This window comes from Coptis chinensis, chromosome 4 (assembly GCF_015680905.1).
Source record: "Coptis chinensis isolate HL-2020 chromosome 4, ASM1568090v1, whole genome shotgun sequence".
Taxonomy (NCBI): Eukaryota; Viridiplantae; Streptophyta; class Magnoliopsida; order Ranunculales; family Ranunculaceae; genus Coptis; species Coptis chinensis.
The window spans coordinates 72,543,841-72,615,929 of NC_141459.1; the positions used below are offsets into that span (position 1 = coordinate 72,543,841).

Here is a 72,089-nt window from a genome sequence, read left to right on the forward strand (position 1 = left end):
AGAAAATCAAATAATGCCTAGCTACACTCTACAAAACCCAAATCTCCACATAACCCAACTCACAAAAACAAGAAAATGAGCTGCCAACTGAAAACCTAAGTCAGAAAACAAAAAGCAAACAAGGAGAAAGTTATTGATAGTTCTTAGGAGCGATCTTGTGATGACTGGCATGAGAATGTGGTGATGGAACATTGCCGTTGAAAGTTCCCCTTTGGCTCATAAACAGGCCTCTAACCTCTTCCATGTGCCTCGACATTTTAGCATCCATATTCGCCTCCATAGTCTCCATCCTCCTCTCAAGGAGAGTATTTGCCTCCATCAAGCCATCATTATTTTTCATCAAAGAGTCTCCCTTTCGCAGTACAGTTTTACAAACCCCTGTACCTAGACCTCGGAAACGACCTCTTTTATCTGGCCCAACCACCTGTTTTCATTGAGCAATTTATAGCAAGTACAAAAACTAAAATAAATATCTATCATGATATTGAAAAAACTATACCGTAGCAATTGCGTCTCCAGACAAATCATATTGCGACTCTGGATGCTCAGAGATGTGATTCTTAATTGAATTCTGTTAAAATTACAAAAATAAGATGAAAGTCATTCATTTTAAACTAAAGATGTATATATAAGCTAAATACATACTAAAATACTAACCAATACTCCCTGGCTTTGTGGAACAGTTTCCTTTGGTTTGTCAATAAGCATATAGGAGTCTGCCCTTGTAATCTCTGATTTAGGAATACCTTTCTCCAAAGCTATCTCGTTCCGAGCTATAGCAACTGAAGTTCTACTAAGAGAAGAAGGCATGATCTGTTGCTCGCGATTCAGCTTGTTCCTTGCACTCATGGCCTACATATTTAAATCAATGTCAAATCAAACTAACATGAAGCACTACCTATTAAAATATTGACACATACCTTAAACTTATCTGTATTGCAATAATCAACAAATTTGTGCCAATCCTCCAAGGGAATGTTACGCGGCACAACTTCTTTCACCAAGGAAGGATCTTCATCTTCGACAAAAGTTTCATACAACGTGTGCTTGTAGTTCCTCCATGCTTCATTCAGTTTCTGCCTTGTGTAGTCAATATCTATCATTTTCTCATATTCAAACACAAATTGCCATCCCAAAGTCTTAACAACTTTGTCTTTGAGATCCGTACCAATATGTCGCCAATCCTCATAGCATACCAGAAAGTCTCAACGAGCAATGTATCCCAATCTTGTGCCAAATTCACTAACAACGTCTATGGGTGTGACTGGTTGGCCTTTTACGGTTAGTCTATATTACAAGTTTCGGATGTGATTGACCCTCAATTTCTTCAATGCTAATTGAAGGGCCTCTTTTTTTAAAAGATGCAGATACGGATGAACCTGGAATGTTTGTGGCATCATCACCTGCACAAACAAACAACATGCCACAATTAAGCTTGTACCATATCATAATTATTAAAAGAAATCTTAAATGTTAAACTGAAATTAAATACCCATGTCTTCATTGAGCTGATCATCATCTAGTGAGTTTGAACCACCAGGTGAGTAGTGAGTGTCCATGTTCACTAAATAAAATGTGAAATTTCATGAAGCAAAAAGCAAAAGAAAATAAAGAAAACAGTGACATTTCAAAAATAGCATACAGTCAAATTATAAGATTCTAATAACATAACATAGGGAAAAAGGAGTTATTAATCCTATACTTGTGCTGATTTTCTGCTCCCATGATGACACTTCACAATCAATTATAATAGTTTAATGAGATAAGGACATAACCAATGACAAGGAAATAACCAAATAGTTTAATTTTATATAATGTAATAACCAACAAAGAAATACACAAGTCATTGCAACCAACAAGATACATAGCATGGAAACAAAACAGTCCAAAAAAAAATTTAAAAAAAAAAAAAAAAAAAAAAAAAAAAAAACAACAACAACAACAACGACCAAATCATGGTCTAGGGTCTATTAGATCTTTGTCTCTTTTTATTTCTCCTATTCTCAACAACCACAAACACATCTTCTGGGTCATTAGGTACTAGATCATCCTCCATGGTTTCCACATTGGAAGGCCCTCCTATATCTATATTAATATTTATCGTTCTATCATCTGATAGCAGACACACTTTATCATGATCAGAATACAACTTTTTTGGAACCTCTATGACTACATGCCAATCAGGATCCATTGGATCCCTCGAATAAAAAACTTGTGCAGCACGCTCTGTGAAAATAAACGGTTCATCAGCCATGCAGTCTGAACTCATTAAGTTAGACAAGTTCACCAATTTTGAGGTTTGCTTCTACATCTATTTTCACACAAGTTTGGGAGCATTTTACCCAATCACACTTGAACAAAACAGGTTTGTACCCCTCTCAATATTGTAGCTGGACAATTTTCCAAAGAACACTATAGTATTTGACATAGTCTTCAACTGGATATTTGTCCTTAGCACTAGACCGAAAAGTAGTCATGCATCTTGTGTTAACACCGCTGTTTTGGTTCCTTCGTGCTCGTTCGTGATCCTTGGTGACAAAGAGAAAACCATTTACACAATACTTTGTGTATGTTGTTACCAAACCTGTAGGTCCTCTCACAACATCTTTGAACTGGACATCATTTGACTCTATGTACTCAACCTGTATTTTCAACCATGATGTGAAATTATCACACAAAGGTATCCTTAAATGGCATGCCCTCTTCCTCCCGGTTCTTCTCCGGTCCTCAAGAAATTTGGTGTACTTCCTACACATTATTTAACATGTTAGAAAGAAATTGCATTTGATTAAACTAGTATGCAATTCCAAACAATAATGTCAAGGTATACTTACTCCTGCCAATAATCATATTTAGCATGCCTTTTTAATACCCAATTACGTGCATGTTCATACTCAACACCTTCTAACCCATAGCCATGACCCACACCAATTGGCCCAACCTCCTTGATAGTATGATCATGAATCTTATCAAACAAATCAAGAACAAGTGGAACTTCATTTTCAGCCATCCTATCAAGTTTCTCTAGAATACCACCCTTTCCTTTATTGCCTACACAATGAATAAAGGTCTCTTCTTTCAAGTAGCGCTCCGCAATACAGCCCTCGGGACGTGCTTTGTTTGAGACGGATCCCTTATAAGTCTTCACATCCTTTAAACGACAAGGAACACATTATAGGAATAACATTAATAGGAAACAAAATTTGCAAGACAACAATTACAAAACTAATACCTTTCAAATGTATACATCCATCTCGCCCAAACAGGACCACATTCACGAGCCTCCTAAGCAAGGTGAATAGGCAAATGCATCATGATAACAAAAAGTGATGGAGGGCAATGTCTCTCAAGTGCGCACAATGTCTTAATCATATTTCTTTTGAGTACATTGAGTGTTTCGACATCTATTGTTCTAGCACATAAAGCACCAAAAAAAGTACAAATGCTTTTGATGATGGATCGAGCTTCCTTTCTGCTGCCATCTCTATAGGCATGTTAAATCGCTACCTGGAGCAAGTGCTGCATCAAGATGTGATAGTCATGTGACTTCAATCCCTTTAAATCTACTGAATCAGCCTTGACAATATTAGACCAATTACTACTAAAACCAACGGGCACACTCAGATTGCGCAATGTATCAAGAAAGCATTTCTTCTCCACTTTGTTAAGCCAAAAAATTCCCGGCTTCATAACAGTTTTACCATTCACCTGGGATAACCAATACCTCCTTTTAATTTTCAAAAGCTTCAAGTCTTTGCGTGCCTTGTCATTATCCTTCGTCTTCTCTTTCGAATTAAGCATCATTGCAATCAAGATTTCACAAAAATTCTTCTCGATATGCATGACATCGAAGTTATGAGGGACTGGAATGTACTTCTAATAATCCAACCCAAAGAATCCCGACCTATTGGTAAAACACGATTCACCTTTATTTTCTCGATTATCATCGCACTCAGTAACATTGTGTTTCTGTTTGCCTTTCCCAACTTTTGTTTTTAAGTTCATTGTCATAGTATCAACCTCGATCCCAGTTAGCCTTGCTGGTGGCTCCTCTAGCTCTTAAGTTTTATCATAGGTGCTTTCTCTTGTATCATTTCTGGCTTCATCTAACAAAGGCAACCAACGTCTACTTCTCATGTACACATGCTTACCTCCATTGTGAAGCCAAAAAGAAGCAGTCTTTGGACCACAAGCTGAACAACCAAGTTTTCCTTTAGTCTTACAACCAGAAATATTTCCATAAGCTGGAAGGTCATGTATTGTCCACATCAAAACAGCCCACATTTTAAATACGTCTCCTTTTGATGCATCTTTTACCATTACCCCTTCATGCCACAAGTCATTCAACTCCTTGACCAATGGTTGCAAAAACACATGAATATCTTTACCTTGCTATTTTGGACCTTCGATGAGTGTTGTGAGCATGGTGAATTGGGGTTTCATGCACAACCAAGGTGGAAGGTTGTAAGCCACACACATCACAGGCCACGAACTATACAATGAGCTTAATGACCCAAAAGGATTGAAGCCATCAGTTGCTATCCCCAAATGGACATTTCGAGGCTTGGCAGCAAAATCTGGGTATTGTGTATCAATTAGCTTCCACACCCCAAAGTCAATTGGATGCCCCAAAGTACCTGGAGGGGACTTTCCAGTTAAATGCCAACGCATAGCCTTTGCTACCCAATCCACTTTATATAATCTCTTTAACCTATCTGCATGTGGAAAATATCTTAAGATCTTCGCAGCACAAGACCTGACCCCTTTCTTTCTTTCCTCAATGCTTAAAGTTTTAAACCTCGAGACCCCACAAATATGACAAGAAACCTTAGATTTATAGTCTCCCTAGTATAACATACAATAATTTCTGCACGCATCAATTTTATCATACTTCAATCCTAAATCTTTGATTATCTTATCCGCATGATACATATTTTTTGGTGTGTTATTCCCACTTGGAAGCACCAACTGGAATAGTTGAAGCAATGCAGTAAAACTTTGGTCAGTCCACCCATGTGTGATCTTCAAATTAAATAATTTCACTACAAATCTAAGAAAAGTGAAGTCCTTATTTCCAGCATACAATTCACTCATCGCCTTACGCAAATTAGAACTAAACTTAACATCTTCAAATAAGTCATCATTTTCAAATAAGTCATTTTGTTCATTATGTTCTCCTATTAGCGTGTCCAAATTATCACCACCAAGTTCCCCCACCACAATGTTAAGGGCATTAGCCATGTCCATTTCATTATATGCATTATCACGAAAACTTGATCCTTGTTCAACATACTGATTTTGTGCTATTTCACCATGCACAAACCACACATTATATGTTTCGTCAAAGCCATGCCTAAAACAATCTACTTTGACGTCATCATGGGTCTTGGCTGGGCCTTGGTTTAGGCATTTGCCACATGGACAGGGTATGACCTTTTTATTATGATGGTGTATCTTCGTGAGCTCCACAAATTTCTCTAAACTAGCTATAAAACGCTTATCTGGATATTTTAAGGAAATCCAACTCTTATCAATCGATGAAGCGAAAGCATCCATACCACTATATATAACAAAGAAAAGCTAGTATGTAAGAAGCATCAACCAAATCAGATAATTAGGCATCAAATAAATCATTTGCTGCAGGAAAATAAGGGTAGGCAGAATTGGAAAGCATAATCTGAAGGAAAGGGTAACTTTAATTACAAAAGGTATGCAAAAAGACCCATTAAGAGTTCAGCCATTAAAATGCTAAGCCATCTACAATGCAATGCTAAGCACCTCAAATATATTAAAAATTCCAAGAACAATCACAAGAAAATCATATGAACCAGTTGCTAAAAATCAATTTATATAGACGAAAATCATGAGACTAGCTTATTTGTAACAAGAAAATATATTTTATTCCGCAAGTTTAAGACTAAAAGTCTAAATCACACATTTGTTGGTCACACTTCAAACATCGCCCGTTAAGAAACCATCAATCACCTCACTCTATATATACAACAGACCACCTCATTTATAACACAATAGCCAATCTCTCTCTTTGTAATCCCTCTCTTCTCCTTCACTTTTTCTCTTTCAGTCTTTCCCTTCTTTTGAAACTTAACTTTGTTGCTGCCAAAAGAAAAACAAATGGGTGCTCTTGATTACCTCTCTAACTTTTGTACTGTTTCCAGCACTAGCATTATTAGGAAGAAACACAAGCCAATACAGTCTTGCTTCAATCTGACTAGTCCGGCCCTTTATATATGTTTGCTTTGTTAGTAATGGACAAAGAGTTGGAACACTTTTGCTCTTATAGCAACTCTCTTTCCTTCTATATGGTTTGCTCTTTGTTTTTGCTTTGGATTTGCCTAAGGCCTTTTTTTTCATTGACAGACAGTGGAGATTAAGGTGAAAATGGATTGTGATGGCTGTGAAAGGAGAGTTAAATCTTCTGTTTCTTCCATGAAAGGTTCTATTGCAAAACTTTAAACATATATTTGGTCTATTTCTCTCTCTTTCAATTCTCAAGTTCTTGTACATATACTTGGACTGTGCCTTTGTAATGGAAAAGTAGGAGTGTAGGCCAAAATCATATTTTAGAATGCTGAGCTGATTTGTGAACCATTGAATCATGTTATCATCTGGGAAACATGGAGTATGCTTAAAACAAGCTTTTGGAAATATTAAGTTACTTTTATTATATATTAAGAGATTTGAGCAATATATTAAGGGTCATCTACTTTTAATCATTGCATGGAAACACACGCAGTAAAAAGAAAAGCGAGACTTGAGAAACACAAAATTCTGAACCATTATTAACATGAAAGAAACCACTAAAATCAAGAACATAGATTATAACTGAAGCAATAAATTAAAACATGCCAAGGAAAAACAAGTAATCAATTTTATTATACTAAACCAAATTAAGAAGTGAGAAGGTTACCACAATTGCAGAGAGAGAAGGTCCTGGTCAATTGAATAATCACTCAAAACTAGACAGAAAATAAGTTGTGGAATATTAGAATGGCAAAACCAAATTACAAACAAAAAGGAAATTTTGTGTTTGAGATTGAAGCTTTGAAATGTACCGTCTTCAAGCTCACAAAGGAACCGCCGTCTTAAAAAACTTAAGGAACCGCCATCTTAAAAAACTTTCTTTTCTTTTAGTACAAAACTTTTAGGGGGAGATTTTCACCTTGGCACCTAAATGTAAGCTGACGGTTTACTGAAATTTGTTTTTGCCTAAATAACAATAGAGCCACTGAGAAAAAATTTGGGATTTTAGGGTTGAATTTTGCTTCGGATTAGATCCCCAAAAAAACCGTCACCAGATTGGAATATGTAAAAAGTTGGCTGTGACGGGCCTGGGCTTTTTTGTCGACGGATATTGTGCATCAGAAATAGAAGTATGGACTGGGTCCGTAGGCATATCTATTTTGAATCTGTCGGAAAATGTCATTTTTTTAGTAGCACGCGCAGGACCATCTGATTCTTCAGCTTGCGCATGACTTCCACTTCCTTTTCCATGTTCCATCTCTATGAAACAAAGTTCCCTACACTTATGGCATGAAGTCAACCTCAACTTATCATCCTTAAAAACAACCTCCATGAAAACTCTACTATTCACTTGGGCTTTCAACATAGCAGCACAAGATTCCTCCATTTTGTCATGATCCACCTCCATCGAGCAAAACTTCACCTTCACCATTTCTACAAGAAATTTAAGAACTACAACACAACTGAAAATGAAATGTGAGATTGCAATGGTTTGAGAGAAGAAGCTTTTATAAAGCTGTTTGCTCTTCTTGGAACTTGCTAGAAATGGTTTATAAGAATAGAAAAACCAGTTTCCAATTTTTATCCCACTATCTAGTCAAAAGCATTCATTTTTACCTAAAACCTAACTCTATAACTCCAGACCATTAATGACAAAAGTATATCGAGTTTGTCATTCATAACTCACAGTTCTAACTCAAAGTTCTAGTTGATTTTTAGTCAGTCAAGACTATAAGTACAACTAGAATAACTACACCTGAATTACACTACTTACTAACTTTTTATTTAGACTTGCACCCGCAATATAAACCTATAATTAGAGAAACACCCCTAATATTACTATTTTATTTAGACTTGCCCCCCTAATACAAACCTGGAACAAGAGAAACACCCCTCTTCTAAGATAACCATAATTTCAAAAGTACAATAATGCAAACAACCAGTAACCATTTGATTTTGTTGATCTTCTTCACCTTCAACTCCAATTGACAATTAACCATCTCTAGTCGATGAGTTTTTGCTTTTAAAGCTTTAATTCTTGCTTCCAATGCTTCTTCCTTGTTTTGTAAACGATTTGAACGCTTATCAACCCAGTCGAAAAATTCACAAGAAGCTTCTGGGTTGGTCTTATCGTAATGTCTACATCCATAGAACAATCAACCAAAATTCTTCTCTGCCTTGGAACTTTTAATGCATACTGGATCTCCATGATAACAGTTTCTTTAGGATGAACAAGAAGCAGACGACATTTTAGGAGTTAGTAGTGGAGAAGATGAGAGAGAATAGTAAACCCTACTAAAAATTACTGTTGGTTAAAATTTAGGATATGATTTTGGTCTTGCAATCGTGACCGTTGATTAGAGTGAATAAGATGCTAACACGTGTGCTTTCCTTTTTTTTTGAAAAAAACTTGGTCTTCTGAAGTCAAGGGGACATTTAGGTATTTTTACACATAAAAAGATAGTTGGGACATTTCACCATGAGATAACAGTCAAAATGTGTTGACTGAGACGGTGTGTGAGTTTGGGGGGGGGGTGCAAGTCTAATTTTGTTTTCAAATAGGGATGAAAATCTATAAAACCCTTATTTGTTTCCTTTTATATGTTACTTGTATCCCAAGGATTTTATTTTTCTCTTTTCTGGTAGTGGAATATATATGCAGTCAGTTAGATCATTGGTGAAGTACAAAGAGCATAGAAACTCTTGGAAGGTGATCATTAGGCACATCACACATGGGTTTCATTCATACAACTAACTTTAAGAACAAAACATTTGCTTAGTAGTTGTTTCTAGTGAGTAGTGTACTAATGTTGCATCCTTTTACTTGTAAAGGTACCAAACCCTTTACTTCAGGCTATAGTTCTTGGTTGTTTATGTATATGTGCGTATTAGCCCTTTCTACTGTGTATTCTCATCTGCAAATAGTGATTATTTTGTCTGTTTTCTCCTAGAAAAGAAAAAAGTCCCTGTCCATCGCCATAACACAAATGCATTCACATTCAGTTTATTGTAGAATTCTGGAGGGGCTTGGATGTCTTATGTTGATCATGTGGAGATAGTAATGCTTGTACGTGTTGAGCCAAACTGCGACTTGCCAATGTTGAATATTTTGTCTGGGTCATTTGGGTGTTTGAGAAAGTTTCAAAAATCAGTCCATGTATATACATCAAGAGGGGACGATGTGATATATGATCGATTATATTTTTGTTCTTGCTCGAGCAAACAATAGTTTGTGTTGGAATTCTCCTTTTGATATTTCAAAGTACTTAAGTATGTTTGGTTGAGAAGAAGAACATGAGTGTTCATTCTCTCTTTGTGTTTTGGGTGATAGTCTCACATTGGTTTGTGAAAAGTCCTAAAAACCTATTTTAGTTAAGGAGGTAAAGTTGTGGATTGTCATATTAGACGTACAATATCCTCCTATGACTATTTTAGACAAGGGGATGAAATGCTTGTGGATTGTCTTATTAGGCATCATCCTCTTATAACTATATAAATAGCCAAGGAGATGTACAAGTGCGTGGATTGTCTTACTATGAAAGTTGGAATGTTGAATGATGGAAAAAAGATTGATATATAAAAGTATTATCTTGGAGAAAACATGCATTTCATGCAATTCTTATATTCCTTAAGATTCATAAGAATCATTTGTGGATTTCCTTTCAAATAGATAACATGAACATATATAATATGATTATGTTGTTTAATATAATCCATAATCATAGACTTGAATAACATATGTTATTGTCACAGTAGTAGAGCATATTATTTTTATAGTTTTTTTTACTACGTGTGGTATAATGTGTTTTGCATGTAAGTTTGATGATGTTGAGTAACCATTAAACTGTAGGGGGTTGTGACTCATCTACATGACATTGTTTTACCATAGCTTACCACACAAGATATTGGAAAGACACCGACCTACGAAGTATGGAAATGTCTTCGTGAAAAAGCACGCAACACGTAATTATTTGTATCGTTGTTTGTGTTGCGTATCTTTTGCAAAACTTACTTAGCCTATTAAATATTGATTAGTATATTGGCTAGCAAGGTATCAATCCTACTCTAAATAATTAAGTGATGATAATAGAAATTTCTAATCTAAGTTACTCTAATGGATGCAAGTAAAAGATGTGGCTAAGTAATAATTAATATATGGTTGATTAGATTTGAGATTTAAACTATGCATAAACTAAACTAAATTAAATATATGAATATGAATCAAGAGAAAGAATATCTTGGGAGAGATGAATCCACCAAAATCATAGAATTAGTATAATAGATCTATCTATCATGCTTAATATAAATCACCAATAGAAACTCACCATACCTACAAACCTTATGCTCATAACCATGATGATAATATGTGGCTTTCAACATGCTTTCTATCTTTCCATCAAATACTTCTTCAATCTCCAATGATATCTTCTATCTAACCAAATTGTGCTTTAAGTGGCATTCAATATACAACTCTAGGTGCCATGGAAAATCCACATGTGGCATTAACCATACAACTAATTGAGGTGCCATAAAGAATCCAATCATCACACTAGAACACTAAAAACTAGAAGAAAAAAAAATCTAGGGTTTGTGGTATTTGGCTCTACACAATCTTGAAGGCTCTACACAATCTAAGACCACCTAACCTCCACAGGAACGTTAGATCAATGGACGAATAAGAAGAAACTCAATGAGGGATTTAAACTAAAACATGATAGAAGAAGAACTAAACTAAAACATATGAAAAAGGCTTCATCTCCCCTCCCAAGAGAAGGGAGATTAGCCCCTCATACTATGCTATGAACACAATATGAAAAAGAATAATCTTTATAGCTATTAATGGTGAAAAGGTCTGAACTTTCTTCTCTCTTAATTCTAGATCTAAGATGCAAACACTAAATTTCCTAGATGATGTAAACTGAGATTTTTGTGCCTTATATATTGGCTTACATGCTCGTCTAGATAGAAATCCGAATCCTATGTTTATTTGGTGTCAAACTCTCTGTAATCTTTCTAGAAGCAATCCTAGAAAAGTTAAATTCGGTTGGACCAAAGTTGGACGTGGCCCACTTTGCCCTGCAGGCTATTTCCCAAGCTGCAGCTTCTGACAGCTTTTAGTTTCCTAATTCTTGTGAAACTCTGACTTCTTTTCCATATTGATTTCATCTTCCTATGAAGTCGAAATTAAGGTTTTGAGATCAGATTGAAGACTCTTCTAACTCAATTATTATCCTCTTTTAGAGTCCCATTAGGCTTGGCACTTATGGAGACAAATATGACATTTTTTCCCTAGGCCTTTAGCTGTAATTCCCAGTGACTCCTTTTTGACTTGTTTGACTTCTTTTCCCTCCATATTTCATATTTAGGTTCTTTGACCTACAAAAACTCAAATTGCATCATATTAGAATATTTAAATATAAAATAGAGACTAACATACACATAATTGGGGTTATAAATCATTACTTTTGAGCACTTATCACTTGGGCCTATCCAAAAATGCTTCAAAATATGGGGGGTGTCTTGCCAAGGCTATTGTGCATGCATCTAAAAGAAGTATTTTGAGACCTAGAACTATCTAGTAGATGTTCATTAGTTAAACTCATAATAATGATACTTGTTTTTAGTTATCATGAGTGATAATAGTATTGTAGAAACCACATTATTATGGAATGTCTTATAAGCTAATTTAATTCAGGTTGGAAATTGGCATTGAGTGGTTGAATGCTCATTGTACGCACAAAAATGTGTACCTAGGTCTATGCAATTGATTTTAGAGGCACCACTAACTTTATTAAGAAAAAGTTGAGTAAAACCTATGTAAAGGACTAGCCCTCGAAACTAGATGATTATTGGGTTCGGGAGTCAAGGTACGATGTGGGAAGGTGTTAGGCACCCACACTCGCTTGGTAAAAACCAACCTTACTTCTATTGAGGTGTAATGTTTTGAGATAGGCGAACGAAGAAAGCTTGAAAAATTAATCTACCAAGTTGGATGATCTTCACTAAATTATTTAAAAACTAATAACTATATGCTATAATAAAACTAAAAAAAAAAAAAAAACCTAATATGCAATGCTAAATGAAATAAAAGAGAAAAGAAAGATATCACCTTATTTGGAATGTTGTCTCATACTTGATTATAGATTGATTGATTGATGATCTTGATTGATTGTTGATGAATGATGATGATAAACTTGATCTGGAATTGACAACTGTGATTTTTGGATTGAAACAGGTGATTTGAGAAAAAAAACAACTTTTGGTGAAAAGAAGCTTCTACTCGAGATCGAAAGAGGGGAAAAAGAGACTAAAGACGAAGAACACGAAGAACTTCATTAGAAAAACCTTGAAGTCGAAATTTTACCTTCAACTCCAGATTAAACTAAAAAAAATCTACTCTAGAATGATGAACTAGAAAAGAAAAAAGGAAGAACAACCAAGAAAAGAAAACTACTAGGCTATTAGCTCTGAATAACTAGTTCCAGATTATTAACTCCGAATTACTAGCTCCAGATGTCTTTTTGTGGGTGAATGAGACCCATATTTATAGCTTTTTTGGGATGGATTTCAATATGATAATGAGTTTGATCCAATGGCTGAGTATTGATTAAGAAAAATCCAATGGCTTGATATCTTTTTGGTTGCACCTCCTAAATCTGGCCCTTGATTCAAGAGGTGGGATAAGGGGTGTAATCTTGGCCCTTGATCTTTGGATATTTTAGATGGATTAGGGCAAAAAAAAAACCCTAGACGTCCTCAATGAGCTCACAATCTAGGGTTTCCAAACATGGCTTCAAAATGGCATATTCTCTAGAATATTCTTGATTTTAGGGATCAAATCAAATCAAACAATGAAGGAAGGTTCTCTAGGTTTTTGGAGGCTTGAAAAATGGGCTAGAAACCCTAATGAAAAGGCTCAACTTGAGCTGGATCCACATCCCACGAGCACGGGTCCAAAAACCACAAAAAAGCCCATTTTGACCATTTTATGAATACTGCAAACCCTTCTTCATAAAAGATGAGCCTTAATCCATTAGGAAGGCTCATGAACTCTTAAAGATACCCTTGGGTTGAAATCTTACTCCAACAAAACGTTGCACTCAACAATGCGCACAACGGGCTGAAACGGGATAGGGTAAGATTAGGGTTTCAGAAATCCAAAAGGAACCTAGGCAAGCTTGTACTCATTTCGAAGGATTTTTCAAGGGGAATTCAAATATGAAATAAAATCTTATCCAAAGAAAGAGTGGAAAAAATGAGATTTGGGCTCCAAAGGGTTACAGGGGCATTTGGGTCATTTTCAGCTCAAAACTCAGAAAGCAACGAAACTTTAGCCATAGCTAGAGCATGATGAGGAGAGTCTAAAGACGCTAAAAGAAGATGAAAAGAAAGAAGTTTAGATATAGAAATGAATACTCTAGAAAGCAAATCACCTTATATGATCAAATTTAATTCAAGGCAAAATCGTGAATGAATTATGCCTGGGGTGCAAAAATGGGGTGTCTACAGTTGCCCCTCTTTGGCGGAGGTTGCTTGCAACGGAATGGCAAAGCCATGGAGACACACCATTTTTTCCACGCTCCAGCCAAAAGATCTCATGCAATTTTTGAAAATTCATTTAAAAAATATTTTTAAAAGAGGGCATTTCCCTGAATATTTGAAATCCTCAATTTTTTCAAGTTGTTTGTGAAAGCACCGTTGAAAATGGTTGTTACTCAAGAGAGGATGGTATCGTACTTTACAAATGCGTGTTTTACGTCTTACATTTTTTCAGTACTCAAACCAAAGTATCACACCTTCTAATGCGTGTATTTTACGTCTTACATTACATCAGTGTGTACTAGGATAATGACACTTGGGCCAAAAAAATGGTGATGGATAAGGATGAACAACTTTTTGAAATCAAGGGACAAATATTTTGAAATCTGATATTTTTCAAATTCATTTTAGAAAACTGGTGAAATCAAGTGGATAGATTAATTCATTCATGATTTTGACTTAGATTAAATATTCTCATATAATGGTGATAACCAAACACTGACAAAAGGAAAGACTCACCGGGGAGAGCAAGAAGATCCACTGGGGATAGGAGATTCTAAAAAAGATGGACGAAGACACAGACAAACACTACTGAGGAAGATAAGAGATGTGCTGGAGATGAAAGATGGATGCTGGGGATGATGATATTCAAGTTCAATCAATCAATCAATCAATCAATCAATTACGTTCAAGTACTTGGATTGGAAAAGACTGTCACTATGAGTTAAGGCTGATCCATCCGTGAGGCTATCTGTAAAAACTGACATTGTTCTCACGAACAAATTTAATGTTATATAAATGGAGTTACCGAAATGATATTAACGATCAAGTGGTTGCCAATAGTGCGACGAAGAAAACAAAAACTCGATGAATATTTTCTCACATTGGAGGGTAAGAACCCCATGGTACTAGTATTCATCTTTATTTTTTTTCAAATATATATATATATATATATATATATATATATATATATATATATATATATATATATATTTTTTTTTTTTTTTTTTTTTTTTTTTTTTATTATTATTTTTTTTTATTTTTTTTGGAACTCAGGTTAACTGTCAAAATTGGGTCAACTGGTGAGAACCGAGCTTGACTGGACCAACCGGGTCAATCTGGGCGAGTCTTGTTACTGCCAAAACCCTGATTTGTGTTGGGCAGACCCCGAGTTGGGCCCGGGTTTGTCCATTGTGTTGGGCACAACCTGCAACAATACACCCCCCAACCAAAACACGCTAGAAACCGGCAATCACCCTTCGTCTCCAATAAACCCCTCAATTTCGATTTTTCTGCTCGATCAAAAACTCAAAACCCGAGAACCGCTCGATTTCGATTACCGCTCAAAACCTCAATTTCAATTACCGCTCGATTGAACTCTAGATTTCTTTGTTTCGATTGAAAGAGGCAACCTTGATACTGTTTCTCCGTCTCGATATCATTCATCTCCAAATTCTAACAATTCTAAATTCTAACACACTTACTTTGATTTTTGGGAATGATATGGGAATGAATTATTTGAATCACTTGTACTTTGATTTTTGGTATTTTACGTGTTTGAAGAATATGCGTATTTGAAGATATGGAAGTTAAGAAAAAACAATCCGAACTTCGCCAAATTTCAGTTCAAACAACATGGCCACACTAGTTTGGACTAAGTCCCAAACAACATGGACACACCGGTAAAAAGGCTAAAAAACATAACTTTATGTTTTTTCCAAGTTCAAATCCCAAACGATATGACAACACCATTTGGGACTTAGTCCAAACGGTGTGGCCATATCGTTGGAGACTTACTCCAAACGGTGTGACCACAAACATAAGTTTTTTTCTAAGTCCAAATCCCAAACGACAATGACACATCATTTTGGACTCAGTCCAGACGGTGTGACCAGACCGTTTGGTGTGCACAACAAACGACCTAGGTCGTTTAAGCCTAAGGTGTTCAAATTTTCTCATTCAGCCATATATTCAGCCCTGTACACATGCATATTCAACCCTAATATTTAGTGTTGGTGTTAGGATATAGTTTTCTTTATGGTTTAAGGTTTAGGATGATAGAAGATAAGATAATAGAAGAGAAGGGCTGAAAATGTTGCAACAAGTGAAATTCACGTTGGTTTGGGAGGTGCCCAACACAAAACAATTTTTGGGGCCAATGACACATTTGTAATAATTGTTTTGTTTTTGGGGTCTGTCCAACACAATATAGGGTCCACCAGTAACGAATACTTTACCATCTGGGCCAAACATGTTGAACCCGACCAAATCAGGTGAGAACCAGGTAAGGTTTACCGAATTTCCATTTCTGGTGCTTGCACCGAATCATTCTTTTGGGAAACAGTTGTTCTACAGAAAAAGGAATCTTTGAAAGTCTAATTACGAAAAACAACCAACCCTTTATTCCTTTTAGCTCTTGACCTCTTGTCTTTATTCCTGTTTCGTCATTATGTGAATATAATGCAAATCCAACTACTGAGTATTTACCAATAATATACCTTTCTCATGCACCGACTCAAGCTCTATATAAACACTTGGATCAGGAGGAGAAACCATACCTTTGCGTCCAGCAAGCCGAAGCTCGAGGAGTACTGCCGCACCATGCGTGGTAAGCCAATCTTTTAACATTTTTTTTTTTCAAACTAAACTATTGCAATCACATGCGACTTCACTTGACGTCTAGACATGAATCAAGCGCATGCGGTAGCCCTTATAAATAAGATTGGAAATAAGAACTCATACCTTACAAACGTCCAGGAATAAGAAAAGCAGATCGTGCCGAAGTGCCACACAGTCCAAACCACGCCATGTTATGGTAACACATTTTTTTTCTCTCTATTCTTTTCGAACTAACAGTGATTCTTTGTGCAACATATAATGGAATCTCACTTACCTTATCCATACTTGCCAGTTTTACCCTCAATCTCGTGTCTTAGAATTTTGTTGCACAGCCTGTAAGACCAGAAAAACAATTTCTTGACAAAGAATAGGCACGGGGCATTATTTCTCTCCATAATAGGTTAGTATAATATACATGATATATATACATAAAACTATAATGCAACTATGTTATTAGAATATGCATGAGTGGTCAGATTATGATAGATGTATAGACCAAATTATTTGAATATAATGTTAGTAGAAAAAAATGCATGGTTTAGTTAGGATATATTGGTTTCAGAATTTTCTACATGCTTGTAGTGTTATCCTAGATTTTTCATCATAAGCCAATCCAAATTGAATCAAGTATTTTGAAAACAAATCATTTTTTTTTTTTTAAATTCATTTTGAAAACAATGGAAAACAAAACATTTTTTTATCCACATAATAATAAATACCACAAATGATTGAATAACAAGTGAAGGTGAGGGAATGAGTTACCGACAAGACGATGAGCATAAGGACGACCATAGGATAGAAGTACGATCACACTTGGCACCTATGAAGTAGATGATATTCTTTTCCCTTTGATTTCTTGACCTTCACAATGTACTGAATGACACCCAAAAACTTAATTCCAAAACAAATAGAGCATAAAGCATAAGACCAATCTTTTTTAGAGACGACTTCCTCATACATCGCAATCATTAGTAGTGAATCCTCTAATGCCTTCCATTTATTTTTATTTTTATTTTTATTTTTATTTTTTTGCCTCGAGAACTTCTCAACTAGGAGATATAGTGGACTTAGAGATCAAGAGAGGACTTTTATAAGACTATAATGTAGGCTTAGGTGATGGGCACAGAAAGAAGGGATAGGATCAAAAAATTATTTTTGGAGTAGAACTTGTCATATAAAGGGAGGAGTAATTGGAATGATGGTAGTAAGATGATGATATGGATCCCAAATCTCAAATGAAGCTGCCCCTTGTTTAGGTTTTCCATTTTGGACCGGTGTTGATTATTTTGTGCAACTCTAAGCATTTTGAGTTCTGACGAGTTTTTTTTTTTTTTTTTGCCCCTTGCACTAGGATTTTCTTTAACATCTTCTTGGGATAAATAACATGGGGGTGATTGTTTCGTGATCAAAGATGGATGGAATGATGCCCCTGGAGTATGACAAGTTTTATAAAAATAGGTATGGGTAATCTATGGGTAGGCTAAAGATTTATTAGGTTTCCTAAAAGATATGGGCTTATATTGTGGGAAACAAAAGAATATGCTAATGCTCAAATGGGCTTCAATCGGGAACATATGATATTAGGTGGGCTTATGAGGCTAAAAACAAATCAATCAAAGATGGCATGTTCCATTGTCTCTCTAAGATTTTCACTATACTCTTCGTCTTAAAATAAACAAAGTTGGGTAAAAAGTAATACCTCTTTAATTGGTCGGCATTGGTAGAATTTTCCATGTAGAATCTTTATAGTGAATGGACATTCACTGTTAGGTTTGAACTTTCAAGAGGAAACTAAAAAGATAATAGTTGTATTGCAATATCACTACAAGAAATGAGACTTTTTGCTACAAAACTTTTTGCTATGCCTAATATTTATAGTAAATGTTAACATTTTGCTACGCTACATAGCGTTGCTAATCTTGTCTAGAAGTGCAAATTATTTTATAGTTTTGGCTACATTTACTGGTGTTGCTAAAGTTATTTTACTTTAAACAAAAAGACAAATTGTTTTTATATTCCATTAAATCTCATCAGCTATGCCTTTGAGCATAGCAAATACTTATTTTTTCTTACTACACTTTCAAGCGTTGCTAATGCAGTCATCACCCACGCTTTCTAGTGTAGCAAATACTGACTAGTTTTTGCTACGGCAATAAGCGTTTCTGATACTTTGAGGAAAATGTGATTATGCATTTGAAGGCAGGTTAGGCAGCTTTGGCTACACCCCGTTTTCCGTGGTTGATGATATATGAGCCACCATTGCCTACTGCAAGTTGGAACCCATTTTCTACCGTGCCTTATACTTGGCGCTAATTTTTTAGTGCCCTTCCCATATTTTTCATGAAAAATTAGAATCAACCGCCCAAAATTTCATGAAAAATTTTTTTAAAAAAAAAGAAAAAGCAAAGGGGCAATAAAACAAACAGACCCAGAAAAAAGAAAAGGAAAAAGAAAGATCTTTGTTCTGCCTCCAACACCGGCTCCCTTCTCTCTCTCTCTTTTTCTCTACCCAAAATCAAAACCCAAATCCTCCCACGCGCACGTCTCTCTCGGTAAGTGAAGTATCTCCCTTTCTCTTTGCTCTTAATTCCCCTATTTCTCTCATTATTGTGTGGGGCTTTGTTAGATGAATTTTGTTTTGTTTACATTGTCGGGGTTTGGATTCAGGAATTGGATTGATGTTGAATTCTATTAGCAGATTTGGGATTTGATTGTGGCTCGAGAAGTTACAAGGATGGTTAGTTTTTTTTCCTTAACTTTTTTTCTTATTAAATTCAATTACAAGCTGATTTGGGGTTGGATTGTTAGTTTTCTTGTGGGGGTTTGCCTGTGGGTTTGTTTGCTGATTTGTTTTGTTACAAAAGCTCCGCTTTTGTTTTGTTTTAATAACATCAAATTGATTTGTTTTGTTTTAAAAGCTCATCTTTTGTTTACTTTAATTTGTACAAATTAGATGGTATAGCCATGTTCCGTTGTTTGTCTATGCTATTAGACTTTTTACTGCCACCTTACTGTTTTTGTCTTCTTCAAACAAGATGCAGCCTACAGGAGCTATTCAGGGCACCTTATAAATTGAGAATGCTTTGAGAAATCTTTGGGATAAAACTAGGAAGGTACTCGACCGTTGACACTAGTAATCCATTTTATTTAGATGCTAATATCTAACTATATTGTTTTTAGGCTGCTTACACAGACTTGGTATTGTTCGGTGGATGTTAGTAGTTGAACCAGCTAAAGGAAACAACTATTCAATTGTACGTGTTCTCTTGAACTAATTAAACTTTAGGCTGTGTTTGTTCTTTTCGGTTTGGAAATATATGTTTGTGCTACGACTTGCTATTGTTTATGCTTTGCTAAAAAATGTTTGATGTAATGCAACATATATGAAGATTGGAATTGGATGCACTATAACTATAAGTCTATAACTGTTTTTAATTAATGTGACATAGTTCTATGAAGATTGGATGCACTATCACCGACATTGTGAGTCTGCGACACGAGTGTACATGTTCTAATTAATAACATATTCTTTTGCTGGCTATGCATAGTTATAGGTCTGTCAGTTGAAGGATAGATCTTGTAAGCCTTTTTGAGGTGTTAGATATGTTGTGAGTAGGTTAAATAAGTTGTTAATTTTATGATCAAGATTCATGAACTTGCTTGGCAGACTATTTAGAAGCACGTCAAGATTCAAAATATTTTTGCAATTACTTAGTTTTTCAACCAGGTTGTTTTTGTGGTATAGCTAGTTTCATAGTATATGCGATTTAGGTCATGTAATTCTAATAGAAATATGCTATGCCTGGGATCTTGTCCTCTCATATTGTAATTCACATTATTCTATTACTACTCAATGTTACATTATATATCATTGTGTGTATAATGTGGAATGATAGCTGAATTATTAGTCCAAAGAAATCTGATGGCAATGGAAGTAACCAGGTTCAGAATTGGATCAAACTAGAAAGCCAAAGCTGTAATGAAGGTACTTTGCACAGCTTGCACTAATGTAGTATATATCTAATCATATTAAACATTGATGAGAAAGTGTAATTACCTTGTGTGGAAATGCTTAGACTTGGTAGAAGTTGGAATATGGGGTTATATAAGGATATATGGATATTGGATTTGTATGTGGGTGTTTGGTTTGATCTTGGGGTGTTCAATTGTCATCGGTCTATTGTAGTAGATCATTCCTTGTCTTTTAATTGGCATAAGTCATTTCAGTGGTGAACTTTGTTTGGACTAGTAAGTTCTGACATGTCAATAATAACTTGGAACATATATATCTATGTATTAATTATCCTAAATAAAAATAAGAGATTAAAATGCTTATACAGTCACTTTATTTGTGTTTAAAAGTATAGTCAAAAGTATTCAAAAAGCTTCACTATTGCTAGTAGTCTTTAGTAGTCAGCCTCGTATGCCATGAGACTTAGTCATGTTGTTTGGGTTTGTGTGTCATGAGACTTAGTCAGTCCCGTATGGAAACTAGGTTAATATGGATGAGCAAATGCATTTCTTTTGTTAAAGTTGGTTAAAATGTCATACAAGGATTTGTAAAAGGTGCTTTTTTTAAGTAGATTTTATTGAGTAAAGCAAACCACAAAATTGCAGAAAGAGGTCAAATGATTGAATTGGATCATATGATGTACTTTAATGCAGGAAAATGATGGGTTATTCTTGTGGTTGGAAAAAGTCTCAACCCTTGGAAGAAGGCCCTGAACCTAGGATATGAAGCTGCTGGAGTGGATAAAAGACCTAGTTGCACCCTTGGGCTTGGGCATGGCGTGCAACCAGTCTCAACTTCATCGACTTATAATAATTCAGAAGTGCAAGAGCTTAGGAGGAGATCGAGTAGAGTTGCAAAGTTGGAAAAGTTCTTTTAAAGCAAAACTGGATCTTCTTACATCTAATTTGTCGGTGTTTATGTGGTATGAATTCACTTCTTCTACACAATTCATCCATATTTTTCTGAAGTTAGTTAGTGGATACTAATGCGCATTTAGACTTCTAGTCTTAGAGCTTTTCTGAATTTAGGTTTCATGGTCACACTAAGGTGTGCCATTTGACCCTTAGAATTATATGTTATGGCCCCTTGTTGATTGAGTTAGGTAATATGTGTTTGCTCGATTCTTATGGTGCTAGCCCAACTGCAAAGTCATACCTTGTTATAATGCTGCCACAGACTATCATAACATGACATTTAGACTCTAGTCCACACGATTGTTGATTTTGTGAACACATCAAGTTTAGGATATTAATATGGGTATGTACAGACTGGAAGTAGCACGAGGAAGCTAATTAGTAACAAATGATCAGGTTTGGGTTCTAAGAATGATGACCAACATAGCCCCTGAAGGCACTATTTGATGGTGCCCAAGATTTTGCCATTACAAAAGTTTCAACTGCGGTAGACACCTTGTTTTGGTCCGACAGATGCAATAGCATTGTATTTTGCATCAACTTCATTGCCAACACCAATTCATAGCTTGTTCTGGTTTTTTTTTCTTCTAGGTGTTTATATATATACTCCATTCTTCTATCATACCGATACTATGCTTACTCAAAATCCTTAAGGAAAATCTTATATATAATTTGTTTATGCCTAATTTACTTGTCCATTAAATGTGCATCTACTTCCTATTCCATATCAAGGTATATATGTATATCAGTACCATTTTTCCAATTGCAAAATTCAAGTTGTGGGGGAGAATGTGTTCAAGTTGTGAGGGAGATTTTGAGGTTCCTTTGGAGGAGCGATTGCACAATGAAGTTCGACAAAATATCTACGAGGAGTTTAAGTAGACATGAACATTTTGGATGTAATGATGGATAACTATTGATATTGTGATGTTGTATTTTTTATGGTACTTAAAATTGGTTAAGTCTATAACTTCTATTTATTGAACTTATGAAAGAATTTTGTTTGATTAGATTTGTTTGATTGTTTAATATCTATGCATATGGGTTATCGAAAAAAAAATAAAAAAATCTATGCATATAATTGTTATTGAAGACAAAACAGGGAAAGCATGGAAAACTAGAAAAGTAGGGTAAATTGTAGAAGTTTTGGCTATGCTTAGAAGTGTGGCCAACAACAAATGAATACTTGCTTTTAATCACGCTTTAAAGTGTTGCCAAAGCTTGTTACTGTATTGGATCACTACCCATCTTTTGCTACAGCCAAAACTCAATTGAACTTGAAACAGAACCAATTTTTGGGTGTGCCTTCAAGCGTAGCTAATGTAACACTATTTGCAACACATAAAAAGGGGTGGCCAATATTCTCTTTTAGCTACGCTTGAACTGTTGCTAATAATTTTTATAAATAATTATACATTTTAAAAATGAGAACATGAAAATATTATTTGCTATGCTTTTAGGAGCTTTCGGCAACGCTTTTGTGTGTAGTAAATAGTGAGAGTATTAGCAACGGTTTAAGTGTTGCCAATTATCTTTTGTCTCGCCACAAGCTGCAACGCCCTCGCAACGCAACAATAAGCTTGGCAAAAAACCTTTTGCTACGGATTAGCTAGTTTTTGCTACGCTTACAGTGTAGCTAAAAGCCTCATCTCTTGTAGTGTATATAAGACTAATATAAATAGCCAAGGGGTTTCACTCAGATAAAAAGATTTATACTATTTTGAAACTTTGCTCATATAACTAGAATTTCTTCTTCATAATTCTAAAGACTCTAGTTGAGTAGTTGTGATCCTCAATTTTATTTATCAAATGGTTTTCTAAAAACTTTTCCTAAAACGGTCATTAGAAATGATAATTCATTATGTTGTTTATCTCTAGTTAAGAAATTCCTATTTGAAACACATAATAGACAGTCATTAGAAATGATAATTCATTATGTTCTTTATCTCATTATACGGTTGTAGCCCACAACGCACCTTAAACCAAACCGGCTGGATGGTATATGGGAATTTCGGGCACTACATAATTAAATGACTAGTGCATATATGAATTATAACTCGTGTTGGTCTCATTATGTTGTTAGAGCACTTTGTTAAAATATTTTTCATTAAAAAATATGGGTATTATGATAGTAAGTATGTGTTGACACCTCTTGTGGCAAATATCTATCTTATGAAAAATAATCTATTTGTGTTTCTCATACTAAATAAGACAAAATCATTGGTAGCTTATTGCACTTGATGGATTATATTAGACATGATATTTCCTATGTTGATGGCATAATGCGTTGATAATCCATTGTCCTTATAAGGAACATTGGATGTATATTGTTAGATTATCCAAGTACTATAGTGGAGCCATTGATTATGGACTGATATTTAGTAGATTTCTATCATTGTTTGAAGAGTATGCATGTGTTGATGCTAAGTGGGTTAGAAACCGGCCTCTTGGCAAATCTTTCTATTGGCTCTAAACAACCTCAAGACGTTTATATGTTTTGTAACTGTCTCATTGCAATAGCTAAGACATAAAGAAATATGTGCAATGAGAAAAGTAAACATATAAGTTTGAGATATAACTTAATCAAACAACTGCTAGAGATTATGTTAGGTCAGACTTAGTTTGACCACGTGTCTGGTCGCGCCACTTTTGGAAGCAAGTGGTTATACGTCGAGGGGGATGGGGCTTATGGCTATATATAAGGCGACACTGACGACAACGTAACCCTACCTATGTAATTGGAGATCCTATGAAGTAGGTTTAAAAGGAAAAACAAATCACCTTGTCGTCGTGCAGTACTATCGTCTTATTCATTCTGAGACGTCCCACCCTATGACGAGATGGTACTATAGTATATATATACATTGTATAACTAGAATTGCATCTAGTAAGGATAAGTTATTTAACTCTTAATGGATTCCATAACCCATATTTTAATGAGGTAGTGTATTTAAACTGCAATGTACACCTGATGGAAATCCACCCATGTGAATGTAGAATTGAGTCAGTTTTTATGGATATTTGGGCAAGTATTCTAGAGCATTCATATAACACCCCGTGTTTTAATTCTTTTATTTTCCTAATAATAATAATAATAAAGATAATAATAATAGATAATAGATAAAATAAAATAAGATAAGTGTTAGTGGAAATAAGAGACGTGGGTTTATAGGATAAACCTTCTTCCCTATTTCGGGGGTTTTGTTTTGAACAGAACAGAAAACAGAATAGGGTTGGTCAAAAACACCTCGAGAGTTTTTCAGAAAAGGGAGAAGTTTTACTGACAACAGAAAAGAAAGATTTTTCCTGGTAGCTGGTTGATAGTCGGAGCGCGCTAAAGGTGAGTAGCTATTTTTGCTATTTCACTGAAAATTATAGTTTTCGTATATCGGTGTATCGGTTTCTGCTTTTATATATACTGCTCGTCATCTTGTTTTATTCGGCATCGTGTTGTCGAGTTGTTATAACTCTAGTGAAATTCGGATTTGATATAGAACTGTCGAAACTCTATTGAGGCTAGGAAATTCACATTTGAGCTGTCCAAGCTTTATGGGCGCTAATGGCGTCGCGAGCCAAAACAATGGAATCGTCCTGTTTCTTGGTTGGTTGAACTCGTTTTTTTTGTTGTTGTGTGTTTGTGGCTGGTTGAACTCGTTTTTGTATTGTGATTGTGTTGTGTAGTGAGATGTGGGTAGTGAAGCTTGGAGGGAGGCGTTAATGGCGTTACTGTGATACGGGGACTTGGGTTTTTATGCGTTTTTAAAATAGTTTGAACGGTTTTTGTTTGATTTGGTGGGTTGTTGATGTATGTTTGCTGTTGGATTTGGTGGGGCTGTCGAGTGGAGCTTGAAGCACCATTAATGGTGGCCGAAATTTGTAGATCCAGTTTTGGTGAAGATGGAGAATTGAAAAATTGAAGATTTCGCGTTTATTAAAGTGGTTTGGTTTTTCAAAAGGAGTCAAACCGATATGAGGGAGAAGGGAGAGGTGGTGGTCGGCGCGAGCTGGTGGTGGAGGAGAGAATTTGGGGAAGAAGATGAACTGTTGGCCGGCTGGCTGGGGCTTGGGCCTGGGCCAAAGCTTTTTTGGCTTCTTTGGACCGATCTAATTTGTTTGTTTGGGCCAATCCTTTTATTGGTCAACTGGGGTCTTCGTTTCAATTTGTTCGCTGAAAATCCATCGACTAGAAAAAATTATATATTGGGTTGAGTAGAAGGATGTATGAGTAATCACAACAGACCAACAACGTGTTCTATAATTCATACTTTGAGATGGGCAGAAGTTCACTTATTTCCAAATATTGAGTGCCATCTAATATCTTCTATGTTCCTTCACTTATTACTTCGTTGGTTGTGGGAGAAATTCTGTTTATTGGTGTGTTCTCAGATGCCTCGATTTGAAATTTGAAGCTGATTTTCTAAATATTTAAAATCTAAGACAAGCTGAAAAAAGAAACCTTCAAAGATAATATGTAGTAATGCGGATTGTAGGATGAGAGGCCTTTCTAAATGCAATCACGATATGAGCATCTTGTAATCTTGCCAAGATGGATCTCATCTTGATGTGTTCTACAAAAAAATTCCAGTGGCACAAGCATTTTTAATGATATAAGGAAGACGATTGACATTCTAGAGTACTTATTTGGCTGAGTTAACTTAAACGACAGTAAAGTTACTTGTTTTTAAAAACCAGGTTAAGACCCGTTAACCTAATTTGATCTTTTAACTCGGATTATGATTTGGGCTATTAGGATAGGTCTAGGGCTATTAGCTTGCTTGGCTTTAGGCTAAGACCTTTATATATATATACGTGTGTATGTGTATTAACTGCTATGTGATATTTCAGTTTTTGTGATATGCAACGTTATGACACTTATACATCCATGAAATTAATAACGCGTAAACTAAAATATACATGAAACAAGATACTCCTACGTTCTCTGAAATGATATATACAATAAGGTTCAATAATGTGTAAACAAATTTACCACCTCTTTTAGAACTCTCTACGCCACAAGTTTTAGAATTTAGTTTTATGACTGCTGATGTCATATATTAGGTGGGCATTTATTGAATGTGCCATAAATGGCCCGTTAGCGTTATATAGGGGTATTCATTGAATGTGTCATGAATGACCCGGGTATTCATTGAATGTGCCATGAATGACCAGATTGTTTGGACTGCCCTAGAAAGGAACTAAAGTATTCGCCTTGCGGGTTAGTGGTATTAATTTGATTATGTGAGTGTTTGGGTTTTCTTTTGAATGCCTAATATAATATCTACAAATGTTATATAGAAGTTCTAACTTTCTTTTGTAGGAGGGTAGGACTTAATAACATTTTGTGCAGGGACGCGGTCCTACCCTTATATAGCAGTGGATATCGGTAAGTTTTAATTAAATGATTTAGATATTAAAACGAGTTATTTGAATTAATTAATATAATGAAAGTCTTGCTTGGGAAGAAATTATGCCGGTTAAAATGACGGAACTACCTGTCTTCCAAGCTGTGAATGATTAAGTTATGGGATAATATAAAGTGATTGTTTGAATGATTAAAGTATGATAATGGTTTTATGTGGTTAGTCTACTCATACCAGCAAATTCCATTTTGCTGACCCATGTTTGCTTTGTTTTGGCAACGTGGGTGTGTTCTTGGGAACATAGGTGGAAGGCAGTAGAACCGCGGCGTTTGATTGGGATTCGTGCCTGGAGCAGTCCATTAGTTTTCTTTTAGGTCTGATTCTTATTGAAAGGATGTAATAACGTAGTTTTCTTTTCATATGACATGAGAATACGATGTTGAGAACCTGTTATTCTTAGAATGTTATATTGATGATTTTTTATGGAAGATAGACTTGCATAAAGTAATAAAGAGAATTTTGGAGATTTTTTTGTTGTTAAGATTCTTTATGATGTGGGTTTTAGGTTTTGACATGTGTTGTATCCACCCCGTCATAGCCTGGGTTTTTAGACAATTGAACCAAGTGATGTTTGAGATATTTATATTTCAAATATTCATTTATTTTAATTGTTTAGAAAATAGGGCTGTGACAATTCATGTAGCACAGGCAGCGCAGGGCTAAAAAGCGCAACACTACAAAAGAAACAATACAATGAAAGAGCAGTGTAGGTGCATGTCCTCTATCTCGCTACAAGGGAATGTTGGTTTAAAGATTTTATTCTACTATTTTCACGTGAGATATGATTTGTTGCCCTATGACTAGTTTAAGCCTGTAAGCTGATAAGCACCCAAAACTGTAATATTAAACCCCATTGAGACATATAAATTTGGTTAATTATGTGTTTAATAATAATGAAATAAGTATATTTTTGTACTTTTGCAGGTCTTCGCAGTAAACATGAAAATATTGGTTAAACCTGCGTTAAAACACGGGGAACGATGTATATATGAATTCTTCCAAATCAACCATGTGAAGCTAAACAAAGACGGATCAAAGCTGGGGACTCAAACATGACAGAATCGAGTCAGAATGGGACTATGTAAAGGAAAGCGTAAACTTTCGGAGCTCATATCTCATTAACCTGGACTCCGATTTAGACAAGTAAGCTGCCCAGATGATCAGCACGACTAGCTCTACCTTAGGCCAGAAATTGCAGAAATCGACGTCTGGACCCACTAATGGACATAGCACATAAACCCAACTTTCAGACCCACAAGAAGAGATGAGTCATCAATCATGGAGTATGTCAAGACAAAAGTGCCAAATTATTGGTGCAAAATTGACACCTTGCATGTAATTAATAAGATTAGGTGTTAATAGTGAAAAAATAAAAACAAGGTGTCACTTTGTTTTAATGTGGTGGATAAAAGTGAATTAAATGTGTGTGTGTGTTTTCACATGGGATGAGGGGGAGAATTCTAGAAAGGAAGGAAAAAAACAAAACAAGGGGGAATGCACTCCATTTACTCCCTTGACTTCTTTTCCTTTATCATTCATTGTTTTTTTTAGTTCCTTAGTTTAGTTTAGTTTTTAGTTTTTAGTTTTTATGAAAAACTTGTAATAGTTTTAATGGAAGAAACTTTTGTTCTTCTTCTTCTAAATAAAATCTAATTTTCTTAAGGTAAGTAATTTCTTCTTTAGTTTCTTTCTCTTTTTGTTCTCTCTCTCATTTTACATTTCTATTTTGCATCTTTCATTTCTATCCCTAGGATCATGAGCTAAAACCTTCCCTTTGTGGGGGGGGGGGTTAATGATGCTCATGTGAAGGATAATCTTTGTGATGTGATTTTAGTAAGTTGTTTAGGAAGAACAACTAGACTTACATCCTATCACAAAATGGTAGTTGGTGTAGAGTCTAGTTAGGAATTAAGGTGATGATCTTAGAGATAAGTCATTGCTTTGGTTCTACATGCTAGCAATATGATCTTAGAGATGAGTCATAGTGCTAGGGATCAAGTTAATCTTTATTAGGACTTGTCTATGAGTTCTAGGAAGATTAAGATGCAAGAACCTAGAATCATACAATAGAGGTTATCTTCACATGAGGAGAACTAACTCTCCACACCTATCTAGAAGTCAATTTTTTTCTTTGTTTTAGTTGCATGTTTACGTAACTTAAAGTTTTCATTTTTTTGCATTAAAAGAAACCAAGTAGTTAGTATCAATTCAACCATAGCTTAAAACTTACTCACTAGTTTCCTAAAAGAACAAAAACAAGTTGTAAGTTGTCCTAGACTTAGGATGGTTCGAAATCCTTACTCAAAACTATGCACACGAATATCGTGAGTAAGGAAAAATCTTTGTATTCGCACTTTGCCAAATATCTAACATACTCAAAAGGTGAATATCATAAGCCACCAACATCTTATGCACTGTAATTTCATTTCTCTCTAACACTTCGTTAACCCTTTTTGTAATATCTTATTCCTAAATAGTGGGGGACTATAAGTATTTTGAAATAGTGGAGGATTGTTAAAATTCTCGTGTTTTAGGTGATAGTCCTACATTTGTTGGTAAACTCTTAGAAACTAGTTTTGCACTCGATCTATATTATTGCTTTTGTCTCACATTGGTTTGTGAACTCTTTGTAAGTGATAGTGAACCTTTATATAAAGGATTGTAGTCATCAACCAAAAAGACTTATTTCTGAAACCTAAAATCCTTTCTTTCTCTTCTTCCTTAAGATAGTTGTGATGTTGTTCTAATAGAGTAGTCTAATGAAGTGTATCTTAGGCTGCTTCAGTCATTGAATCTTGTGAGTAGAGACGCATGTGAAGCCTTGTATACCATCTAAGGGGGTGAAATCTGACTGTTCGTGCCCCATATGTCCTTTATTTATATTCGATTATCTAACTCCTTAATGCAACAGTTTGTTGTTAGACATTGAAATTGGTTGAAGCGCTATGGTCTCTCAATGGGTGAGGGCTATATGCTCTCTAATGGCCGGAGCGCTATGAGGCAATGGTGGGAAGTTACAGGTATATGCAATTCAGCTCCAGTTCAACGTTGGACCAATATCATAAACATTATTTGGTGAAACTTTTCGGCCTACCATGTTATATTTTTATGAGCTTAAGAAAAAGTCAAGTGCAATGTTTTACTAGTTGATGTGTAATGATACCTACATGTAATTGCATTTTGTGATGTGTAATTAATTGCGAAGTTTTCTATCTTTTGTGGGTGTGTGTGCGTAAAAAAGATTAATCTGGGCACATATACCAATTAGCCAGAAAATCTATTTTTACAAAACCATTAAACGGTTGGACTGGAAGCACTTAACAGTCAACAGTAAATAAATGGCGGAGAACCACGATCGACCACTCTGCCAGCATGCAATTCAATAGGTTTGTCGTGGGCAAATATCGTCAGCCCGACATTCCAGCCCAAATATCGTAGTTAATAAGAAATATCGACATAATTGTCGATATTTCGCAATATAGTTTGTATGTTGCAGGTTTTAAGGGGGAAAAGGAGGAAGAGAAAGAGAAGGGGCACGTGGCATAAGCTGATTGGACAAAGCTATAAGGGCAACACTATATAAAGGTTGCAAAAGAAGAAAATGATTCATTCTGATTTCATTAGAAGAAAATCTGTAAACTAGAGCATAAGAGAGAGAAAGTGAGGAAATTGTAAACTCCATTGTTCTTAAGCAATAAAACTCAATTCAAGTTGATCGTGATCTGTGTTCATTAGTTTCTATACTAGTTCTTCATTGTCATCTTTAGGAAACTTCTTTGCAAACTACATTGGCGCCGTCCGTGCTTTCAAAGATCAAGAAAGATCATTCTTTTCTTCTTTCTTTGAAGTCGAATCTACTGTGAAGTGTTGTTAAAGGAGTTTTGAGAAGATCAGTGAAGAAGAGTGAAGTTTTTAGAGAGATATTCGGTTTCTTGTTAAAGATGCCTCCCAAACATACGATAGCAAGTAAAACATTAACGGTTGTTGAAGCAAGCACTTCTCAGGCAGCATCTAAGAATGCAGAACGAAGAACTAGAGGATCAGTGAGTAGACTGGTGGAAGAAGTGGATGAGATACGAGAGGAAGAAGTGTCTTTGAAAGATTTCTTGAGAAGGATGGCTGAATTAGAAAAGCAAAATAAGATGTTAATGGCTGAAAATAAAGTTGTGAGAGAAGAAAGTGAGAGGCGTGCTGAAGACGCCATGTATGAGAAGGATGGCGAGGGATCGAGTTCGGGTAACCCAGTGGTGAGAAAGGGCCACCTCGAGGAGGTGAGAAGAAGCCATCCTGAAGAAGTCCAATCGGTAGTGAAAATGACACCAAAGGTGGTGCAAGAAGAAGAAATTAAGGCACCAATCACGAAGGAAATGGTGCAAGAAATGATGCAGAAGCAGTTTGGAGACCAGTTGCTGGAGAAGGTCTCAGCCTCGATACAGAATCTGGTAGATGATGTGAGTAGAAATCCATTGAGAAAGGAGATAGAAAGGGCCCCGTTACCTCCGAAGTTCAAGAATCCAAAATTATATCAGTTTGAGGGGGTCACGGATCCCATGGACCATCTATTCAGTTATCGACATCAGTTCTCGATATATCAGGGTACCGAATATTGGGATACTGTTTTATGTCGATTGTTCTCATCAAGCCTAAAGGTAAAGCACTTAAATGGTTTTGCACAATTCCTAAAGGATCCATTTCATGCTTTCGTGAAATTGAAGAAAGATTTCTCACCAATTGCGGTCACCAGAGGGTGAAACCAAAGCAGGTGTCGCCCTTATTCCAATTGAAACAAGCAAAGAAAGAATCATTAAAAGACTTCTTGGCAAGATTCAAGGCCGAGACTTAGTCAGTGGAACGGTTGGATGAATCGAAATGACAGCTATCATAGCTTTCCAAGCAGGTGTAATACCAGGATCTTATATGCACAAGTATCTGTTGAGGAAAGAGGTTAAAACACTACAAGAATTGTATGATAAAGTTGATAAAGATATCATAGTAGAGGAAGGGTTGAGAACAGCCACTGCCCAAACAGTATTACAAGTCACCGATGTAGGGAAAAAAGACAAGGATAGTAATGATCGATATGAAAGTCGAGATTCCTCGAGGTCTGATAATAAAAGACCTCAAGAGCATTATACAAACTGAGATAATCAGCCACAACAGCGAAGAAAGCATGAGAGAACATTGAAAGAGGAACTCGACCCCAGTAACTTCATAGCTCTCAATTCTACGCCAGAAGATATCTTGCGGAAGATAGCAAAGGAAGATTTTGTGATTTGGCCAAAATACACTCTCAGAGAAATGAAGGGCAAGCCCTATTGTCAATTTCATAAGATAGAGAACCATGAGACCAATAGGTGTCTCCAGTTATTAAAAGCGATAGAGAGGCTCATGAAAGATGGAAAGTTCAGAGAATTTCGTGCTGATGTTAGATCTGTAGAAACGGCGACCATACGGGAGAAGCCACTAGGGGTAATAAACATGATTTACAAAGAAGAAATTCCCCAGAAAAAGATTCTTCGAGATAAGATTAGAAAGATATCGACGGTGAAAGAGGTGCTCGAGGTCAATGTCGAGCCAATTCCGGTGAATCTGCAGTTGGTGTCGGCTAGCATTCCTGGGGCAACCATGTTTGTGCTAGATGACCTGTCCAAGGTAATGTTACCGCATGACAATGCTTTATTAATCACCTTGCATATTTCAGGATATGATGTACATAAGATATTAGTGGATTGTGGTAGTTTAGTAAATATTCTGTTTTGGAAAGCATTTAAAGGAATTGGGCTAGATGATTCTCATTTGAAACCACCGAAGTTCAATTTATATGGTTTCAATGGAACCTCTACAAAACCCGCTGGCGAAATAAAATTGCCAGTTCGAGCTGGACCTCAAACAGTGATGACGAAATTCGTGGTCATCAAGCACCAGCCCGATCACAATGCCATATTGGGAAGGAAATGGATACACAAAATGCGTGCTGTACCCAGTACATTTTACCAAGTCATCCGATTCCCAACCATATATGGATTGCATGAGATTAGGGGTGATCAATCTGAGTCAGAAAAGTGTAATTTTATCACTGTTAAGGGGATGATGAAGGCGAAGAACCAATACACTGGGGGTGTCTTGGAAAGCTTTAACTAGCAGTTACAGAAAGCTTTGCTTGTCGACACTAATATGCAGATACATGAGCAGGTAAAATTTACTTAAGAGCTGAAGCAACATGAAGAACCACCATGGGAAAGAAAAACCATAGAGGCAGTGGAGAAAATTAATATCGGTATAAAAGAAAGTGAGCATCATACGTTCATTGGTACAGAAATGGCTGTAAATATAAGAAAGGAGTTGGTAGTATTTTTGAAAGAGAATCAAAATGTTTTTGCATGGTCGATGTCGGATCTCACCGGTATCGATCCAGATATCTGTTCGCACAAATTCAATATGGAAGAAAATGCAACTCCAGTGCATCAAAAGGTGAGACCAATGTACAAAGAAGCAGTGCAAGCGGAGATACAAAAGATGTTAGATATTGGCATCATCAGAGAAGTCAAGCATTCTGAATGGGTAACAAATATAGTGGTTATACCCAAGAAAGATGGTAGAGTTCGAATTTGTGTCGACTTTACCAATGTAAATAAAAAGTGTCCAAAGGACCATTATCCCATGCCTAGAATTGATAAATTGGTCGACCGAACTGCTGGTTTCGAGTTGATCAGTTTTTGCGATGGTTATTCAGGATACTTTCATATTATAATGGTTGTGCTAGACCAATTAAAAAAGGTGTTCATGGTTAATGGAGGAATATACTGCTTCATAAGAATGTCATTTGGGTTGAAGAATGCTGGAGCCACTTACCAAAGGCTAGTGGAGAAGATGTTCAAAAAACTCATCAAATGTATTGTCGAGGTCTATATCGATGATATGGTCATCAAATCTATGAAAGTTGGAGATCATGTAAAGGACCTCGACACTGTATTTAGAATGTTGAGAGAGTTTAATATGAAGCTTAACCTCGAAAAATGTACTTTCAGGGTCAGTTATGGAAAATTTTTGGGATACATAGTTACGAAACAAGGTATTGATGCTAATCCTGATCAAATACGAGCGCTTCAGTAAATGTCATCACTTATAAATCGAAAGCAAATACAGCGGTTGACTGGAAGAATAACGGCGCTCAATAGATTCATACCCAGAACATCTGATCGATGTAAGCCACTTTTTAAACTGCTTAAAAAGAATATTAAATTCAGTTAGAATGAGGAATGTGAAGAAGCATTTTCTGAACTAAAGAAATATCTACAAGAAATGCCAACACTCACAAAACCAGATGAGGGAGAAAGTTTGCTCCTTTATTTGGCTGTATCAGATTTTGCTATAAGTTATGTCCTCGTGAATGTTGAAAATGGGTTGGAAAGACCAGTATATTTTCAAAGTAAAACAATGCCCGAGGCTGAGACTTGATATTCAATGCTAGAAAAATATGCCCTGACACTTTTATTCTCATCTCAGAGACTAAAACCATATTTTCAAGCACATTCAGTGATTGTGATGACGAATCTCCCATTAAAGCAAATGGGAAGGAAGTCTAAATAGTATGTACTAATAAATGAATTCGGAGTCGAGTATCGAAACCGCGTATCAGAAAAAAGTCAGGTACTGGCCGACTTCCTGGCTGATTTTTCATCTGAGGATGCCAGTTGGGGAATGGAAGAAGAGGAGTTTTCAATGATGTAGGAGCCTGAGGATATTATCGATACAGACGATCCATGGGCTGGAACAAATGGTTGGAGACTATTTGTCAATGGATCCTCTGGAGGTAAGGGGTGTGGCATTGGAGTGGTGTTGGTTACTCCTGAAAATCAAAGACTCGAAATAGCAATAACATTGGGTTTCCATGCGTCTAATAACGAGGCTGAGTATGAAGCCTTAATAGCTGGTCTCGAGATGGCTAAATCTCTCAATATAAAAGAGTTATCGATCTTCAATGACTCGATGCTCGTGGTCAGCCAGATCAATGGAGGATATTCGGCAAAATGTGAGAATATGGTGGATTATTTGAGTTTTATAAAATCTAAATTGAAGGACTTCAGTAAAATAAGACTTCAACATCTCAATAGAAATGAGAATAGGCATGTGGATGCCTTGGCATATGTTGCAGCGATGCTGGAAACACAGAGGGTCGCACTCTGCATATCAGAGTTCAACAGAAGCCAATCATCGACATCGATGACTCAGCAATCATGGAAATTGATACACTGGGGGCGTCATGGATAGAAGCATATATCTCATATTTAGCTGATGGGAAAGTAGTGGAGGACAAAAATGAGGCCAGAAGGATTAAGTCTGGCGCTCAAAGATATGTATTGATTGATAATAACTTGTATCGAAAGAATCTTTGAGGTCCACATTTGAAACACATATCATCTGAGGAAGCGCAGCTAATTATTGTCGAGCTTCACGAAGGCGAATGTGGAAACCACTCAACTGGTAGATCGTTGGTTAATAAAATCACGAGGCAAGGATATTTTTGGCCTCAAATGAGAAGAGACTTTCTTCGATATGCGAAAAAAAGTGTAAAGTGCCAAATTCATGGGAAAGCCATACATGTTCCAGTTGAGGAGTTACATTGTGTTTCAAACCCCTGGCCGTTTGCTCTATGGGGTATGGATATTATAGGTCCTCTAGCACCAGGAAGTGGCAAAAGAAGATTCTTGCTGGCGGTCACAGACTATTTCACAAAGTGGGTAGAAGCCATCGCTTTGCAGCACATCAAAGAACATGATGTCATAAACTTCCTTTTTGAACAAATCATATGTCGATATGGGTTGCCATATGCCATTATTTCAGACAATGGGCCGCAGTTCGAGGGAGGAAAGGTGAAAGCTTTCTTGGAATCTTACAAGGTAAAACATTTCACATTTGCGCCTTACTATGCTCAGGGTAACGGACAGGCTGAGGCGACAAATAAAACCATTATGGATAATATCAAGAAAAAGTTAGAAGACAAGAAAGGTTTTTGGGTGGATGAACTAAACAGTGTTCTATGGGCTTATAGAACGACACCTCGAATGGCCACAGGTGAATCACCTTTTACTTTGGCCTATGGCATGGAGGCAGTAACTCCATCAAAAATGGTGGTGTCGACATCCAGAACCAAAATATTATTAAATGGTCAAAATAATGAAGTAATGGCTTCAGAAGTCCTTAATCTCGAGGAAAGAAAGGATCAAGCAAGGGTAAGGCTCGACACCTACCATCGGCAGCTCAGAAAAGATTTCAATAAGAAAGTAAGAGAAAGGCATTTTCAGAAAGGCGATTTGGTCTTGAAAGTGGTTACTCAAGCAACTAAAGAAAAAGGAGCTGGTAAACTAGCAGCAACCTGGGAGGGGCCTTACATTATCCACAAAGTAGGAGTCAATGGAGCTGACTACTTAAAAACGGTTGAAGGTGTAATATTACCAAAGCCTCAAAATGTAAGCAACTTGAAAGCATTTTATCAATAAAGGATAGTGTTTACTCAAAGTTATTCATTCAATAAAGATATTATCATTCTCAAAATCAATATCTATACAAATATAGCGGGTACTTGTATTTCTGGAATTATATGATTGACAATAGGTCAAACAAAAAGCCTGGTGATCTGTAGATTCTCACCTCGATACCTGGTCAAACAAAAACCCTGGTGATATGTAGATCCTCATCTTGAAACCAGGTCAAATAAAAACCCTGGTGATCTGTAGATCCTCATATCATCTCGAAACCAGGTCAAACAAAAACCCTGGTGATCTAATGAAGTCCGGCAAAACCATGAAGATTGCTAAGACAAGGAGAAAGAAAGAGATGAAAGACATTTTTTTTTTATAAGAGCTAATGAAGTTTAGAAATTTTCACTATGACTTTTGTAAGAAATGGTTTAGAATCAAACGTTAGAAAGGTTTTTATAGTGGTAAAAAGTAGAAAAACGAGGAACATTAATGGTAGGTGAGTAAGAAAACGAGGAATATTAATGAAAAAGTAATTTTTTGTTATCTGTGCGCGGGACAGTTAAGAGTTTGAATAAAAATTAAATAAGAGTAAATAAAATAGTTTGATTAAAGGAATGTTGGTTTATGAGCCAGTTGGTTAGAATTATTTATTGGTAAATATATATGTTTTACTCGTTATATTCAAGTATGGCGAAGGGTGATAAATCAAACAAAAAATCCTTAATATCATCTCGGTACCAAGTCAAAAATTTATGGTTTAAAGGCAAAGATATATATGGAGATATGTCGAGGAAAAGCTTAAGTATCGATACTACTTTTGATTGGGGTGGTATCAAAATTCAAAGTTGATTTTCAAAATAATTACTAAGTATCGATATTGTTTTTTGATTGGAGTGGTATCAAAAATCGAAGTTGATTTTCAAAATGTTTATTAACTATCGATACTACTTTTGATTGGAGTGGTATCGAAAATCAAAGTTGATTTTCAAAATATTTACTGAGTATCAATACTGTTTTGGTTAGAGTGGTATCGAAATTCGAGTATGATTTTCCAAATGTTTATTAAGTATCGATACTGCTTTTGATTGGAGTGGTCTTGAAAATCGAAGTTGATTTTCAAAATGTTTATTAAGTATCGATACTGCTTTTGATTGGAGTGGTATCGAAAATCAAAGTTATTTTCAAAATATTTACTAAGTATCGATACTGTTTTTGGTTGGAGTGGTATCGAAACTCGAGTATGATTTTCCAAATATTTATTAAGTGTCGATACTGCTTTTGATTAGAGTGGTATCAAAAATTCAAAGTTGATTTTCAAATATTTACTGAGCATCGATACTGTTTTTGGATGGAGTGGAATCGAAGGGCAAAGTTGTTTGTTCAAAATATTATTAAGTATGGTTACTATTTTAAGATTGGAATGGTAAAAAAAAATAAAAAAATTGCAAGACAAAAGTATTGCATATGTAAATAGATGATAACAAGCAAAAGTTTGTATTTCCATAAGTCAAAAGGAGTTTAAAGCAATCAGAAGAGGTAGTCAGATCATTGCATCAATATTATAATTACAAAACATCAACACAAAGAGACTAGAGTTGGGTGGAGGTCTTGGTTGGGTTTACATCAAGACATTTGGTCTTGAGAAGGGTACTGAGGCCAGCTCGCAGGTCGGGTTCATCCAAACAGCTGGGTGTACTGATGAAGGAGCCGGGATTGAAAACTGGGATAGTCATATTGGTCTCGATAGCCCCAGCAGCAGGTGTAGCAGAGTCCACTGCATCTGCATCAAGATCATAGCAGATATCGGAGGGCATTTTGCTCTCGTCATCTAAATCAAGGTTATATTCTTTGATAAGATCAGCAGGAAGATATGGTCTGAAGCTTTTCATGGTATCCACACAATATTGCATGTTCTCAGTATTAGTAGCCAGTTTAAGATGGGCTTTCTCCATATCAGTTTTTTGGGCTACCCATTCTATTTTCTCATTGGCAAAGTTGGTTTTTGCTTGGGCAAGTTCCTTCTCCATAGCTTCATACGAGATTTACAGTTTCTTTTGCAGCTCGGCATGTTCGTCGAGATATTTCTTCATCTCGTCAGCATGCTTTTTCTGGATTTTCTCAAAAGATTGTTGAAGTTTTTCTTTGTCTTTCTTCAATTGTTCATTCTCGTCCTAGTAACGACAAAAGCTAGCCATTTCATTATCAAATTGCCTGACAGCAGCAACTTTAACCTGGGATTGAGATATAGTTAATGAGTACACAGAATAAATAAATTAAGATAAGAGTAAGGCCAGTGATAGATACTTACTTTTTCAATAGAAGAACACAAAAGTTGGAATCGTTCATCTATGCCAATCTCAAACATGGTGATCTATCTCGAGAAAGTATAGTATTCAGAACAAGAGCTTCTCCGAGGCCAGGTATCGGAGGATCAGAAAACAAAGAAGCAGATTTCGGGACTTTTGTCTGGTCTCGAAGAACAAAATTAACCTCGAAATCGCCAGTTGGAAAAGAAGAGCCAGAAGCAGTAGTCTTAGTATTGGCTGGAATAGTTGAAGATTTGGAGGGCACATTAACAGGTGCAATATTGGTAGTCGTTTTTGTAGCCTTACTTGTCTTTAAGGCTGGTGGTGCTGCAGTATGGCAAGGTTCTTTTCTTTTCTTGGAATGAAGACCAGTGTCGACATTTTTCTCCTTGGAAAAAGTGGGAACTTGGGAAGAACTGCCACCTGTTGGTTTTTCCTTGGTCAAAAACTTGTCCAGAGATTTGGAGGGTTTATCTTGAACATGGGGGATGCGAGATGCCATATCTGTGTACAATAAGGAATGTTGATCAAACACATCGTGCAAAAGGGGATAATTATAGAAGTCTGGAATTTCTTGTTTGATCTTGGGAAAGAGATCTTTAGTCATTTTAAAACCAGTTATCACATAATCAAAATAACATCGATGAGTATTTATAGGTAATTCAGAAGCATCAAAAATTTTCCTAAATCCTTTTTCATATGAGCAAGGCAGTAATGAAAGCAGAGCAGCTTTAGAGGGGATAATAGGTTGCGAAGGTGAAGGATCTTGACCTTTTAGCACTTTGCTTTTCAAGTAGTACAAAGGGGCAACATAGTTGTCAATATCTTGTAGAACGACCTTCGAGGAAGGGTTACCATATCTGTCAGCACCAGTTTTAGCAGATATTTCTTCTTCAGTGCCTCTTAAAAGATCCATTACCCTAGTGAATTCTCCAAGACTTCTCATCGATGCAGGTTTTCGTACTAAAATAAGGTCACAACGATAGACCAATCAGATAATCTATCCAAGATAGAGGGTTAAAAGACTGGTTCAAGAAAGGAGATTCGTAAAATAACGTACCTCCAACGTTAAAGACAGAATGGGCCAAGGAGGGCACAACGATTGAAGCAGATGAATCCCATTTCCAAGAAACAATGATAGGATATAATGGCCATCTGAAGTCACTATCTCGATTTTTCCTTATGATGCCTGCGCGATTATTCTGTTTTTTGGGATAAAAGTAGCCGCTAGGCTCCGGTACATTGTTTTTATTCTTTTCAACACGCTCGACAAAGGTATAGTGTTTTTGAATGTTGATGAGGCGAATTTTTTGGGATGCCTGTACATCAGGTTCAAGGTGAGAATTATAATAGTTACAAATATACAACAATCTCTAAAAATTGCCTGTGCCTTGGCCGGGAGAGATGGTCAGATAGTTTAATACTGATCGATCGAGGTCAGATAGGGGAAGGCGCAAGCCAGCAGCTAGTTGCCCAACAGTGATGATGGTTGTTAGGGGATTGCCACTTTGGCATCTAGTCCCTTTCCTACATCCAGCGTAATGTCGAAGGTTGATATTGTCTGGTATCTGGTAGGCAGCTCTAACTATATCTAAGTTGGGTCTTTTTGGAAAGCAAGGATTCAAACCACTACTCCATATACTATCATCATCCATAACTTCGTGGTTGGACTCCGAGGTCGCAGTATCGAAGGGATGGCATGCTAAGCCTTCAACCAAATACGTGGTGTGCCACTCAGGTACATCAGTTATAGTCCTTTGTGATGTCGAAACTGAGGAGGATGAGTTGTTTTGAGTTGTAGACTCGGTACTTTCGGACAACATGTCGATATCACTAGAAACAATAATTTTTTTATTAGAAGTATATCCTGTATCTGTGCTACTATCGATATACTCTGTATAGTTGTATAATATATTATTTGTAACTATATTGAGGTTTCGAGGTGACAATGTCAGGATTTGAGGTAAGGATGTGTGTCTCAAAAGCATGCGTTCTTGACGTAGAAGCCAGGATTGTTTCGAGAGGGTGCGTCTAAAGTTAACACAAGTTTTTCTCTTAGCCATACTGTCAAAAATTATAATTCAAGGTCTAATTAGTATAGACATATACAAATAGTACGTTTAAACTCAAAACCCTAACCCTAATTTCTAGTAATTTAGAAAGGGAAACAGGAGTGATACTTCAAGATAATTAAGGACAACAATAAAATTTTTTACAAAAAATAGCATATTAAGTGTTTATGTTAACTAACATGACAAGTGTGCAAAAAGATTTGATGTTGAAGACAGCGGAAAGAGCCAAGTTGAAGCTTTTCGGGTTGTTTTTAGCTTTTTTGTGAATAAGTGAAGAGAGAGAAAGCGATTGAAAGCTTTTATATCTAATATTTCGTGATAATTGTTCATTTTCAGATGTAACCGCTTGATATTTTGAAATTTTCAATTTTGAAAATTTCAATTTTGGTTCTCGAAGAATTCAAATTTTTCTTGATCGAAATTTGAAAGCTTCGAGAGGGGGCGATGTCATGGGCAAATATCGTCAGCCCGACATTCCAGCCTAAATATCGTAGTTAATAAGAAATATCGATATAATTGTCGATATTTCGCAATATAGTTTGTATGTTATAGGTTTTAAGCGGAAAAATGAAGAAGAGAAAGAGAAGGGACACGTGACATAAACTGATTGGACAAAACTATAAGGGTAGCACTATATAAAGATTGGAAAAGAAGAAAATGATTCATTCTGATTACATTAGAAGAAAATCTGTAAACTAGAGCATAGGAGAGAGAAAGTGAAGAAATTGTAAACTCCATTGTTCTTAAGCAATAAAACTCAATTCAAGTTGATCGTGATCTGTGTTCATTAGTTTCTATACTAGTTCTTCATTGCCATCTTTAGAAAACTTCTTTGCAAACTACAAGGTTGCTAAAGAAAAATGAAAGTCCCGTAACCTAGATAATGCCTTTTGTGTAATGTGAGTGCCAATACCACAGCAGGAATAGCTTTCAAAGATCTTTTACTTGAATCTTGATGAGATACACGGATGCCTGAAAGTAAACCTCAGTAAACCTGTTGCTGATTTATATTCTACTTGAGAATTACTGGGCCGGACTTGTGCTTGCCACAAGCCCACAAACACATCTTTGATTCAAATTGAAAAAAAATAGATCATAAATATGTGGTTCTGTTTCTCCATCTATTGTCAATCGGCCACGTACTATCTTATCAACATGCTACCATGAGTCCATGACTACCCCGACCCCTTTTTCTCCCTCCATTTATCTCAAAACTCACCTCTAACTCCTCTAGAGAATCTAAGCCATGGCTACCACCACTCTATCCCCATGTACTCCTTCAAAGGTACACTACTAAGTACTAACTACTTTTAGTTAGAAATCAACTTTGTAGACTGGTATCTTGTATTACATTTCAGCTTGAATTCAAGGCTGTCTTTACTTTGTTGTCTTTGAATTTCAGCTATGTTCCAGTAAGAATGGGATGTTCTCTCCATGCCAAGCTGTTATGTTGAAATCCACAAAGACCAATCTGATTGGAAAGGAGAAGGGCAGGAATATTACATGCATGGCCACAAGTATCCCAGCTGATAGGGTGCCTGACATGAGCAAAAGGGAGACTCTTAACTTACTTCTCCTTGGTGCACTGTCACTTCCCACTGCAGGAATGCTAGTTCCTTATGCCGTTTTCTTTGCTCCACCAGGGTAAGTTCACTTCTCTTTTTCTCTTCTTGCAATATAAATTGAAATGGTCAAGAAACTGGGTTTGCATATAGAAGTTATTGTTAGTATAATTTTTCAAATGCAATTATGCAACTTTTGTGTTCTAGTTATCGTGTTTTCGCATGTAGTATTTTCACATGGCAATATTCAATGTTTTTTATTTCCTAGATTTTGATGCTATTTAACTCAAAGTTGTATCGTTAGGTAATGAGTATTAGCATTACCAGACTACCAGCGAACATTGCAGTCCTGTTTCTGGTCCTGAGAAATGTAGGTTTGGCTGGCTAACATATATACCATCAAATGGATATGTTGGTGAACTTCGTCTCATGTTTTTGTGTTTCTAATAAACAAGATTTGTTATTATGTGTTGCCTGGCTTGTGAATATGGTCATTTTCAGCTCTGTATTGCTAGTAAACTGAGTTTATAAGACTATAAGAGACTTATTTGGTTTCTATTCTTCACTTTAAAGAGTCTGAGTGATAAGTATAGTTGCCTGCTCATTCAATACTTTAGTGGGTAGAAATTGTGAACAAAGAATGTATCCAAGCCCTGTAGGCAATTAAAATGGATAATCAGGTGAATGTAGGTCGATACCGAACCAACTGTCGTAGCTTAACCTGAAAATGATAGTACAGAGAAATGAAATACCAATGGCGGGAATAAACAACTTATATCACCACAGCTTAATCTAAAAGTGTACAGTTGTATACTCGTCAGATCTAATTTATCTTATTATAATTTACACATGAACTATTTAGTTAAAATTTTGTTGTTAGCGTACCTATTGTATGTTGTCTGTTTTGTGCATTCTCTTGATTTCATTTGAACAAAAATAATGGAATACCAAAACAGATCAGGAGGTGCAGGAGGTGGAACCGTTGCTAAGGATGCACTTGGTAATGATGTTCTAGCAGCTGAATGGCTCAAGGCCCATGGACCTGGTGACAGAACTCTTACACAAGGGTTAAAGGTGAGGCCTATCTGAACTACCATTACGGTCTTACTATTCGTGTTCCCATGGTCTACATAGTCTGGAACATTTCCACATTCTATGCATCCTTAATAGAGAGATTTACCTTGAAGTTCTTCATCATTCTAAATCCTTATCAATGTCTTCTTTCAGGGAGATCCTACCTACCTTGTTGTGGAGAGTGACAAAACTCTTGCAACCTACGGAATTAATGCTGTGTGCACTCACCTCGGGTGTGTCGTTCCATTTAATAAAGCTGAGAACAAATTCATCTGCCCTTGCCATGGTTCCCAGTACAACAACCAAGGCCTAGTTGTTAGAGGACCTGCTCCTCTGGTAAGGAAGATTATATTCATAAACATATTTGTTTCGTTATGCTTTGAGATGTTTTTGTTTTTGTTGGATAAGTTAAATATTTATATCAAAAGAAAAATATAAAATAAAAAGAATTACCAGCTTTCAAGGTGCACAGGTACCTTGAATTACTCATGCACCCCTATAGTGTAGGCCTAAAGGAACTTCCTATTTATCATTCCGTGGGGGTTTGCCATTATAGAAAATTCACTCATTTAAATGCAACCTAGCAGCTTTCCTAGCAACTGTGTCAGATACTTTGATATGTTTCTTCTCACCTTTTGTTCGTCGAAATTCTTTTTCTTTCTTAATCAAGGTAAATGCTTTCTTCGATCGTAATTTTACTCCTTTTTTTACAGTCATTGGCATTGGCACATGCTGACATTGATGATGGCAAGGTGTTGTTTGTTCCATGGGTTGAGACTGATTTCAGAACAGGCCAAGATCCATGGTGGGCTTAGATGTGGTTCTGTAAAATCAACCTTGTAATGATGTATACGTTTTCTACCATTGATGTATACGTTTTGTAATCTCTTAAATTTTACAATTAATCGTGTGATATCTGTTTTTGGTTCTTCCCCTTGTTTGACAATTCAGTTTTTCAATTTTATGTTCTGTGGAGGTCTGTGTACTTCATGGGTGCTGGAACCAAAGCCTTCTTCAGGTTAGGTTGGCACCCACGTTTGTGTAAGAGTTTAGAGTTCTATCACCAGGTCACCAGGTTCATCGACGTTGAGCTATTCAGATGCTAGAAACATTATTAACGAAAGGGATACTTAAAAACGGTCGTATTGCTACCAAAGTTGCTGTAGTGTAGTGGTTATCACGTTAGCTTTACACGCTAAATGTCCCCAGTTCGATCCTGGGCAGCAACAATTGTTATTTTGACTCAATTTTTCAAACCCCACTCCAACACACACACACTAGATGAGCCCATTAGAATTTCCCCCCTGGGCAGCAACAATTGTTATTTTGACCACCTCCCACCACCACCACACACACACACTAGATGAGCCAATAAGAATTTCCCCTACTAGATGGTAGATTAGCCCGCCCCCCCCCAAAGTTGACTTTTTTTTTTGGGTATAATTGGGGAGAGACCCTAATTTCCCCATCTATAGAGGGAAATTCTAATTGGCTCATCGTCAAGGGGGTAGGCTAATTTCCCCATCTATGGGGGGAAATCCTAATTGGCTCATCGTCAGGGGGGGGGGGGTGCAAGAAATGAGGCTCACCTCCCTCATTCAGAACCCGTTACACTAATCTACCCTCAAATCGCCAATACCCACTAAACCCCCCCTATTTTTAAGCCATTTATATGTAACCTTCCTGTTTTTGTAAAAGTAATTAAATCTCGGTCAAATTTTAATATCCTCGCCAAAATTGTTTCATTTTCTACCCTTTCACGGAAATAGAGATTTAAGATTGACGAACCGAGAATTACAAAAAATAAATAAATAAATAAAAATGAAGAACACCGAAATAGTGATGTTCTTGTTTCACCATTGAATTGAAGAAACAAGCTTCCACTCTCAGATTCTCATTGTTTGGCCATTGAAGAAACAAGATTTGACATTGAAGAATTGTAAAATGGTTATTCTTACATCTGAGAGATTGAAGAAAGTGGTATATATTTTCAGCTCGATCATCTTCAAATTTGTATTGAATGCTTTCTCAATTTGATTACGAACTCTATCCAATTAATGCTTCTTGTTTCTTTCGTATTTTATAGTTTTATGCAATTATACATCTTGATATTACTTTCGCTTTGTTTTAATTTGGTTTTATGTGTTTCTATTAGATTTTGAATTTGTTATGAAAAGTAAAATTTTCGTAGTGATTCATCAGTTTTGGTGTTGTTACTATGAAAAGTTAGATTTGTGTAGTGTTCATCAGTTTTGGCATTGTTTTTGTAAATGCAGTGAAATGGAGGGATTGTGCTTTTCTGTCATTTGTTTCAAAATCCTAACTAGTGTTCGTCTTAGCGCTAATTGTATTATTATGGATTTTAAGGGGGGAAATAGTCGGATTTTATTCCTTTATCCATTGGACATTTCATTTAATTCGTTCTTTGAAGTGTGATAGAGACAAACTCGGAGCTTCAATCCTTGGCGTGCTTCTGTTGGGTGAAAAGTGAGTACCGTTGCTATGGCCACCGCAAGCTTAAACTCTTGGATTCTGCTAGAACGCCACTTGCCTATCACTGTAATGGTGGACAAGATCCATGGGAAAATTATGAAAATGATGTCTAGTCGGTGAGAGTTGGGAGACCAGACAAGAAACGGAAGCAGAGCACTGGTGCTGCAAGAGGTAGGAATAGGGGTGATAATTTGGCCCTCAGGCCCTCAACCCGGCCCTAAAAAATGCGCGTCAAAACCCTCAAAAGTTGGCCCTCACAGATTTGAGGGGTGGGCTGGCCCGGCCCTCATGCTTGTTAGGGGCGGGCTAGGGTCTAGGTTCTGGAGCATAGGCCCGGCCCGCATTTGGCCCTTCCAAGCCCTCACTTTGGCCCTCAGTATTTTTTTTTTTCGATAAGATATATTTTATTTTTTTACATTATATATGTAAGGTACCACAATTATCCCTATTTGAACTAAATATTTTCACTACAAATGATGTTTAATAATAGTAGTTTACCACATATCATATGAGGTATTTTGTAATTTGAGTAAAAGAGTTCAAATATAAAAAGAAAAGTGAATTATGATTATTTTGTGTAAACCCAAAATAGAGGTGATAATTTATGTATTATACTATATATTTGTGTAAACCCTAAAAGAAAACCATATTTTCTTGTTATTTTACATTATATTTATGTATTATACTATAATTATCTAAATTGTATAAAAAAAATTATTAAATTAGTTTTCAATAGGGGATAAATTATAACATAATATAATATATGCACTTTTGTAATTGATTTAATAATATATATATAAGTCATACATAAAGCAAATCCAACCTAACAACATAGTTAAGTATTAAAAATGTAGATATTTTAAGAATATCATCTCTTCCACCATCTCTATCTATTTTTTTCTAAAGATATAAGAATTAGTTTTGTATACTTATATACATATCATTAAATCAATTACAAAAAAAAAAACAAAAAAAAATAGTGAAGTATAATTAGACCGGGCCCGAAAAAATGAGGGCCGAGGGGTGGGTTAAGGGCTTGAGTTTTCATGCTTGACCCTACTCAACCCGGCCCTCAATATCAAATAGGGGCGGGCTGACCCGGCCCTCAATCATGAGGGCTTTTATGGTTTGAGGGCCGGGCTAGCCCGGCCCGGCCCTTTTATCACCCCTAGGTAGGAAGAATAACAAACACCCTTGCTATGACCACCACAACCCAAGAGTGGGCTCTACTCCTACAACATGCTCTGCACCGATTCAATTATTTGTTCTTTGATGGTTGCTCTTATATAAAAGCAAGATGTTGATGATTTTGCATTCTTTGATCAATTCTTTGATGTTGTTTGTATATAAAAAACGAGATGTCGATGACTTTGCTTTCTTTTTTTCTGATGTTGGATTTTATATGTTACGATTTTTAGTTGGAGATTTTTAAAATAGTTAGTTAAAAGAGGTTTTGTATTATTGTGTAAAGATACTTTTACATAGTAACTTTTTGGTCTGAAATTATCCTGACACCTAACAGAATATATGTAAATGTATTTTTACATAGTCATTATATATGTAAATCTATATTTACATAGTAACTTGACCTATGAAAACTTACATTTACATAGTAACTTTTTGGTAATTAAAATTGCTCGACACCTGACAGAATGTAAATGTATTTTTACATAGTCATGTATATGTAAATCTATATTTACATAGTAAAACTATTATGAAAATTTAAGATTGCAGAGTAAAACTATTATGCAAATTTAAGATTGTAGAGTAAAAGTACTATGAAAATGTAAGATTGCAGAGTAAAACTATTATGAAAATTTAATATTGCAGAGTGAATTTTAAGATTGCAGAGTAAAACTACCACCACACATGAAAAAGTAGAGTAAAAACACTACGCAAATTTAAGAATGTAAAGAAAAAACTACTACAAAAATATAAAAATGCATGGTAAAACTACTACATACACAAACATAAAAATTCAGAATAAACCCAAACTTGAAATTGCAAAACTATGAAAACTATAAAATATAGAGTAAAATCACTAAACAAATGTAAATTTGTATTTATAAACTAACTCGCATATGAAAATTCATTTTTTCATACAAATTTCTAAAAATAAGATTAAAGGTTGAAGATTCTCACTAGATTTGGTTTGTTTGCCATAGTTTTTGGAGCAGCCATCTTCTCAATTTCATCTCCATCTCTTTTAGAACTTGAAAGTTTGATTATTTTTTTGTTTGGATTTTAAGTTTTTTTTCGAAATTGTAGAGTTCTTCATTTTTTCTTTTTTTGATGATTCGTCCACTTTATTCTCCTGAACTATGTAAATTTAGATTTGCATGAGAAGATATTTCAGATCTAAAAAGCTAGAGAGAAGGAAGTGAGAAAATAGAAGGATTCATGGGTTTGTTAAGTGGGTTATCAGTTTCCTATATATTTTCTTAAAAGCAGGGAGGTTTTGTGAGTTGTTACGATTTGAGGGGGTTTTAATGGACCGGATTTTTAACCAGGGAGATTAAACTCAAATCCTGTATTAAAAGAGTAGCTATTTACATAGCATTGCTCAGTTTTGAATTTTCAGTTAATTAGTAGTAGATTACTCGTACAAAAAAAAAACGTTACTTTATAATCCACTGTTATAAAGAGAAAATCATTTTTTTTTATTAGAGGAATTTTGGTTTATGTGTGAACCGGTTTTATACCTACTAAACTCACTACACTTAAATATGTTTTGGTCTTGGATTTACACCTTGTAAAAATGGTTTTTTCTCCTCTTCTCTTTTCTCATTCTCTTCCTTTTTATATCCCTTCCTTTTCTCTCCTCTCTGTTGATCATCCTTTCATCTCACAGTCCTTATCTCCCTACATGTCGCTCTGTGCACCAAGTAACATTAGGGTTTCGCGGCTCTGATATCTTACTACTTGTTAGCTCCTTACTCCGCATCTGGGCCATGTGACATGTAATCTTAGAGGTCATGAATTAGGTAGGCTACTACAAGTGCCCCCTCTCGGTCCTAAGAAGTTTAAAGTCTGTGGATTGTGTTCAACAGACTTCGTGGGGCCGAGAAATAACCTTCCATTCGTACTTTCTCCCATATCGCAACCCTTTTCTCACTTACTCTTCCCTTATCGACACGGGTTATGGGCACGTGCCTAGCATGACTTGACTATTCGGTTTTTGCGATGCCACATGTCGATGTATACTTGGTCTCTTTTTGGCTCTTTGATTATCGCGATGCCTTGCGACATTACTTCCCTAACATTTCCCTTTTAACCCTAGGGTCATTTCAAATCCCGCTCAATATCTACCCATCTTCTTCCTCTCATCCAAACACCCACTCATTTACTCACTATTTATCTCTCTCGAATCCCTTCACTCATTTCTTCCGACGCATTGCTGTCTAGTGTCCTTCTTTCATCGCCACTTTAGGTTCGTGAATTCCTATTTCCATTTGTGTTTCTCTTTTCTTTTCATTTCCATTTGTGTTTTTCTGTTTTGGTACTTCGAAATTGTATCCGTACGCTAGCTCTTTCCATTCTTGCGGAGTTTCTCTTTCTTCTCAAACCCTTTTCTGTTTTCACCATGTATGATTCTAATTTGGGGGATTCGTCCACCACCAGATCTAATAGATCTGAGTCACCAGACTATGTTGACCCCTTCGCTATCCCCTTAACTTCAAGGAGGCCAACAGCTCTGCCTCTGTTCCCATCATATTACCATAGACCAAACCTAGACGCGGTCAAAGCTGCTTACGGTATCCCTGGTGACATGGTCTTAGAACACGTGCGTGGCATCACGCTCACTTTCCTCACTTAGTTGAACCACACGTCCGGGATGTTTAGTTGCTACCGTGGGACAAATAACCTCCAGCTTGCGTTTCCCTTTGTCTCTACTGGACGTCGAGGTTTGTAATCACTTCAACATTCCGCTTTGTCAAGGTATCAACAATTTCTTGCGGGTCATGTATGTGGCTAACTACTATAACAAGACCAAATCTCCCAAGATAATCTTCCACAATATAATTGCTCATTATTACATAAAGAAGAGCACCAAGTTTGGGAGCGTAGGTTACCAATCTTATTGTGTTCGTCAATAGAAGAAATATTTTATTCTCTGCCTCACGACATCTTACAAAGTGTGCCATTACTATCTGTTATATGCATCTAGGAGTTTCCTTTCCGTAGATATTCCTCCCGAATTATCTCTCAGACATTTCAACTTCCTTGAGCGCGGTAAGTGTAACTTCCCGGTCCATGCATCTTCTTGTTTATTACTTTCCTAACATGTTTATTTCTCCATGATGTAGGTTGGAGATCAGACTCTCATTCTCATCTACACCGACATTTCTTCTGAGATTTTCAAAGAACTCTGTACCTTGGGGGGTGGCTCAGTGTGCGTTCTTGGCATTGATCCCGATAAAGGCAGCCTTCTTCTCTTTTATCCTTCTCTCAAAGACATTGGTAAGTACCACAACCCTCTATACCATCTTCTACCGCCCAAGGAAAGAAAACCAAAATCTTCCCCACACAAGTCCAAGAAGAAAAAGCCTAGAGGCAATAAATCGAGTGGTGATCCTTCTCTCAAAGACATTGGTAAGTACCATGACTCTCTATACCATCTTCTACCGCCCAAGGAAAGAAAACCAAAATCTTCCCCACCCAAGTCCAAGAAGGAAAAGCCTAGAGGCAATAAATCGAGTGGTAAACCCGTTTGTTCTATATCTGTGACCATAGGGTACATTTGTAATGTCACCCACTCCAAAGCCCTTGCTCAATGAACTGCGACCTCTAGGTCTAGTGATAAGTATAAAAATAGTTGTTTACTACTATTAATGCTAAAGAACACTAATAAGATGCAATACTACCTATTCTTATGTTTATATCAAGTTTTTCTTACTCTCTAGACATAATCATGCAACATATGAGTAATGATTCGTTCCACTCTTAATTATCTAGACATATAGAAACTCAACTAATGGAAAACAACGAAATAATAATGGTGAGAGTAATGTTTGATAGATGTGAATTTATACTACGAAACTAAACTTATCAATTTAACTTATACTAATTTATCTAAGTAATAAAGTATGTGATTCAATGAATGAGAAAATATAGAGTGAATAAATAATTCACCTAATATGTTATCTAGATATATAATTCAAGTTATTTCATTGTAAAGTAATAATATTTTGTCTTCCCTTAATGTTCCAACAAAAGATTCGAACTTTGTTGATTCCTACTAATAACCTACGTCTCTATAGTCATTACTACTAGCATGAAGGAAAATTATGGTTAAAAATCTTTGTCTAACCCTAATAATCCTTGGTTTAATTCAGAACACATTTTATTCCTAAACATGCATAAGAAACTAAACCTGATAAACATTCATAATGAACAACTATCCTTACACATCAAAACTCCTCATTAGGCTTCATAATCACCCCTCTAATGGGGAGATTAGCCTAACTTCATTGGAATAACAACTATACTATAATTAAAAGAATATTATATATAGGTAAAAGGGAGTAAGTTAACACTCGCCCCCATGTCTAATAGAGCAGTTGATATGAAAGTATCGCCCAAGGTGTATTGTACAGTAGGACAACTAGGGTTTTTGTACTTAACGATTTCGTTATGTTCAGATAAAGAGGGAAATTGTTTAGTTAAGAAGGCTTCCTTGTGCAAGGTTGTTTTCCTCTTAGTGGTGTACAACTCTTTCAGAAACTTAGCGTGACTAGGTAGACGTTTTATAGCATCTAGAAAAGGTAGGTTGATAGTCAACTTCTTAAAAACTTCCCTAATCTCAACAAAATTCTCGTCCCTTTTAGGCACAAATAATCTTTGGGGATACGGTGGTTTATCTCTATACTTAGCATATGGGTCAACATTAGTATCAACCTTGGCTTTATCCTTTGCCACTTTCCTTTTAGGTTGTGGTTTGACCGGTACCTCTACAGGTGCAGGATCTTCAGTTTCTATTACGGTGTCTTGTAAGGTTGTCCCTTTTGGTTGTGGTTGGACTGGAACTTCTACAGTTGTAGGGTCTTCAGTTTCTATGATAGTACTTGGTATGGTTTCGTTCTCAACTTCCGTTTGTGGGCGATTCTCAAGCATAGTCACTTTGTTATCAACTACTCTACCCGAACGAAGGGTAGTGACTGCCTGCAGTTCCCCCTGGTTTATATTATCATTATACTATAGTTCACTTCAAAGGCGGTGTTTATTGACTTAGGATTAGGCACTGCTTGACCTGGAAACACACCTGTTTGGTTATTATTTTGGTTAGGAGACATGACAAATGCCTTTTGGCACAAGGACTGCAACATTTGAAATGTTTGTTGTAACATGTTAGAGTTTTGATCAGTATGTTCCTTCAGCAATTTGGAGTTTTATTTGTTTCATAATTTGATTTTGTTGATGCAGCAAGGTCACAACTACTTCATTTGTAGATGGTTTGACTTGTGGAGGGGCCATAGGAGGAGTGACTGGAACTAAGGCTTGTTGAGTGTTCATATTTTGATTTTGATAGTGCTGGGTCACGGGCACTAAACCTTTGTTCTGGTCACCTAAGTTTCCTTGTCCTTGATGCTGAGTAAACTGGTTGAACTTTATAGTGGACCTTACGTTTTGATTATTAAAATTTGGAGGTGTAGCTTGTTGTTATGGATTATAATTAATGTTTTGCCTCCATTGTGTGTTAGGGTTGTTGAAAGTGTAAACATCTATGGGCTATGGTGGAAGTGAATTGTAGAGCAAATGACAAAAATAATCGGTATATTCGAGACTGAAACATAAATTACATGGGTCAGTGTTTATGTTCATGATCGGAGTTAGATTCTTTTCTTGAATTTGAAAAGAGAGGGTTTCAACCTTTTTTATGAGGAAATCAATCAGAGTTCTAAGCTCGGGATCAGGTTTAACCTCAAATATACTACCAGCCTTAACTGTTGATGAAGAAGGAGTGGAGTGGGGGGGCATTGTTACCACCCAATTGTTGTTTCTCTTAGATTGATCTTCGAAGAATTTATAAGCTTCCAATGCTCCTTTGCTAAGGAAACTACCCCCATTCATGATATCAAGAACCTCCTTATGATGATGTGAAAGTCCTTTAAAGAAGGCACGGACAAAAGTGTCTTTTGCAAGGTTATGATGTGGACATTCAATGAGAAGATCAGTAAACTGATTCTAGGCCTCTGAAAAGGATTCATGAGGGTTATAGTAGAAGAAATGAATCCTTTGAAGCATTTCATCTGTCTTCAGAGGTGGGCAGAACTATTCCATGAACAGTTCAACAAGTTTAGCCCATGTGTCGACGGAGTTTGGCGTTCGAGCAGTTAACCATGATGTCGCTCTGTCGGCTAAGGTGAAATGAAACACCCTAAGTTTAACTTGTTCTGGACTTACGCTAAGATGATGGAAGGTAGTGAGAACCTGTTCTATCCTACGCATGTGTTGATAAGGCTTCTCATGGTCTAAACCATGGAAAACCGATAACAAGTTAAATATGTTCGGGGGAATTCGAAAATCCCCTACTAGGTCTGCAAGAACTATGCACGACTTAGGTCCATTGTTTAGGGCTTTGTAAAATTAGAGAATGGAGTCTCTACTTCGTCAGGCATTGGTGCAGGTGTAGTGTGTGATCTTCTAGATAGGCGTGTGCATTGACGTTTAAGATAAAATACACTAGAGGGTTTCTTCTTTCCAGATCTTAATCTCATGAAAATTTAAGCCTAAGTTTAAAGAAACAACCAATACAATCAAACAAGCTTGATTATTACTAGAAATGAACTCCTCTGACAGAAGAAACAAGGAGTGGAAGTAGGAGAACCTGGATGCCTCCTTGTTACGCTTACTAGCGCCTTCAAACACGAGTTACAGCGTCTTGTAGAAGCCTGGAGCACTGTACCAGCATGTTTATAGGACCAAGAAGTGACCTGCAAAAAGTAAGAAAAATCATAACCGAGCAGAGGGCGTGCGCCCTTTGGTGTAGGGTAAATAAGGGGTGTGCGCCCCTTAAGTATGGAGTGGAGAAACAGGTTCTTTCCAATGGGCTTCGGCTGATTCTAATGGGCTGGGCCTTTAGTCATATGGTTGATTGGATTTGGGCTTCCTAGGATTGGCTGAACTTTGCAATTTACTGCGAGATTCACACACTAGGTTTCTATACTGGGCTTGTAAAATGTAGTACTGAGCTTTTTGGAAACGTGGTTGGGCTCACACGAGTACTCTTTGGGCCAACTGTAGACTACTGTAAAAAACTTAAATTCTAAGTACTGGGTATAAGGGGGCGTGCGCCCTCGAGATTATTCGAAAGTACTCCAAAATTTTTAGGAGAGTCACAGTGTTTCCAAAAGATGAATTATCAACTTGTATGAAACCTGTAACAAAGAAAAATAAAAACTTAGTATCGAATCCAAGAGAAAAATTATGGAAATAAGAAAAACAAAAACAAAAACAGCAGGGTGGGTGGGTGAATTTGGGTTGTTTCGCTTGAATGCAATAGCGGAATGTTTTCTAGAAGAAATTAAGATGGTAGCGGCGCCATTTGATAAGTATAAAAACAATTGTTTACTACTATTAATGCTAAAGAACACTAATAAGATGCAATACTACCTATTTTTATGTTTATATCAAGTTTCTCTTACTCTCTAGACATAATCATGTAACATATGATTCGTTCCACTCTTACTTGTCTAGACATATAGAAACTCAACTAATGGAAAACAATGAAATAATAATGGCGAGAGTAATGTTTGATAGATGTGAATTTATACTACGAAACTAAACTTATGAATTTAACTTATACTAATTTATTTAAGCAATAAAATATGTGATTCAATGAATGAGAGAATATAGAGTGAATGAATAATCCACCTAATATGTTATCTAGATATATAATTCAAGTTATTTCATTGTAAAGTTATAATATTTTGTTTTCCCTTAATGTTCCAACAAAATATTTGAACTTTATTGATCCCTGGTAATAACTTACGTCTCTATAGTCATTACTACTAGCATGAAGGAGAATTATGGTTAAACATCTTTGTTTAACCCTATTAATCCTTGGTTTAATTCAATATACACTTTATTCCTAAACATGCATAAGAAACTAAACCTGTTAAACATTCACAATGAACAAGCATCCTTACATATCAAAACTCCTCATTAGGCTTCATAATCATCCCCTCTGATGGGGAAATTAGCCAACTTTATTGGAATAACAACTATACTATAATTAAAAGAAAATATAATTAAAGAGAAAAATTGAATTAGATAAAAGTTTGATGTTTAATAGAGTTGAAGGCTAAAAACAAGAACCCTAGATTATATTAACTAATGGGAGAAAAGATGGTTTTTGCTTTACTCTAAACCTCTTTATAAAATAGAGGTTTAGGTTACAATTTCGTGCATAGGTTTGGGAGCTATGTTTTGGTCCACTAAATCAAGCCCAAAACCTAAATACTTAAGTCCAAAAGGGTTATACTGCTGGAATTTACTGCAATACTCTTTTTTCCACCTTTACTACTCTGATTAGATCGAGGCCTAGACCATTAGAAAGCTCTTTCTGAGCCGCTCATTTTGACATAACATATGCCCAATTCCGAGGTCTGCGTCCAAAGATACGACCTGTTGAAGTTCTGTTGACTTTATGTTATTTTTTTGCCCGAGTTGACTTTTACTTTACAGCTTTGACTAGGCTTTAAAAGACTTTTTCTCCTTGAAATTTGGGCTTTAACCATAGAACTTCTCTAGCAATCATTTTGGCTAATTTCTCTTGCAAAAGTGATATATTTATGCACTTATTTAACTCCAAGACATTAAATACACAAAAGCAAGTAAACAGTATTAAACTCCTATTATTATAAACATAATTATTGGCCTAAATGGAATACTATTAAGGGCTTTAAACTATAATTTTGGGTGCTTATCATCTAGCACTCTTTCCAGTGGGTCTTCCTTCCCACTGTTGAAGATGACCCTACCTCTTTCTCTTTCCCTTGCTGACTGGGAAGACAACTTTTCAAACCCTATCTTTCCTACGCAGTTGCCTGCTATGGATGTCATAAAGCTCACTCTTTGACAACGATTCTGATGATGACACTCCCCTTGACCCTACTGTTGAGGGACCACCCACCAAAAAGAGTAGGATCTCTTCCCTTGCCGCTGAACAACCACATACTGGTTCTCTAAGGTCCGCGGCGCCCCCTCATCCACGTTGCCCTTGTAAAGATCCCCTACACTCTGGACCTGCTGAAGTGTGGCACCCCAAATTTAGGGCTCGCAATCATGAAGTCACCACTCAAGACTCTGCTTTGGACAATCCGGCAATGGCTGCCTTACTTTTCTTTGGTTCCCATCTTCCTAGGGATCAGTCATATGGTGATTTAGGCTCCTTTGCCTCACATAGAGCCACTATCTATACTGGTTGGGAAAGGGTTTGTTTTTTGTCCATCTTTTGTATTTCGACCTTAGTCATAATTTTATCTAATTGTTTCATTGTACCCAAATGAGCTTGGACATTAGTTATGTGGTCCATGGACTAACCAACACCTTGGATCAACTGGGGGAGTTGAAGCAGGAGGTCAATGGTCCTGATGGGTGGAAGGATGCTTGTGCCCGGTTGGAAAAGGAATGCGATGATGCTCAAGCCGCGACATTAATTGAAATCTCAAAATGATCTCAAGTCCGCCGAAGAGGCTCACTGAGACTACATGGCTGGTATTGACGCCAAGATAGAGAATCAGAAAGAGGCGGGGAAGGCCGTTGCCAATACTGAATTTGACAAAGCCTTGACTACCGCCACCGACCGTTATCATGAATTGGCAGCAAAGAAGGTAGCCCGAGAGCAGAAACAACAACTGGCAAACCTTACTACGGCTAGTAGACTCCTCCCTTTGCAGTATCCTCAAACCACCGTCGTCGATCCTACATTTGAGCTATCTAACTCTGGGCCAGAGATCAATACCGGACCCCCCTCGACGAGGTTGCCCATTGGCGAGCCTGGTTTGGTGACTTCCCCTAACATTGTATATGGGGATCTGGTTGTTTACCGTACCCTATGGAGGCTTCCGACGATTAGTCATCTTGAATTTCCCCCAGTGCTTACTCAAACTAGTTGTTTTGGTTTTTGATTCTCATTCCTTTCATGCTCTGTATGTATACTCTAGGTCCTGGATTTCTAGGTGCTCCTAGCAGGACTTTTGCTTCTTGTGATTCTTTCCATCCGATTCTCTTTAAACTTTGCCCTTTCACTTTTTCTAATTTGGCAGTAAGATTGAAATTCTATTTGTTGCCCCACGGTGAGAATTTTATTTGTAGTTCAGGAGTTTAACTTTTGTTTTTGCCTCTGGTTCTCTATGAAACCAACTTAGGGTATTTCACTTTGCCCCCAATTTTGATTCGGACACCACAGTCCGCGAAGGGCTGGTGATAATCGTAAAATGAATAGTTTTACTAATGAATAAAGCGATGAAACTCTAAATGAAAGTAAAACTAAAACTGCTTTGTTACTAGATTTATCAAAGATATTTTTACTCTCAATCCTATTGAGATATAGGGGAGTAAATGATTGGTTCCACTCCTAGTTCTTTAGCATGCGATGGTTTCGTGTCAACTAATCAGTCCAAAGTCTAATGAGAGATTTACGAGGGGAATTCTATACTACGAGGTGAATTCAATTAACAAGTTACGAATAATGAAATGATAGAATGCTAAGGGTTTGAATCTAGATAAAGAATTAAAGGGAATTGAATCCACCTTAACTCGACTTAATCAACTAACAAAGACTCATCGTGATCCAAATTGAATGCTTCGCATATCAAAATAGTAATTATAGTCCCTAATTATACATGACATCTCTACCAATCAATAACTAGGATGTGAGGTCGTCCATCCATTCTCATGGCGAATCAACGACCTTCTATAGTGGAATAAACTCTCACGACGATTTCTAAGTTAACAAGGATCAAGCTTCATCAAGGCTTCTTCAACCCCCTCTAATGGAGGTTTAGCCTTGAGTCATACTACTATCATTTCCCATTGAATTAAAACTAGACATCATATAAAACTTCTATCTTATGCAATTTTACTAAACAATAATTGAAATCTCAGGTAATAAATAGGAAATGAATAACAAGTAATAAAGGAATTTAGATCTAAACAATTGTAAATGACAAAAATCAAAATGAACAAGAATCTACTATTTTATTTATCTAATCAAGCAATAACAATATTTTCAAGGTTTAATCTAAAACAAGGAATGAAATGAAACTAAACTAAACTTAATTAAAAACAATTAAAACTAGATCTAGAATTATCTATATCTTAGGTCTAATTAGCTACCTTTTACAAAGAGCTAAACTTTTGTTTTTATATGCTTCAGATCCAAAAATCGTGTATGGGCTTGGAGCCATGTTTTGGGCCGGAAAATCGGGCCCAAAACCCAATTCTTTCAGTCCAAAAAGGGCTCTTCAGCTAGATTTGGCTTCAACAGACTTTTCGTCCACTTCTGCTCCTCTGATTTGGCCAAGGCTTGGACCATTGGAAAGCTCTTTCCGAGGCGGTCGTTTTGGCATAAGGTAGACCCAATTCCGAGGTCTGAGTCCAAAGATATGGTCTTCGGAAGTTCTGCCGACTTGTGCACTGTTTCTGCCCGTGTTGACTTTTCAGCTTTTGACCGGGCTTTACGAAGGTTTTGTCTCCTTGAACCTTGGCCTTTATCACAGAACTTCTTAGTACCCAATCCTTGCTCCTTTATCTCGCCAAAGTAGCACATTTCTGCACATAATTGACTTTTATCACGAAATACATAAAACACGAATCAGTGTTAACTCTTATTTATTACTCACATAATTGGTCTAAAAGTATGATTGTTAAGGGGTTAAAACTACAGTTTTGGGCTCTTATCAAACCACCCCCAAACAGCATTTTGCTTGTCCTCAAGCAAATATAAGAAATTAGAATAAGTGACCAAAAATGGAGTTCTAACTAATCTCGTTTACTGAAAGTCGCGATTGCATTGACCATATGCAACAAGGCCTTAAACCACTAGGAATTCCCTAGTGGACGAGTTATAGCCTCGTGAGAGTTTTCGAGTGAAGGTACTCACAAACTTCATCTATACTACAAGGACTAAGAAATAAAACTATTGTTTCCTTATTCATGCTCTAAATTAACTATACATCTCACTAGTAATGAATATAGAATAATCAAGTCGAAACCTAAGTTAATGTATACATAATAATCAATCTTCTACAATAAACATATATACAATGAGTAATACTATGAAATGCAATAGCAGGTTCGTTTCTGAAAACTCGGAATAGCGTCCTTAAGTAGGTCCTCACATAAATGTCAAGACAAAAACCACTCTGATTTTTCCGCTCAAGTTTCGCTACTCCAGTGTGCAGTGGGCACACTTTACCTTACAACTCAATGGCACACAAGGAAGCCGGAGTCGATCAAACACATCTGTCACTTACTATCACACTAACATATTCCTAATTGAGCTAGAGGTCTTTATTAGGTGTTGCGGGGTTTAGGAGATGGTTTAATAAGGAAGAAAATAGACATTCAAAAAGACCAAGTCTGAGATAATAGAGTCTTCGTATTATGTAACTAGAGAAAACCTTGTTATTCACTTTTGCTTCTACACTTTGTTTCCATCTTTAGTCATATTTTTCTTTTTCTTTGGCTTTTGACTCCTTTGATTATATTTTTGGAGTTCTAACTCTTTATTTTCTTTTATTTGTTTCTTATTTTATTATTATTATTTTTATTTTTATTTTTATTTTTTCATTTGGATGGAAACTTTCTTTTCTTTATTTTCTGAAGCAACTAACTAATTTTTGTTTGCACATGTTTTTCTCTTCTTCTTTCTTCACTCATCCTATTCTCAGACTTATTCTAACTTGGGTAGGTTGATTTTTTTTTTTTTGTTTTCGTAACAGGGTAAAGGAATTTGCGGTTTATGAAAGGCTAAGGAAAGGCTCAAAGGGGAGACTAGCGGAAAATAATTTCATAAGGGTTGAATTTCTGGCTATATCGATCCAAAGAGGGCCTAAATTCTCGCTTAGGATATAGTATAGTGATCAAGCAAGTGGATGTGTGATTTCTATATCCGGATTTTACTTCTCCCTTGTGTCATTTCTCAAATGTTTCGCTCATATAAGGCTTTATGCTATATTCTTATAGGATTTGTAGAATAAGAACTCTAGCCTAGATTTCAGAAACTTACTGCTAACAATCATAGATACTCATGTAATATATTTATAGATAGATGCAAAGATTATTACCTACATATTAACCTAAGTTTCTAAAAATTATTCTAATGCAAAAGCTACGTGAGACTTCTAGATTATTAAGAGCATAGAGAAAGAAAACAATACCAATATTCCTAAGTGTATAGCATAAACTTATTTATTTATATTTTTGAATTTTTGAAATTTTAACTAGAAAACAAATGCATATTATGCATATCTATATCCTAACAGATGCCTTAATTACACGTGTTTCTATGCACCCCCCAAACAAGAAGCATGCTTTGTCTTCAAAGTATTTTAAATAAAGAGGGTAGGAAAAATACCATTGAAGCGCGTGAAATTTAGGAACATCTGCAAAACAAAGTTATAACATACTAATATAGAAAATAAAAACTGACGCAACTCTATAGGAGTTCCACTCGTTATGGGGTAGTAAGAAATTACTTGCTTGGGACATAAACAGACACTAACTGGAAATAAAAACTTACCTGCACTCCCGCTTACTCGTCATTCTCTTCTCTTTCAAAGGGGTGAGGTTCTTTTCCATCCTGCCATGCCATAACAACTTGCCACGCCTTCCGTGTATCATCAACCATTGCTAATCTCGAAAGTGTTACTTGGTCCGATGGGGTGTAAGGGGTAACCAAATGAGGTTGCACTCGCATCCCGCCAAGTCATGGCTCGGAATGATCTGACTTCGCTGATTGGTGGGTCTCATGATTTCAACCTTTTTCCAATCCGTGGAACCGGGTACAGAATTTCGTAAGCAAAATCACAAGATAATGCGACCAACCAAAACAGGCATAAGAAGATACTTATGCCTCATGGTATGGGCTCTTTTATAGTAGCCACTAAAACTTCGGGGAATGTCATATCGGTGGACGCTCTCGCCTAAAGCAAGGAAAAACGTCACCAGCGGTACTATTGGCGTATAAACCGCCGTTCCCTAAAATATTCATCATAATGAATAACATGGTTGTACCTATGTTGAGAGATAGGCTACCAAAGGCTATGCTATATCGCCCCTTGGTCCATGACACGGCAATACCCTCCTCCATAATACTCATGGAAATATGCATATTCATAGAGGTATGAGTTATCGGTCATACACCCCCACGTGAACATAGGGTCAGGCAAGGGCAATCCCGAAACCAAAGCTACCACATACTTAATGAATTCTATAGTCATGTCATTAATTGCAAGGGAAAATTTTTGTTCTCCTTCTTGGTTACAATAGAATGTAATATGATTATAGAAAAATTCAGTTTAGCCGAGGTGAAAAAGAATCGCCATCCCTCACCGTAAGATGCCGCCATCCTAATCGCAATCCCGCCGCTAACGATGCTCCATAGGTATCGGTTCCCATCAAGTCTTCAAACGACCGTTCAGAATGACTATAGGAGATGTCATCTCAAAACTACTCTCGAATAGCTGCGGCGATCCCGAACAACTCACCCAAAATCAGAAATTTCGCGTCTCACGAAATCCAGCGCGTCTTTCGGATGGCGCGCGTAAGCCCGAAGAATTGGACTTCCGTGCACTTGGGCCCAGTGGGCGCCAGTATGGGCGCGAGTGCGCCTGATGGTTTTCGAAGTTACAATTATTCTAAAGCGCGGGTGCGCTTGTGTTGTTGAAGCGCAGGTGCGCTAACTAGAATTTGTGGCGATGCCAAAGGCGCAAGTGGCGCCCACGAGGGCAGGTGCGCCCGAAAGTTCGAACCGCGAATGTGAGAAAGAAAAAAGAAAAGAAAAAACGGGGAGTGAAGGGGTGATGGTTGAATGTGGGAGATGTGAGTTTTGTGTGGAGAATGAATGAAGTTTATATAGGGTTTGGGTTCCTAAACCGATTCGGCAAGTTGCCAAAAAAATTTAAGGCAATTGTCGGAAACAACAAGTTTCCAAACCGAAAACGGAAACAACCCATATTCTGGATTCTATTCTAAATGTAATATATCTTATGCTGAATCTAGAATAGTAACTTCTAAATTCTCCTAAATTTCATGTTGCCATCACATATAATCATAGATATGCCGATATCGGCCAAATTGTCAACCCTTACTCCAAAACAATTTTACAAAAGATGAGCATATAACGAATTGTGCTAGGGTGAAATAATACCACCCCCAAACGATTCGGGAAGGTGGAATTGATGATAAAAACACGCAAAATTTGAGCATAACCAAAATTATATTAAGAAAATGTAATTCAACAACATCAAACCCAACATTCTTCGAAACACCTAGCCACGTGATGAAGCTGGACCCGGAGATGGAGATTGGTCCTAGAGTGATGAATTGCCTGGGCCATCTGTTCTTCGGTGACGATGCTCATGCCTCTCAGACTCATCTGAAATAGAACCCTCCAAGGGTGGCATGCGTTGTAGCATCTCTATTCGGAACAAGCGATGTGCTTCCATCTCAGTCCTGAGTACTGCATACTGGGCTTGGTGGCGCTGGTGGATAGTCTCCATGTTAGACAAGATATCTTCCCCGACCCGCTTTTCGAATTTCATTTCAACTCGTCGAAGGTTCATTTGTTTATTTCGAACTACAATCTGTCTATCTCGAATATCTTCACAAATACCATAAACGCAACGCAAGCCAGTTTGCAGCACTTGCATGCGTTCTAAATTAGAACTACAACTATCTAATGCATCTTCATCCAGACATGTCATATCTTCCATTTCATCCTCCAACTCAACTACATTTCCTTCAGACAACAGCCAAGTCTCTTGGATGCAATCCGTATAAATACTTGCATTAGAATGCAATTTGATCTTAATAGGAGCAGATTTTGCGACAACTCTAAAAGACAGCATGATCTTAGTGATCAATACTGGAAGGGGGGAAGTGCTCTGTCCCACTCCTCTAATCATATTTAAAATTAACTCGAGGATGCAAAAATTATACTTATTCGTTTGCAAAATCTAGAGAACGTGCAGACATTGCAGACCGATGTCGCTGACTTTTTCTTTCCCGAGGACGTTCCTACCAATCCACTGAGCTACAGTCAGTTGGTTGGTTCTCAGACTTGACTGGCGGACGCAATGAGAACTCAGATTGTATTCACCCTCCACAATAGTATCTTTCATCAAAGCAGGAACTCCAATATACTGCGATTCCTGAATGGTGGCTTCAAGGTGGCGTTCCGGCGTAATTCCTAACAGCTCAACCAACAACTCTCGCGATACTTCCCTCCTTCTCCCCGCAACCTTAACAAAAATTCGATCCCCCTCCACCTCTCTCTTCATATAGAATTGTTCTACCAAATCATAGTGGTAAAAATCCTCTGTTGAGTACCACAGTCTATTCCAATTTCTCCTAACCATCTCCGCGTCGTAAAATGGCGCGAAGCGGTCGGCAACAAATGCGTGCTCCGGCAAAATCCGACATCTTAAAATAACCATGGGAAATATTGAAACAATCTACGGGTTTGTATAATGGAGTGTGGGGATGGAATTTAGACAACTTTACTAAAAAGAACCGATGGTGGTGGCGTGGCGTCCGGTGGTGGCTTGAACTCCAAATTTTTAGATTTTTGGTGGTTTTCGGAGTTTTAAAATTGTTGGGGTTGGTGGTGGTAATGGTTTGGAGAAGATTTCAGATTGATTTAAATGCTTGGCGTGGGTGTAGTTAGGTTTTCTTTTCTCTCTTTTTTTTTTTTATTTGGTTAGGTTGAAAACTTTGTTAATGGTGGTGGTGGAATTAGAAAACGAGATACTGTTTGTTTTGGGAAGGAAGGGGGCGCACGTGCACGCGAGTTGAGGCCCAAGCCCAATTCGAATTCCGAACTTTTTCAATATTTCGCGCAATTTCAAATTCAATTTGCCGCTTCGTTACAGGTCCGATTTTGGCGAATGAGTTATGAAAATTATCAGTAGAGAATTTCCAATCCAATGACCCATAAAACACTCAATTCCAACCATGGGTGACGTATAAGAAGGTGGAAAAATGCCTCAAAGTGCGTGTGTGACGTAAGTTATGCGAACGAAGGAAATCTAAGTTATAGATAACGTCAACCCAAATGAACTACTTAATTAACGGGCCTAAGCAAAGACAAATGGAAAGTTCGAGCAATCCGGATGGAAAGACCGACTGCCCACCCCCAAACAAATTTTTAAACACAAAATTTGTTTTAAACGTGGGTCGTTTAAAGTCAGATTCCCAAGACTTGTTGGATTGCTATTTCTATGATGATTTTTTTTTAAAATTTTTATAATAGTTTATTATAAGAAAAACGAAAAACAATAAATACATAATTCACCCCATAGAGGAACATGACTCAAAAATCGAGAAAACATGCAAAAGTGGAAAACGTGAATTATGTGAAACGTGGACTTAGGATCCGGTACTTACAGCCACACACTCCATAAGGAGGGCCCGGTTACCTGAATGGTGCACTTACCACTATATGGAAGTGAAAGGAAGTACACCAAATGACAAAGGTCAGTCCTCATAGACAGGGTCCTGTAAAAGGACTTCCTCTACATCAGGGGACAGAAGCTCGTGAAAATGTTTTAACCGTTGGCCATTGACTTGAAAGGTACTGTTGTCCTTGGGATTTACCAAGGTGATTGCCCCGTAAGGGGTGACTTCAATAACTTAAAAGGACCAGACCAACGGGTTTTTAGTTTCCCTGGGAAAATATGTAGACGGGAGTTGTAAAGCAAGACCTTTTGACCGACCACAAACTCTTTGCGCAAGATTTGCTTATCATGAACACGTTTCATGTTAGCTTTATAATCCTTCGCGAGATCGTAAGAATCGCTACGGATTTCTTCAAGCTCATTCAATTGCAACTTCAGGTTTGACACCGCCTCATCAATATTGAAGTTAAGGCTTTTATAGCCCACGAGCACGCGGTGCTCTAATTCAACGGGCGAGATGACAAGGTTTCCCAAATACAAGTCTAAAGGGGAGACATACCTATAGGAGTTTGAAAGCCGTCCTATCGCCCATAAAGGCATCCGGTAGACACTTCGACCCGGTCTTTCCTATCGAGGATTTACAGATTGTTTCTAAAATCTTTTGATTTCCCTATTAGAAACTTCTACTTGTCCGCTAGTTTGTGGATGATAAGGAGTTGCTACCTTGTGTGTAACTCCATACTTTTTCACTAGAGATGCAACAACTCAAAAATGTGTTCCACCATCACTAATGATGGCTTTAGGAATGCCAAAAACAACAGAAAATATACTCCTTAATAAAAATACAACCTGCCTTATGGTCATTGCTACGGCAAGCCATGGCCTCTATCCATTTAGATACGTAGTCCACGGCAACTAGAATATAAATGAAACCATGGGAAACAGGGAAGGGACCCATGAAATCAATGCCCCAAATGTCAAAAATTTCTACTATCATGATTGGATTTAATGGCATCATATTATGCTTCGTGATTCGCCCAAGTTGTTGGCAACGAATACACGTCTTGCAATGCACTTGGGCATCCTTAAAAAGGGTAGGCCAATAAAATCCACATTGAAGAACTTTAGCAGCTGTTTTCATTCTACTAAAATGGTCACCACACTCTTTGTCTTGGTAGAACGATAGAACTTCATTATATTCCCACTGGGGAATACAACGACGAATAATCTGATCCGCACAATACTTAAAAAGGTAGGGCTCATCCCAGTAGTATAACTTAACTCTGGCCAAGAACTGCTTACGTTCATTTCTTGACCAATCATAAGGAATAACATCAGCCGCTAAATAATTTACAATGTCAGCATACCATGGTGCTGAAAATATAGCATACAGATGCTCATTAGGAAAAGAGTCCGGTATGGACTCAGAATCACGATCATCGTTGTTTGTAAGTCTAGATAAGTGGTCGGCAACTACGTTTTCGACCTCTCTTTTGTCCTTTATTTCTAATGTGAACTCTTGCAGGAGAAGAATCCATCAGATTAATCTCGCTAGCATCCTTCTTTGCAAGAAGGTACCTAAGGGCTGCATGGTCCGTGTAAACTAAAGTTTTAGAACCAACCAAATAAGGACGAAACTTATCTAAAGCATAAATGACAGCTAAGAATTCTTTTTCAGTAGTTCTATAATTCCGTTGAGCATCGTTTAAGGTTTTACTAGCATAATAAATAACTGTGGACTTATTATCTAGTTTCTGTCCCAAGACAACACCAACTGCATAATCACTAGCATCACACATGAGTTAGAAAGGTTTAGACCAATCGGGAGGCTGTATAATTGGTGCAGAGGTTAGGGTGGCTTTTAAAGTTTCAAAAGCTTGCTTACAGTTAAAATTAAAATCAAAGATGGCATCCTTTAAAAGCAGATTAGTTAAAGGCCTAGCTATTTTCGAGAAATCTTTAATAAAGCGCTTATAAAAACCTGCATGGCCTTGAAAGGCTCTAATATCACGGACAGTCCGTGGTATAGGTAGAGTCGCTATCTTATCTAGTTTGGCCTTATCTACTTCGATGCCATCACTAGATATAATGTGACCTAGTACTATGCCCTTTTTCACCATGAAATGACACTTTTTCCAATTTAAAACGAGGCTCTTTTCTTCACACCGTGTCAAAACCTTAGACAGGTTTGACAAGCAATATGTGAATGAGTCTCCATAGATATAAAAATCATCCATGAAAGCTTCCATAAAGCGCTCTACCATGTCACTAAATATATAAAGCATACACCGCTAGAAGGTACCAGGAGCATTACAAAGGCCAAAAGGCATTCGTTTATAGGCATACGTTCCAAAGGGACATGTGAAGGTAGTCTTTTCTTGGTCATCAATATCAATAATAATCTGAAAATAGCCAGAGTAGCCATCCAGAAAACAATAAAAGCATGACCAGCTAGACGCTTCGAAAGCATCCGATCTATAAAAGGTAAAGGAAAGTGATCCTTTCATGTCATAGCATTTAAACGTCTGTAATCAATACAGATTCTCCATTTCATAGGACCTTGTGTGAAAACATAGTCACCCTTAGCGTTACGTACAATGGTAACCCCTGATTTCTTAGGAACTACATGAATGGGACTTACCCATTCGCTATCGGAGATTGGGTATATGATACCCGCATCGAGTAATCGTAAGACTTCTTCCCTAACCACCTCTTTCATGGCAGGGTTCAAGCGACGCTGAGGTTCGTGAGAAGTCTTTGCGTTATCCTCCAAATAGATACGATGAGTGCAAACATTAGGGTCAATTCCCTTAATGTCGGCTAGGGACCAACCAATCGCATATCGATGTTCCCTAATCACCCTGATTAAACGTGTCTCTTCATCCTTAGATAACAGAGAAGATATAATTACCGGATGACTACCATCCGGATCAAGTTGAATATATTTTCACTCCGGGGGAAGAGGTTTAAGCACCGGGGTGGAAGGAATGTCAATAGATGTTTCATCAGGGTCCTCATCTTGCATAATGAATACTTGCTTAGGTAGCAGGTCTTCATACTCAGTATATGGAGCAACCGAAGGGTCTACAATTGGTGTGGACTCAAGGATGGTGTTGACTTCCTCTAAGTAGGAGTTATTTACAAAATCTGAAGTTCCAAAAGAAAAGAATTTATACATATGGTTTTCGGGAAACATGTTGTTAAAATAATCTTGAGCTAAGCTCTCGATCATGCTAACCTCCCTATCTATAGACGATTCTGGTAACTGTTTCATCATTTTAAAAATATTTACCTCAACAGAAAGATGGCCAAAAGATAAGGACATCTTACCATCGCGGCAATTTATAAGTGCGTTGGCAGTTGCCAAAAAGGGATGATCGGTACAGAAGTCATTAGCAACTTCTGTATCGAGAATAACAAAATCTGCAGGATAGTAGAAATCTTGAACCTTAACAAGCACGTTTTCCACTACACCCTTAGGATACTTTATAGACCTGTCCGCTGACTGCAACATCATTTTTGTAGGTTGCATTTCCTGTAGACCTATTTGTTTATACAAATAAAATGGGAGTAAGTTAACACTCGGCCCCAGGTCTAATAAAGCGGTCGTCGTGTGGGAATCTCCTAAGGTGCATTTTACAGTAGGACGACCAGGGTCCTTGTACTTAACAATTCCATTATTTTCTGATAAAGTTGGGAACCGCTCGGTTAGAAAGGCGCCTTTAGGTATGTTGGTCTTACGCCTAGTAGTGCACAACTCCTTAAGAAACTTAGCGTGGTTAGGTAGCTTTTTAATAGCTTCGAGAAAAGGAAGGTTTATCGTTAGATTTTTGAAAACGTTCCTAATCTCCTCAAAGTTTGTATCCCTGGTTAGCATGGCTAATTTCTGGGGAAACGGTGGTTTCTCTCTATATTTAGCATATGGCTCAACTGGATGTCTAACCTTGGGTATCTATTTCTTAGGTTGTGGTTTAACTAGTACCTCTACAGTGGTAGGCTCTTCAGTTTCTATTTTGGTATCTAGTTCGATATCTTGTGTAGGGACTACTGGTGGGGTAACTATAGGCATAGTTACTTTGTTATCAACCACTTTACCAGAACTAAGAGTGGTGATGGCATTTAGCTCACCTACGGTTGTAGTTTCCGTACTAGTATTATTGTTTACCTCAAAGGCTGTGTTTGCTGTTTTAGGGTTTGGTATCGCTTGGCCTGGAAACACGCCTTTTGGTTGGGCTTTCTCTTTGGCTAACTGTTGTATGCCCTAATTTATGGATTGTAAGATCTGTTGGTTCGATTGAGTCATTGATTGGAAAAGTTGTTGGGTAACCTGTATAAAGGTGTCGATACAATCCGGTTGTGTAGGTGTAGTAGTCACAGGTGGTGCAACTGGAACTATCTCACGTTGATTATTTATGGGCGGGTTGTGATAGTTATTATTGTTAACCGGAACGATAACTCTATTGGTATTATAACTATTATAATTACCCTGACCTTGTGCTTGACCTTATCGTGGTTGCGCTTGGTTGTTATAATTATTATAATTCCCCTGACCTTGTCCTTGTCCTTGCCTAGGTGGAGCTTGGTTATAATTGTTTGCTTGCCTAACATTTTGGTTATTAAACCACGGAGGTGTAACTTGTTGATTGTTTCGCTAACCGAAGTTGGGATTTTGTCTCCATGGGGCATTAGGAATATGATAGCTATTAATGGAGCAAACATTATCTTGCTCTGATTGTTGTTTGTTCATAGGCTAGAGGACAATAGAGTCGGGTGTTCGTGGACTCAAACATAAATTACATGGGTTGGAGTTAACATTCATGACGGGGATAGGCTTTTGTTGAACGAAATAGCCTCTACCTTTTCGCCAGAGATTGATTAAATTTTTAAGTTCTCGTTCGGGTTTCATCTCAAACATACCGGCGGCCTTAATCTGTTGAAGAAGAACTAGCGAGCGGGGGATATCATCACTACCCCCAATTATTATTGTGCTTAGTTTGATCTTCTAAAATTTGTAAGCCTTCGGCTCCTTTACTTAGGAAACTACCCCCATTCATTCCATCAAGGACTTCTTTATGGTGGTGTAGAAGTCCTTTGAAAAAGGCATGAACTAACGTGTCTTTAAGCTAGGTTATGATGTGGACACTCTATAAGGAGATCGGTGAAACGATTCCAAGCCTCTGAAAATGATTCATGAGGATTTTGTCGAAAGAAATGAATCTTGGAAAGCATCTCATCCATCTTTAGGGGTGGGTAAAAATGTTCCATAAACAATTTGAACAAGTTTATCCCACGAAGTCTACGAATTAGGCTTGGGCGGTTAACCAAGACGACGCCTTCTCGGCTAAGGTGAAGGGAAATACCCTCAGTTTAATTTGTTCCGCACCAACCGTAGGATGGTGGAATGTTGTAAGGACTTGTTAAATCCTACACATGTGCTGATAAGGTTTTTCATGGTCTAAACCATGAAAAACGGGTAACAAATTAAATATGTTTTGGGGGATTCGAAAAATCCCCCACTGGGTCTGCTAGAACGCTGCAAGATTTAGGGCTATCACTCAAGGCTTTGTAAAAGTCGGAGAGAGGAGTCTCTCTTTCTTCAGCCATTATGTCAGGTGTGGTGTGTGGAATAGTAGCTAGAGGTGTAGTGATTGGTATACTAGATAGACGTGTTTGTTAACGATGACGGTTAATTACGTTCGGTGTTTTGCTCCGACCAGACCTCAATCTCATGCAAGGGTAAGTCTAAACATGACAACACTAAACAATCTTGATATACTAGTATAAACCTCTAACTGGAGATGCGAGGTGTGGAAGAAAATAGTACCTGAATGCCTCCTTGCTTCGCTTACGAATAGCGTCTTGTTTACGCGTGCTCAGTGTGTATAAAAAGTTAGAACACTTAAAACTTGAAGAAATGGAAAGTTTGAAACAAACCTGAGGAAATCGGGCAATTTCAGCAGATGGCGCGAGTCTTATTTCGGACAACTTCGGAGTTCAAGGTCTTTGGTAGGTGGCTTTCGTTTTGAAGGATGGAGTGCAGGGGACTTGTCTGATGTCCAGTGTTTTGAGCGCAGGTGGCGCTCTGTTTGGGCGCAGGTGCGCTCCGTACAAAAATGAATTTCCAAGCGTTTGAGCGCAGGTAGAGCTCAATTTGGGCGCAGGTGCGCTCCGTGTATTTTCGTGAGGAAAATTTAAGTGCTGAAATGGACAACCACAGTATGAATCAAACAAGGGTGGGTGGGTTTAATGGGACTTAAAAATGACTAATTCTACTAATGAAACCAATGCTAAAGGGAACTAAGATGGCAGCGGCGCCATTTGATAATCGTAAAATGAATAGTTTTACTAATGAATAAAGCGATGAAACTCTAAACGAAAGTAAAACTAAAAATGCTTTGTTACTAGATTTATCAAAGATATTTTTACTCTCAATCCTATTGAGATATAGGGGAGTAAATGATTCGTTCCACTCCTAGTTCTTTAGCATGCGATGGTTTCGTGTCAACTAATCAGTCCAAAGTCTAATGAGAGATTTACGAGGGAATTCTATACTACCGAAGTGAATTCAATTAACAAGTTACGAATAACGAAATGATAGAATGCTAAGGATTTGAATCTAGATAAAGAATTAAAGGGAATTGAATCCACCTTAACTCGACTTAATCAACTAACAAAGACTCGTCGTGATCCAAATTGAATGCTTCGCATATCAAAATAGTAATTCTAATCCCTAATTATACATGGCATCTCTACCAATCAATAACTAGCATGTGAGGTCGTCCATCCATTCTCATGGCGAATCAACGACCTTCTAGAGTGGAATAAACTCTCACGACGATTTCTAAGTTAACAAGGATCAAGCTTCATCAAGGCTTCTTCAACCCCCTCTAATGGAGGTTTAGCCTTGAGTCATACTACTATCATTTTCCATTGAATTAAAACTAGACATCATATAAAACTTCTATCTTATGCAATTTTACTAAACAATAATTGAAATCTGAGGTAATAAATAGGAAATGAATAACAAGTAATAAATGAATTTAGATCTAAACAATTATAAATGACAAAAATCAAAATGAACAAGAATCTACTATTTTATTTATCTAATCAAGCAATAACAATATTTTTAAGGTTTAATCTAAAACAAGGAATGAAATGAAACTAAACTTAATTAAAAACAATTAAAACTAGATCTAGAATTATCTATATTTTAGGTCTAATTAGCTACCTTTTACAAAGAGCTAAACTTTTGTTTTTATATGCTTCAGATCCAAAAATCGTGTATGGGCTTGGAGCCATGTTTTGGGCCGGAAAATCGGGCCCAAAACCCAATTCTTTCAGTCCGAAAAGGGCTCTTCAGCTGGATTTGGCTTCAACAGACTTTTCATCCACTTCTACTCCTCTGATTTGGCCAAGGCTTGGACCATTGGAAAGCTCTTTCCGAGCCGGTCGTTTTGGCATAAGGTAGGTCCAATTCCGAGGTCTGAGTCCAAAGATATGGTCTTTGGAAGTTCTGCGGACTTGTGCACTGTTTCTGCCCGTGTTGCTTTTTCAGCTTTTGACCAGGCTTTACGAAGGCTTTGTCTCTTTGAATCTTGGCCTTTATCACAGAACTTCTTAGCAACCAATCCTTGCTCCTTTATCTCGCCAAAGTAGCACATTTCTGCACATAATTGATTTTACTGCCTGAAATACATAAAAACACGTAA

At 37.0% G+C, this 72,089-nt stretch overlaps 2 protein-coding genes, 1 long non-coding RNA gene and 1 other non-coding gene across 11 annotated transcripts; all 4 read left to right on the forward strand.

Moving 5' to 3' along the window:
* The first annotated feature begins 16,259 nt into the window (after positions 1–16,259).
* On the forward strand, positions 16,260–22,357 carry LOC147504702 (uncharacterized). 8 transcript variants are annotated; one of them, XR_015193096.1, is made up of 7 exons: positions 16,260–16,408; positions 16,558–16,615; positions 18,619–18,971; positions 19,087–19,156; positions 19,461–19,532; positions 19,600–20,404; positions 21,085–22,357. It is a non-coding gene; the product is annotated as an uncharacterized LOC147504702 (long non-coding RNA). The 8 variants fall into 8 exon arrangements; XR_015193098.1 differs by having other exon boundaries at positions 16,288–16,408; positions 16,558–18,971; positions 19,455–19,532; XR_015193094.1 differs by having other exon boundaries at positions 16,288–16,408; positions 16,558–18,971.
* A 9,706-nt stretch (positions 22,358–32,063) lies between these two features.
* LOC147504703 (uncharacterized) lies at positions 32,064–32,906 on the forward strand. Its single transcript, XM_086605323.1, has one exon. It carries the CDS (start codon positions 32,064–32,066, stop codon positions 32,904–32,906), a length of 843 nt encoding a protein of 280 aa, XP_086461449.1.
* Positions 32,907–41,480: 8,574 nt separating this feature from the next.
* On the forward strand, positions 41,481–44,190 carry LOC147504704 (cytochrome b6-f complex iron-sulfur subunit, chloroplastic-like). Its single transcript, XM_086557481.1, has 5 exons — positions 41,481–41,910; positions 42,028–42,269; positions 43,144–43,261; positions 43,415–43,597; positions 43,975–44,190. Exons 1-5 carry the CDS (start codon positions 41,872–41,874, stop codon positions 44,074–44,076), a joined length of 684 nt encoding a protein of 227 aa, XP_086413607.1. The 5' UTR covers positions 41,481–41,871; the 3' UTR covers positions 44,077–44,190.
* Positions 44,191–44,417: 227 nt separating this feature from the next.
* On the forward strand, positions 44,418–44,490 carry TRNAV-UAC (transfer RNA valine (anticodon UAC)). Its single transcript has one exon. It is a non-coding gene; the product is annotated as a tRNA-Val (tRNA).
* The last annotated feature ends 27,599 nt before the right edge of the window (positions 44,491–72,089 follow it).

Excerpts from the sequence above, each read along its gene's own strand:
- LOC147504703 (XM_086605323.1), top strand. The coding sequence starts at position 32,064 with ATGAAGGGCAAGCCCTATTGTCAATTTCATAAGATAGAGAACCATGAG.
- LOC147504704 (XM_086557481.1), top strand. The coding sequence starts at position 41,872 with ATGGCTACCACCACTCTATCCCCATGTACTCCTTCAAAG. Across the intron at positions 42,270-43,143 it reads GTTTTCTTTGCTCCACCAGG|ATCAGGAGGTGCAGGAGGTG; the intron begins GTAAGTTCACTT and ends ATACCAAAACAG. Across the intron at positions 43,262-43,414 it reads CTCTTACACAAGGGTTAAAG|GGAGATCCTACCTACCTTGT; the intron begins GTGAGGCCTATC and ends GTCTTCTTTCAG.